Source organism: Leptidea sinapis, chromosome 5, assembly GCF_905404315.1.
Source record: "Leptidea sinapis chromosome 5, ilLepSina1.1, whole genome shotgun sequence".
Classification (NCBI taxonomy): Eukaryota; Metazoa; Arthropoda; class Insecta; order Lepidoptera; family Pieridae; genus Leptidea; species Leptidea sinapis.
The window spans coordinates 13,629,714-13,701,555 of record NC_066269.1 but is presented as its reverse complement, the minus strand read 5'-3'; the positions used below and the strand labels follow the sequence as shown (position 1 = coordinate 13,701,555).

Genomic DNA, 71,842 nt, shown 5'->3' with positions numbered 1-71,842 from the left:
AATTATAATATTAGTTAATGCAAACATTGACCCGTGGTATACTAATGAAGATGGATACATTTGTATGATATACTATATAGTTATGTTCGTGAGACTCTCCAATTCATAGGAATTTTACTAATTGTAACATAGATAACTTAATTTAAATATATATATCAAAGTTTCACTTTGTGCTTTATTTAATGTTATCTCAGTCATAAACAGTCACGTGGGACTAGATACATATATTAATAAATGCGATTCCATGGTCTGCTTGCCACGTCTTCATCTTAGCGGGTGAAGTCGCGGGCGAACTATAAACTATATTTTATATACTTACGAAGCAACAACTCATAAATGTTTATATGAATATTATAGGGGCGAACGCTTTCAGATACTATATTTCAAATCGAACTTATATAAATCCACAGTAACCAATAGCGATTGCTTACGATATGTCGTGATCATTTCCTGACCAATGAGCATTCAGGAAGCATCTCCCGCTCACTTCAGTTGATTGACTGAATGTATAGAGTCTATTGGGTTATAAGGTTGATAAGTATGAGAATAATTTAGTAATATGTGTATATTTTAGTAAATTTGAAGAGCAACTTTTACGGTCATCAGATCTGTAAAACCAGATCGACATTATAATGAACGAAACAGCTAGAATCAATAAATGCAGCGAGATGAGTAATTAGAAGGCAGAACTTTAGCTGGATGTCGTTTGCTGCCGTTCGTTGTACGTAGACTAGGCCTAAGATGGTTACTGTCATATTAATAAGCGCAATGTTAAGTTACACCAATATTCAAATTATTTGTCGCTATCATGTAATTCTGTAGTGCCAAAGGTATGATAAAGATAAAAAAAAATTTGGAATAACTACTTCGCGTTTATTAATAACACAGTTACAGTTTCAATTTAAAGTCTAAATTTCTTTAGGGGCACTGAGCACTTTATTTTGTAAGATTGAATGAGGCTGAGCTGTCATGTAACGCTCATGCCTCTAAAGTTATCTCGAGTCCACTAAGGGGAGTTAGAGCTAAATTTATAATACATAATTTAGAGGTAATTTATACACAGTTATTCTTATATATGTATTATGTACATTGAGAGACCATTTGCACCAAAAAATATAATTGTATTTTCTATTTGTTTTTTTTTTGTTGCATCACTATACATATTATATTGTAATTGAAATGATTTGTAAAACAATGAAAGTATATATCTTGATTTAAATGAGTAGCAATGAGTTTCTTGCTACTTCTTCTCATTGGCTTAACGTTTACGAAGTAGCGGTAGATGCAATAAGAAAAAATATACTTTCTGAAATTCATAAGTGTCATTTCTGTGACCTACATGAATAAAGATGATTTTAATTGATTTGATTTGATTTATTATTAACCTTGCCTTGATATAGTTTTTACTTGTCGGGTAGCGAAATCACATACTTTTTTTTGTACAATATCTATTTCAATGACGTTCGAAAACATTGAAACAAATTAACTATTGCTACAGAACATTTCATAGTCCAAAATACTTTTCTACGATGTTTTCGTAAAACATGAATGGAGCCCTAATTGAATGAGCCTGATTTATATAAATCATACAAATCAAAGCGGTCAAAAGACATCAAAATGCCTCTTACACTTCAATATACTCGTCCATTGAGTTATAAATACATAAAAGCAAATGAACTCATTTTTTCTCTCACGAAATCTTCATTCGACACGTTATATGTAGTTTTTTACTTTCAATAGTCACCAGTGGGAGGCTACTTTGCATAGGATTCCGGCTAGATTATGGGTACCACAACGGCGCCCATTTCAGCCGTGAAGCAGTAACGTATAAGCATTACTGTGTTTCGGTCTGAAATGTGCCGTAGCTAGTGAAATTACTGGGCAAATGAGACTTAATATCTTATGTCTCAAGGTGACGAGCGCAGTTGTAGTGCCGCTCAGAATTTTAGGGGTTTTTCAAGAATCCTGAGCGGCACTACATTGTAATGGGCAGGGCGTATCAATTACCATCAGCTGAAAGTCCTGCGCATCTCTTCCCTTATTTTCATAAAAAAAAAACAATAAGTGCTGTCACATCCTATCTATCTATATATATAAAAATGAATTGCTGTCAGAGAACGGCTGGACGATTTGGCTAATTTTGGTCTTGAATTATTTGTGGAAGTCCAGAGAAGGTTTAAAAGGCGAATAAATATGAAAATGCACGGAATTAAATAAAAACAACGATTTCATTTTTTCTTTCATGTATCAAATCAAATTCAAAGAATAGTTTAAAATGAATGACTCATTAGAATATTTATATCTTTCCAACTTTCTCAGGAGGTAAAAAAGAAACTTAATTTTAACTAACCATAGTTGTTACTTACAGTTGTTAAATATCTATCAGATTATTTTTATACAAATTGATAAAATATAAAGATTTTTATAATTAGGTACTACGTGCTTAGTCATGTGTGCCGGACGAAGTCGCGGGTATCAGCTAGTTTTGAATAAAAATATTTGAATTTGAATTCACATTCGGACTTAGGAGCATCAAGGATGCGTAATGGACAAGTAAACCTTTATGCAAACCTAGTTGTGGGATTCAAACATTTAGGCTGAGATCTATAGAGCATTCTTAGACTTTGCTTAGATAAATAAAATAAAATAAAAATATTTTATTTCGGACAGATTATACCATCCATAGCCAATTTTGCATTAAAAAAGGTATAAATTAGAATTAAAAAGTATGAATTAAAAATTAAAAATTACAAATGGAAAATTAAAAATATTAAAAATAACATTATTATATAAGAAAAAATTTAGGTGTATTTCGGTGGTAATGTTTTACCGTTTTTAATATGCAATTATTACGATTATTATATAATCTCGTCAGAAATCCCGCTCTAGCCCTACGCATTACAGCATAAAAATCGTCAACCCTGTGCATCGCAAACATACCCGACGCGCTACACCTCCATGGCAACCCCAGTAGAGATCGAAACGCATTGTTATATTGAACTCTGAGATCGTCAAAGGTGGCTTTGGTGTAGTTGTACCAGAGCTGAGTGGTGTAGAGCGCCTGGCAGTAGGCTTTGAACAGGGTGACCTTTACGTGTTGGGAACAGCGGGCGAAACGCCTAGCCATCATATTGCTTTTTGCTGCCAGTGACCGTCTCTGTCTCTCTAGGTCCTGTGTGATAAGCCGCGAACTTGACTTTTTCATTGGACTGTCTTAACTTAAGCTCAGCATAATTTCAGCTGTCAAATGACTAATATCCGGACGACCGAGCCTTGCTCGGATTTTTAAGAATGTACAAAACTTGAACAAAAAAAACTAATGGGACAAATGGATTCGAACCGGGGTCTTCTGCTTTCCGGATCACCCAATCCCATCTGAGCTATTATAGTCTTGTATATAGTGGCAAAATTTACCTTTATATTCTAATGTTATTGTATCTGTTTCTTTTTAAAACACGGATAAAACTACTTTTTTTTATTGAAACCTATCGATACCGAAATCCCTTGTATACTAAATTTGATGAAAGTCGTTGCAGCCGTTTCCGAGATTAAGATTATATATTATATACAAGAATTGCTCGTATAAAGATATAAGATAAGATAAGAAGAAAATCAAAGATTATACTAAGCTTACACTCAGCAAAGTTTGACTTAAGTAAAGTCTGAGCAAACTCTGAGTACGCTCTATAGTTCTCAGCCTTAGAGTTTGAATCCCACAACGTGTTGACGCGTCCTTGATACCTCTATAATCTAATAATAATGCTTCCGAAAGAGTTTAACGTGCCTAAAGAAGATTTAGATAAGTGAAATTAATTATTATTATAATTACGTGTGTTATTCTAACGTGCAAAAATACAATAATCCCCTTATTCATAATAGTCTGCTAACTTAAAGCATTGCTAATTCTCACTCTGTCTTCTTCTATTGACCTAAGTCAGAATGAGAAAAACACTTCTTAGCGGCTGTTTTAAGCTAGCGGACCATTATGAATAAGGGGGTAAGTCTTCAAAAAGTTCCTTCAATTCCTCATCATCAGAACTGGTTTTTTTTTAAATCCGGAATCGAATTTAGAATTCGAACCGATTTGAAAGTCATCCAGTTATGTGATAACAAAATTTAAAAAAAAACCACACGAATTGAGCACGTCCCTGTCTTCAGAAGTGGGATGAAGGTGTCATAATTTAGGTACCTTTAAATAATAAAATATATTTTCGTATGAAAAGGATCATTAACATGTATTATAAAAGCCATTGTATGGCGGGTCGCCTGAGGTCAGAATTAACGCCTTCTTAGAACCCTTAAAGCATATGTCATGCTTAGTCAGGAAAGTATCTTCGTAAAAATGTAAAGGACCATTAATTCGCAACAAGATAACGATTATATATTAATTACGTGTAGTAAAATTTATCATTACCTGGAAATAAGCTCACATTTTATTTTAATGTTTTAATGAAAATAAGGGACGAGACGAGCAGGACGTTCAGCTGATGGTAATTGATATGCCCTACCCATTACAATGCAGTGCCGCTCAGGATTCTTGAAAAACCCCAAAAATTCTGAGCGGCACTACAACTGCGCTCGTCACCTTGAGACATAAGATGTTAACTCTCATTTGCCCAGTAATTTCACTAGCTACGGCGCCCTTCAGAGCGAAACACAAGTAATGCTTACACATTACTTCTTCACGGTAGAAATAGGCGCCGTTGTGGTACCCATAATCTAGCCGGCATCCTGTGCAAAGGTGCCTCTCACTGGTAAAATTATATTCGTATTAAGTACGGTGAATTAGGTAAAAAGATTTAGGTACTGCAGTGTCACATCAATGTTGAAAAGTGTGAGTCACAATAACAGACACAAGAACAGTTATTAAAGATCGAGGAATATAAAATATTATCTCAACCGTACCTAATACAGCTTCGTAATTGAGCGGTCATAAAAATGATGCGAGGCGTATTATTAACAAGTTAGGTTTAACCACAAAAACTATCGATTTAATAAAGTAGGTACTATAAATTGAAACCGTCATGTAAAAATTATAAAGTTTGTTCAAATACATCTTGTATTTGAACAATAAATTGTATTTAAATAAAAATTGTGTGCTTTTATGAAACCGCAATGCAAGTGAAACTTTTTTTCACTATATATATTAATATCAGCATAGGAAAAAATTAAATTTGCGGCACTACATTGGCACGGATGAGCAGGGCGTATCAATTACGATGGTAATAAGCTGATGAGCTGGACATCCTGCTCGTCTCGTCCCTTATTTTCATTAAAAAAAATGACTATCAAAATTCAAATTCAAAATATTTTTTTTTCTCTCACAATAAAAAATACTCGGTTTATTATTATCTATATTGAAACATAATTGTGAGAGACCGGTGCTTGGAGTAAGTAACGAATACTTGTGCTACAAGTCACCGGGACCCCAAAGCACATGGTTAGAATGATGGAGAGAATTTACATAAAATTAATATATTATAATGAAACTTAATTAAATAAGTACACACGTTACAGTTACAGTTGCGTACACCTTCCTTAAAGGCCGGCAACGCTCCTGTGATTCCTCTGGTGTTGCAAGAGATTGTGGGCGGTGGTGATCACTTAACAACAGGTGACCCTCGTGGTACGCTCGTTTGTCTTCCTATTCCATAAAAAAAAGAAGCAAAACTTAATTAGATACTTATAAAATAGACTTTGGAAGTAACAAGAATCTCGCACAAAATCCTATTTTTTTTTAATTAAATTAATTAAAGTCCTAAATTAATTACTAGTGACTAAGAAAACATAATATTTTGTACGATGTGTTAAGTATCAGTTGCCTGCAAAGAACTGGTATCCGTGTCAGTTTAAAGATGAAGGCTGATAAATATGTCGCCTATCATAATAAAACTTAAACTATCCCGACTTGAGAAAGATTATCTTGGTTAATGTTTTACAAACTAATCGCAAAATATAATTTCACATTACAAAATAATGACAGATTCAGATAATTAATTGAGTATTCAAAACTTGTATGTGCGACAAAACTTTTCTAGAACAGTTCTTATAGTTATTGGACTTACCTGGCTCAATGTTATGGCGAAGAGTAAGCAGAAAACACGCATGTTTTTAGACAAGTTTTGTGGTGAAAGTATAGCATTTCGAGCTATGAACACTACTTAATCCTGTTACACATATCCTTAAATCTTATTTGGAGGTTGCTAATGCTTGCTGTTGGTTATAGTTAACACTGCCGAGCCTTTTTGAACTACCACTTTTCTTTGAAGTTAGTTTTTTGGCATGGCGTGACTCATTTTTTTGGTACTTCTCTCAGAAAAGTTATTCTTATAGCTTGTACTTTTTTGTGTAGGTTCATTTATTCAGATTAGTAGTGAATAACGATGATTAAGAATTCTGAAAATATTGGCTTTGTTACATAGATAGTGAACTCATATCACTCAAGGTCGCTGGCAATTAGTGTCGCCTTAAGTGCAGTCAATTTATTAAGGTTACACCTCTGTAGGCGCGTTATGAAAAAATGATGAGAGTGAAATTCTAAGATGCGCGCGCATCACTGTAACACAAAAATAACAGGTTGAAGTTGGTTCGTAAAATTTTTTGGCGTTTGCGTCATTCGTTTTTTTTGGTTTCTTCGTCCATTATTAGGACAGGCAAAGGGTTCAAGCCCATACAGCCGTATTCATTATTTAACAATTAATTGTCAAAGCCATCTTTGCAAGATTTTTACAAAATTGTTCTTTCTAAAAATGTAGTAACGAATTTTCAGACAAAATACAATAACTACTGAGTAGTTTTGATTAAAACTTTGCATTAATATTAGCAAGAGGTCGGGACAACATATAGAATACATATTATTTATTACCCTAGATGCAGACATATTGTCCATGCGGACAAAGTCGTGGGCAGTAGCTAGTATATGATATAAGCAGAAACAATTCAAATCTGATAAATCTCGAAATATATAAATAATAAATATTACACTCATATTATCACAAAGTTGTTTTTAAGTATCGATTTATATAATTTTATTTTATGTTTGTTAAATCTCCGGACTGATTTGTGAATTTGAAATAGTATGGTATAGTTTTTGTATGTTTGAAATGGTATACTCATATATATAAGTCCTACTATATAGAAAAAGGGTAGAATATTTATTGAATTAGGCGTTATATTCCATAATCATCCCAATTTTATAGGGTTTTCTAGAGTGTTAATTCAGAAAGAAACAGGATTATTAGATAAAGGAACTACTCTCAACTTATAGCATTTTTGGTTATCTTCAACAAAAATCAGGCATTTTCGATTTTATAAATGACTCATTGATAGTCAAAGACTACAAAACTTTGGATTAAAATTGTCTGTATAAATTATTTAGACTCGATATTAGATTGACTCCAGAAAATGTACGTAATATGTTCCTTTCTATTAAACGCTTTTATATATAGCCAGTAATGTTCAAATGATAAAAAAAAATCCTTTTGTGTTTTGGCAGGAAAACATTAAAACCTTATTTTATAATTTGTATATATAAATATATAGAGTTTTTTTAATCATTTGAACATGTCTGGCCATTTATAAAAGCGCTATATATTATATATTATCAGCCGGAAGACATCCACTGCTGGACAGGCCTCCCCCAAAGATCTCCACGACGATCGGTTCTGCGCTGCCCTCATCCAATGTATTCCGGCGATCTACTCAAAACTTGACTAGATAGACCAACACTACGTCTTCCGGTACGTTGTCTCACCATTCGAGGACTTAACTGTCTTTTCATTTAAATATAAAAATATAACTATATAAAGACCTAAATAATACAGAAAAATGGCATTTAATTTTTTTAATATTTAAAATTTTTGGCCAGTTATAAAAACTTAACAGACCAGATAATTAAAGAATATAGTAGCTATGACTAACATGTGTATTATTAGCAGAATACCGCTATAAATGACGTGTAAATATTCAGAATTAACAATAATTTTACCATATAAATGACTAGAACGGTATCTCGCCTCCATATATTCAAAACCGATACACATACGTCCGACACCCACACAGATATTGACAGCATTATTGTGTATAAAAGGTTCATATTATAAAGCTCGAAATTTGTTTAGGGTGCGCCTACATTCATTCCATCACGCACACTCAACGTATTGGTTTAAATAATAATAATAATATAATATTGACACACTCTTACACAAATCTCTCTCATCACTCTCTTATCTTGCCCCAAACTAAGCATAGCCTGTACTATGAGTACAACGATTTATTTAATACAATATACCTACTTAAACATACATAATTACATAATAGAAACATCCATGTCTCGGAAACAATCATTCATATTCATAATTATTACATCAAAGTAGAATTGCAGTAGATGTTACAAAATGTACTTTATTTATTAATACGGCTTTAATCACGTTTTGTCGGTGTCGGTACAAGCTAGTTTCGGACTTCGTCCTTCATCAATAGATAATAATTTAATAATGACTCACGAAAGTTTTAATAATTTAAAATGTACTTTTAAAATTTATAGTAAAAGATTATTTTAAATTAAGGATTATGCAATTTTCTACAATTTTTTACAACAACAATCATACGCTTAATATTACAATTTCAGGTGTCTGGCTGTTGCGGCTTATAGGATACAGCCTACACACCATTACTATTAAACCTTGAGTTAAGATTTTTTTAATATCTAGGTACAACAGTTAAATGGGATAAATAATGGTAAATAAAAGGTAAATATTTCTATCACAAAGACTTAAATTAAAAAACTTAAATTTATTCATTCCACACATAAATTCGATATTTCAATGCAATTAATCTGTTTAAATTCGATATTAAATGTGAAATTTACTACAACCTACCTCAGTCTCACATTAATAATATAAGATTTGACACGTGTAATGCACGATAAACTTGTGTAGTACAACCTGATAATTTCAAATTAAAACCCAAGTAAACTAGATAACATATACCACATTACATAAATGTTTTATAAAAAAAAAGAAGTCGACCATAATCCTATTTTATAGCTGTTAAATTTACAGGTACATGACACACAGCATATAAATTTTATATTTTTATGTGACTTTAAGAGCACTATGAAATAAGTAACAAATGTAGGTTAAATATAACTAAGGAATTGTTTTTTTTTGGCAAACACAAACCAGCCGGCACCGTCATAAGGGTTCTCGTGATCTTCTTAGCAAACTTTGATTGAATTATTATTTTAAAAGATTTAAATGTAGATATTTTGATATACTTAAATCATGCAAAAGCAAAAGACAATGCTCAAAGGCGCTTATAATGGGAATAAGTTAAAGGAAGAGGAGATGGTACACCTTATGTTAAGCGATACCATCTGCCCATAATAGTTACAATAAATAAATATATAATGAATTAAAAATAAAATAAACAGACATAACTAACCAAACCTAGCTGCCCGGACGGATTTCGTTCTATCTAAAGAAAAATGTAAAAATTAAGTAATAATATGTAATTTCCGAGTGATCCCGCTATATATATCTCAACAATAAACGACGATAACAAACTAAATCAGTTTCGTAGACTTCAATACTTTATAAACTTGATGATACTCATTCTAATGCCTTCCCGGCCGGTACCGCCGCAACCGCTAAGTCCCTGTATATTAAATCTGTAATATCTTTGAAAATATTCATTTAAATCACACGTTATAAAGGACCATATTGATCTATATTAAATGCACAATGTATTTAATGTACTAAATTTGATAAAGATTAGTGCTGTATTGCTTAAAATCAATTATTTCTCGTATAAGGTAAGGGATAATAAATGGTTATTGTGGGTTATCCCTTAGAGATAGACTTGTACCATCGCTGACTTTTTTTTATTTATTTATTTATTTAATAGGTACATACAACAGAATTACAACAAATACATAATAAACAAAAAAAAACTATCAGCTAAATACAAGATAGGTTGCAACTCCACGAGGGTGTGTACTCAGAATGTTTAGCATAAATTAATAACTATGAAAATACAACAATAATAGCGATTTTAAAACTAGCTTTAGGTAATGTAGTATCATAAAAGAAAAGGACAAAGAAAATATATATTTGGACAAATAGAAGTGAATAATTATGGTTATAATTTTAAGATATTTTTTTCAAATAATTTAAACTAATTAAGGAATTTATATAAACTAGATTTCCATTTACAAACAGATGAACTGTGGATGTCAGGTACTTCACTAATTTCGAGTAGTAGTGCATTGTATTGACGACAAATTCTATAGATAGGGTTATGGAAGGACACGTTATTATTGCAGAACGGAATGATAAAAGGCTGTTCATGTCTTGAAGACCGATTGGGAACTCTTAGATGAATATCCGACAAGAGGATAGTAGAAATTGTGCCATCGAGTATTTTGTATAAAGTGGTTAGGTCATGCAATTTGCGACGACTCTCGAGGCTCAGTAACTTGACGTGAGTTAGCCTTTCTTCATATGTAGATGTATGTATTTTTTAGATCTTTTTAAGGTATACAATATTCTTAGTACATTATTTTGAACTGTGTCAAAAGGATTCAATTTGCAATGTAAGCGCAAAAAAAATGTGTTTATTGACGACATCATATTCGAAACCTCTGAAATTATCAATGTTTCTCTATTATATTATGCATGTTATACATAATATAAACTTCCCTCTAAAATCACTCTATCTATTAAATACAACCGCATCTAAATCCATTCCGTAGTTTTAAATATCTCAACATACATAGGGATACACAGCGGGAAGCGACTTTATCTTATACTATGCAGTGAAGAATTCGAGTATAACTTTGACTTTGATTTTAACTATGCCTAAAACTGCGCACAAAAAGATTAAATTGTACAAATTATATAGAGTGGATCCAAATTTGTTACCAAATTGGTAAAAAATCTTTTAGTTACTCGTATCACTCCTCTGGCAGCTCCTTGATGATAACTTTGACAGTTCACAGTAATAGTGTAAATTGGCGCGCTCTCATGACAGTTGACATGAATTTAAATTGTTGCAATGACCCTATGACTATGTACACAAACCTCTTTTCAACTTATAATGAAGATTAATTTCTATTTAAGTTGTAAAATCCCTTTTATTATATTTATTCAGGAATAAGTAGATTTATATGGTCAATGTTATATTAAAGTCGAACAGTGGGTCTTTACTTTCATTAAATATGGCGAGGGAAGTGATGGCTAGTCGTATCAGCATGGACTGTTCTTTTGTAGGTAATAATGACTTTAAAGTTAAATATTTCTTATTTTTATACAATATTCTAGGTGATGCACATCACTAGTAGATACTGTAGACTATTTTGAGGTTTAAATGATATTTTTAAACTTACTAGAATAAGTTGATATTTTCGTTGAATGACATGACTTATTATTTTTTTTATAAATAAATAAAATAAAAAATAAATAAATAAAAGGTATTTATTTAAGGCCTAATAAAACCCATAGTTACAAAAAATTTTGGACACTGTAAAGTGGTGCCAAGTTAAAAGTAAAATTAGACTAACTAAAACTATATAAATATTGCACAAATTTGTGCAGTCATTTTTTGTTCTTCAACAGAGATCCAGCGCTTAAACACAGGATTCCTGATGTCGTCAGAGACAGCCACGAGTATTTTGTTGTTGGAACGTTGCAGTCTCCGCCAGAAAGAGGCAACGCGAGACCGAATTATGGCGATAAAGTCGGGGACCCCAGCGTCTGCGAACATGCCCGACGCGCTGCAGCACCGCGGGAGCCGCATAAGAGCCCGGAACGCATTATTGTACTGGACTCTTATTCTGCTCATAGCTTTGCTTTATAAGGAATAGGAGGAGAAACGAGCGTACGGGTCATCACCTGGTGTTAAGTGATCACCGCCGCCTACATTCTCTTGCAAAACCAGAGGAATCACAGGAGCGTTGCCCACCTTTAAGTAAGGTGTACGCGCTTTTTTTGAAGGTACCCATGTCGTATTGTCCCGGAAACACCGCACGGCTTCGGGTTCGAGCAATAACCGTCGACAACGACCTATATGCTGCGCCCAGTGAGGAAGCTGGAGGTCCACTTGTATAAGCTCTGGGGAAGCCCAAATGATGGAAGTTTTGAGAGGAGCGCCTTGTGCCATACAAAGGTCATACTTCTACCAGTCAAAAGGTCAAAAGGTTACTTTTTATTTAAACAGTGGCAATGAGTTTCTTGCTGCTTATTCTCATTTAATCTCAACTTTTCCAAAGTAGTGTTAAGTGGAAAAATATAAGCCTTTGACATCCAAAAGAGTCATTTTTTAAACTAAGTGAATAAATGATAATATTTATTTTACTTGGTATAAATAGAAATAAGACACTATTATTTCTATGCATAGCCCTTAGATAATTTATACGTCTAGATAGACTAGAGCAGGGGTGCTCAAACGGTCGATCGGGATCGACAGGTCGATCGCGAGTGCTTTTTGAGTCGATCTCGAGAAAAAAATCTGGTATAATAAACTAAAATCGGTAATTACGTACCATCTTATGAAAAGTATGCTCAGGACATGCAGTGTCACGCTTCAACATCCAAAGCCACTCTTTACATTAGCTTAGAACTTTAGAACGCGTTTGTTTTGTAAGAAACAATAAACTCGCAATTTTGAATAATAATTATGAGTTTATTCATTGACATTTAAGATCAGACCTACACTTACCTTGACTAAAAAAATGCATATTTTGCGCAATACTAATATCTATGTCATCGTGACACTCTACCTAGACGACAATCCTTCATAACACATACTTGAAGCCTCTCAGAGCAGATCGATCGTAGTCTTACAATTTTGAGGTAGATCGCCAGCAGTTCAAGCTTGAGCACCCCTGGACTAGAGTCTCTTGCTGTTAGACAACCGATAAAATCAGGCCAAGAATATTAGTTTAGTGTGACAAACTCCGTCTTACACACGCGGTTTGTGTGACAATTTGTGTACGTGAATGCTCAAAATGGAGGTTAGTTCTAAAAAGTTCTTTCTTTTCCTGTGAAAACGTCTGTCACAGTCTATCTAGACGTATAAATTATCTAAGGCATAGCCTATATAGGTATCTATATACCTACATTATGTTGATTCTTGCGTTTAATACGAGAATGTTCTTCAGTGCGACCCGGCCGTAAGTCGGGTTTTATATGAATGATTTGCATAAAATATTCTTCAGTTTAACTACACTCCATTCCTCTCGACAGTTAGTTGAAAGACGGCTTAATATTATGAATTAATAATATGATATTCAAAGGCATAATTGAAAGAAATTCTGCAATGTCATATGAAATAATTTAAAATTTCATTATCAATGAGAGAAATTGTAGTATTTGGTTTTTTTATGAGATGTATAAAGAATCTGTGGGTTCATGTTTTATTTAAATCAAAGTGATTCGTATAGCAGTATTTTTTTTCTATCATTACCAAATCTTTTGAAAAGTAGTAGATAGAAACTGATTCTTAACTTAACACATCCACTGCGGATCACACAAAAATCGGCCCAATGCCATGCTGGTGCGCACGGTGATGTGAAAACTATATCTTTCTCCAACACTCAATGTACCAACGTGTGGCACAATTATCTTAGATATTTGTAGGAGTTCGATAGACACAAACATAGCTTTCAGCATGTGCCTACTAACATTAGAATAAAATCATCGCTGGGCCTGTTCGACCACCATCGCACTAACGTGTTAACAATAACCCTTTTTTTTCTTTGTTTTTTGTTTGTCTCATTTTCTGAGAGTTAAATCAAACGGTAAAATATTAATCACTACATATTATAAGACGATGTCCTCGGTCGCGTCAGTCTGTCTGTTAGCGATAAACTCAAAAACTACTGCACCGATTCTCATGCTGTTTTCACCAACAGATAGGGTGGTTCTCGAGGAAGGTTTTAGCATATTATAATTTGTTAGTTGTTTGTATAAATTAACAATATTTGTTGTTGTCAGAAAAACATAAGCCATTTTGGATCTTGCATCGAAAACGCTGTCTTAACCCTTTGAGATATAACAAAATAATGTATCGTGGAATTGTGTATTTTATGTATAGGTCTATAAAAAAGTTTGTTAGGGCATATGATAACATACACAAACGCACCGTCTTGCCTGATATAAACACGGAACGGTAGTTGAAGGGTGTGATCATTCAGAAATACGTATTTTTTTTTTATTTTTAACTCATTAAATATGATTTCATATTTCCGGTGCATTTTGACTACATTATTCACGAATACTTACATTTTTTTTTGCTTTTGACAGAATAGCGTGTGTCGGGTCAGCTAGTAGAATAATAAATTTCGTAACAACCCTATTACCAAAATCGAAATACGAAGTTTCGGTTGACGGATCGTACATTTTCCTTTTACGAAAGTGTTTCGGATCCGAATATCGATACGAAGTTCGTGATTAGACATTCTGTATTTCGTATCCTTATTCCCAAATTCTTATGACATTTAGTTTTTCTTTGTTTGAGATTAATAAGGTCGTTACCACAATTTCACTTTTTATGGTTATGTCTATTCGGATCCGAACTACTTTGGTAATAGGATTTAATTAGAAGTTCGTCGTTTTCCGTTTCGGACCGAAACTTCGGCTTTCGATTTTTGTAATAGACCTCCTGACTGCGAAAGATTTAAAGATACAATCGAAACTAGAGAAAATCCTTGATGTGTCACTTTAATCATGTAAGTGATGGTATTTATACTGTGTCTTCCTTGTGCCTTGCAATAAAACGTTAATAAAAGTCAAACATAGCCAAGGATACCCGAGATCAAAGCCTACATTGGTATGAATATGATTCTTAAGAGTTAGATTACAATCTTAAATGAACGTGTCTAGAAATTACAATATTTCCAACGCATGGCCGCAGTCACCATAAATTATTGCATCAAAAAATTTTAATAAATTGTTATACTAGAGCCCTGTCCTGGCTACTGGCGATTGTACAGAATTAAGTGTATAATTTGCATTTTGTAATTGATTGTAGATTGGTATAAAAATGTCTCCTGTGGATTTAATTGAAGGATGTTTATTAACCCTACATTGAATTGGATTCCATTTCGCCCGGTTACTATGAACAAAAATAGGATATGGTAATTAAAATAATATTTACTACGCGACAAATTTGCATTGATTTGCTTTTATATGTCCTATCCCAAGCTCTAGTGTAACGCTTTACCAAATATCATCAAAATCGGTTCCGTAGCTCCGGCGTAAAAGCGTAACAAACAAACTTACATTCGTATTTATAATATTAATGGGGATAAAAAAAAAAATTTTGAATTTCAAACCTATTATTTGCCTTGTCATGATGAAATTTTCAGTTCTGCCGTGTGGTTTTAAGGAATACAACGTTTTTAAAATTCAAATCCAAAAAAAATATACGAATATACGTGTATACGTGTATACTTACGCATAATTGCATGTGGTTATTCATCATAGCAAAACCAAAATAACTCCAAAATGTTCATATACATAAAAACAATATGACGAATTACTTGTCTAGACGAGTCGAGATATTGTATAGCTTTTTTTTTTATGGAATAGCAGGACAAACGAGCGTACGGGTCACCTGGTGTTAAATGATCACCGTTTCGCCTTATCGTCCAAACGTGACCACAGTATAAGAAGTTGGAGGATTATGGGTACCACAACAGCGCCTATTTATGCCGTGAAGCAGTAATGTATAAGCATTACTGTGTTTCGGTCTGATGGGCGCTGTAGCTAGTGAAATTACTGGGCAAATGAGATCTCTCAAGGTGACGAGCGCAATTGTATTGCCGCTCAGAATTTTTGGGTTGTTCAAGAATCCTGAGTGGCACTGCATTGTAATGGGCATGGCGTATCGATTACCATCAGCTGAACTTCCTGCTCGTCTCGTGCCTTATTTTCATTTAAAAAAAAGTTAAAAAAGGATCTGAATGTAAGTAACCTGACATCTTGGTAATCATAACTATAACCGGTAATGACCGGTTATTATGTATTGTCAGTGTTACTTACTGAATAAATATCTTGGATAAAAAGATATCACTTCACGGGACTTACAGACTAACTTCACGGTGTTGGAAAATCATGTCGCCATACGCGCATTATTGAAGTTATTACTTCAAAAATTAACTCAATAAAATTTATATATCTATAATAATTATCTATCTATAGGTAGAGACGATCCTGGTATCTACAAAATTATAAAATTAGTTTATAAAAAAACTAAGATGCACGCTTTGGTTGAAATTTAAAATGAACATCAATTCCTGCCTTATCGACGATAGATGAAAAAATTAACAAAAATCTTATTTTGCAAATTGAAAAATGGAATAATTTTATCAAATTAATATTTTGTCATCGGTCATCTATAAATCTACAAAGTTTGATCGAAATCTGGCCGTTTAAAGTCGGTTAAAATCGCGCACAAATGAGTCGGTTACAAACAAATATACATACAGGCGAAGCTAATGAAAAGCGTGTAACAAAGAAAAAATGTCCAATTTATTATTATTTCTATCATGTTTAAAGCATTAAATTTAATTATTAATTAATTTACTTAATTAAGCCGTTTGGTGTCGAGACACTTGGCCCGTGGGGCCCAGAGGCGCGGAGAATGTTCAAAATACTATCTTCGCGCCTCAATAAGGCTACTGGAAACCCAAGCGCTGGCAGCTATTTCGGTCAACGGATCAGCCTTGCTATCCAACGTGGAAATACTGCCAGTATTCTTGGTACGCTTCCACGTAATGATAGTTTTAATTTTATGTAGTCATAGTATTGTAAATATAGCTATAAGATTAGTTTTGATTCAATGATAATTGTTTAAAGCTAAAACACTACAGTATAATAAATTAATATGAACGGTATTACATCCTTCTTTCCCATGTCACCAAAAACTTTTACATTTGCATATTAAGCTAATTGCTATAATTTATATAGAGGTATTTATTAAAAAACAATATCAATATTTATATTAATTAGTGACTCAAATGTTTTCCTGCTTACATGTCAATGATTTCTAAATGTTATATTCCGCTAGACTTGAGCAAACGGGACAAAATTCTTATTAACAAAACATCCTTAACAATATGTTATGTTTTTAAAGTAATAACCCTCACTTCTAGGATTAATACACAAATATAATTTGAAAAGCCCTGATCAACCCCAATATTTGCATATTAGGTTATCAACTGTAAAGTAGATCCTGTAGATGAAGCCACAACCTGAGAGTCGAACAAAGCAAACAGAATTTTATAACGAGGCGGTACCCGAACGGTTAGCTCAGTTGGTTAGAGCACCGGCACGGAACGTCGGAGGTCGTGGGTCGAATCCCGCATCGTTCATAAAATTTTGTTTTTCAAATTTTATTTGTGTAAAACATCCTTAGTCATAAACAAGCCAAAAGCGATTCAGTATCAATAAATTGTGATTGTGATTCAGTATCAATCAATTCGCTTCTTCTAGAAACGTGCTCTTAGTAATACGCATGCTTACAATGTACAGGGACTTTAGAGCTGGTCATAAGGCACGAACTACCTAAGCTTGGCTGTAGACTAGCCTAGATATGACCTCTAGAAAAGCCGTGACTTCATTTCCCGCGGACACAGCCCGTGGACCCATTCGTAGACGTAGAGAATTTTTGTCTGTTTGTGTACAAAAATAATACCTCCTATTATAATTCCATTGTACGTATGAGTATATATTATAATGAATTATCTGAGAAAAATAAAATTCTAGAAATATTTAGTCAAAGTTTGGCAGAATTCAAGTATTGTGTCTAAAAATCATATATTTGGAATTAGTTTAATTTATAAGACATTTTTTTTATGTTTATGCTATACTAGCTGATACCCGCGACGTACGCGTTGTCGATTTGCGCGTGAAGAAGTAACAAACATACAAAGTCACACACTTTCGCCTTAATAATATTAGTGTGATAAACAATTATAGTATACATACATATTTGTAAATCCTACAATTTTTGTGCCGCACGCATTGCAGATTTTTTTATTACTTACTGACACTTATCGTATTATTTTGGATATTCCATACTGTATCTTTATAAATTATATAGCCTATGTGTCAGTCTGATGTGTAAGCTATATTATTGTAAAGTTTCATTAAAATCCATGAAGTAGTTTTTACGTGAAAGAGTAACAGACATACATCCAGATATTCTTACAAACTTTCGCATTTATAATACTAGCTGACCCGACAAACGTTGTTTTGTCATATAAATTATTTTAGAGTTAGACCGTTTCTTGGATATTGCTTTATTTTTATAAAATAAGCGTAGCCTAAGTTACTCCTTATTACATCAGCTACCTGCCAATTAAAGTAGCCGGATTAGCCGGAACAAACAGACAGACAGACCGACAGACAAAAATTGTAAAAAATGTTAGTTTGGTGTATTTACGGTGTATAACGGTATTGAAATAACCGTTTTTTATGAGTTATAGGCTATATGTTATTCTGGTGTGTAAGCTATATTCTTGCAAAGTTTCATCAAAATCCATTCAGTAGTGTTTGAATTAAAGAAGTTCAAACATACATCCAGATATACAAACTTTCACATTTATAATGCATGCATGCTAAAAGCATGCTGTGCACGCTTTTAGTGAACTTCAATACAGATATGTATATACATATATATATATATATATATATATATATATATATCAGGGATGTTGCGAACATTCGCATCTGCATCCGCAAATGCGGAACATCCGCATTGTTTTGGACATCTGCATCTGCTTCCGCATCCGCATTAATCAATGCGAATGTTCATGCGGATGCGAATATTATACAAGTAGCGACAAGAAAGAAATTGGGCGGGGCCGGTGATTGACGCGTGCCGGTCGCACGTGACAATAACCAATGGGAGCGAAGAAATTAGTGACAAGATTCGACACGTTTGTTTGTTTTCGCTAGTGCATCATTTGTTTGTTCCTTTCCTTGCAAGTGGAAGTGAATAAATACGTGTTTGTTTGCGTTGTGAAGTGAAAGTGAACTACTTATCGTATCATAAAGATAAATAGGTATTTTTAATGTTATTGTGATACAGTGTGTAAATAAGAAGAGTTTACAAGAAAACTTTATATTATTTAAGACTAATATCCATAAGATCACAGGGTAACTTCTATTATATTACGCCGGTAATACGTTTTATTGTAGGAAAAAATATCGTTTTATGACGAAATTCGTTATTTTTCCAGTGTGATTCCCGTTATTGATAGTTTATCTATCTAACTATTTAGTCAACAATGTCACCACCGACCAAAAGTAATGTATGGGATTATTTTGAACCAAATAAAGAAGACCAGGATAAAGCTGATTGTAAAATATGCAAAAAAAGCTACTCTCGCAAGGGCCGCACCACGTCGTCTTTAAAAAACCATCTTAAGTCGATGCACTCAGAAGAATTTTCTACATTTGAGAACATTAGTAAAGAAAAAAAATTACAACAGATGAAATCTGACGCAAGTAAGTTTCATAATTAATAGTTTTAATTAATTAATATTTACTTGAGGCATTGTTTGGTTAGTTTAATAAAAGAATAGTTTTAGTTGTGGTTTATTGGCTAAGTTTCCACTCAATATTATAGTTATTTGCTGTCATATAAAACGTCAGTTGTAAAAAGACTAATATATGTAATTCATTTATCTACTTTTTTATTGTTTCAAAATAAAACAACCTGTACATAAATGTATATTTTTAATATGATATTAAAATATGAATAGTGAATTACTTAACTCAAAAACTATTCGGCTGATTGCAAAAATTTTATCACTATCAAAAAGTGTACCTTTTCTTTTTAGTGTAGTTTAGCTTCACGCTATATTTAATGTTAATGCCAGAAAACATTAGGGATCCTTCCTTCTTATAAATATTTATAAGGAATAAACTCCTTTTATTTTTATTTTTTGCAATATAAGTTGGACATTTGATAGAAAGGTTTTCTGGTGTTTTAAAATGTCCTCACTTTTTAATTACTTTTAAGTAAATAGTTTTTTACAACGAAAATTTTTATTTATTTGTGTATTTTTCAGATAAAGTTACCACTCCTCTGCAAGAATCAAAGAAACAACTTTCATTAGAGGAAATGGTTCTAAAAGAAAAGAAGTGGGACGTCAATAACTTGAATTCTAAAAAAATTGATAAACTCATTGGAGAAATGATTGCACTTCAAAATTTGCCGTTTAATTTTGTTGAAGGGCTAGGTTTTCGTAGACTGATGCAAGAATTAGCACCAAGATATAACTTTAGGGGACGCAATTTTTTTACAGATTTTGTATGCAAGGAATTATATAGCAAAGTGGCTCAAAAAGTTAAAGGATTAATCGAAAATTTTGATAACATGTCGTTTACGTCTGACATTTGGTCGGATCCTAGCTCAAACGCTTCTTTGCTTAGCCTGACTTGCCATGGAATTGCAGAAAACTTTGATAGATCATCGATAATATTGAAATGTGAGACATTTGACGGCCGTCACACTGGTGACATAGTTGCTGAAAAATTCAGTAACATGCTTTCTGAATGGAACATTAAAAAACAACAACTGCATTGCCTAATCAGAGATGAAGGGTCTAATATGAAACGAGCCGCGCGATTAGCAGCATTAAATGATATAGACTGTACTGTTCACAAGATACAACTGGCTATCCGTAGTTGTTTAGGTTCTCAAGAAAACATAAAAATACTAAAACAAAAATGTAAGAGAATTACGACCCATTTCAATCACTCTACCATTGCCCAGAAACAACTGCAATCAATTCAGGACAGACTGAATCAACCGCACCTGAAAGTGTTTCAAGATTGTGTAACACGATGGAACAGTACATTCTACATGTTCGAGCGTTTTTCAAAGATAAAGGATGCTCTGAGCCTTTACATGAATGATAATGAAATTGACCCTATTCTACCAGAAGAATGGAAAATGATTGAAAGTTTCATTCAATTACTGGGACCTTTTGAGGAAGCAACACGGGAACTGAGCAGCTCTTCTGCTCTTATTTCATCTGTGATACCGATAATACAAATGCTTGAAAAAAAAGTTGATGACTATTTATATTTAACAAGATCGCAAGAGTTTGATCCGATTCGTCAGGCTGTAACGACTTTGAAAAACGAACTTTCTACAAAGTTTTCTAGCTTGGGAGAAAACAATTTATATACCATCGCTACCTACTTAGATCCTCGCTATAAGCACAAATTTTTCACACCGGTGACTGAAGAAAAGATTAAAGATGACATTTTAAAAATGATAAATATTGAGAATGACAATTTTGAATCAGTTAATACCAATGCCAAAAGGGCTAAAATAACTGATTGCATGGAAAATGAAACAGAACAACTAGGACCAGGGACTTCAGGTTTCAACAAAAAGCCATGCTTAAAAAACGACCTGGCTATGATGTTAGATTCGTCGAGTGAAGACGAAAGTCAAGATGAGCCAGAAAATAGTAGCGTTGAAGCTGTATTAAAAAAAGAGTTACTTGCTTACCGTACTAAAAAAAGAATAAATGTGAGTGAAAATCCTTTAAACTGGTGGAGTGTACATCGAGGGGAATTCAAGGTATTATCGCCGATAGTACGAAGATTTTTATCTGCTCCACCGGGCAGTGTTCCTAGCGAACAACTATTTAGTAGCGCGGGATTAATTTACGAACCTCTGCGTAACAGACTAGAACCAGAAAAGGCGGCAATACTACTCTTCATCAAGTATAATGCTCCTATTTTTAAATTCAACTACTGATATAAAAAACAGAAGGTGTTCAGTTACATTATACATGACTTATATTTTTAACATAAAAATAAGTACTTAATTATGTTTGATTACAATAAAAATGTTAATAATTACGTTGTCATTGTTTTAATTCTTCATGGATAGACTTTATTTACATAATATCTTATACATCCGCATCCGCATCTGCATCCGCGGATGTGAGCCTGCTAAACTCCGCATCCGCATCCGTATCCGCGGATGTGAAAATATCGGCATCTGCAACATCCCTGATATATATATATATATATATATACTATATTATTTAAGTCACAATTTATTGTAATTTGTTTGTGTACCTAAAAACCTGTTTCTTGCGCCGCTTCTTCTCTCTCAGAGCGCCATTTGTTTCCGAAGCGGTAGTAGTATCTAGTAGTTATTAGAAATGACATCAAAAAGAATTCTAAAGGAATCAATTTTGAGAAAATAAATAAATGCCTTTTTTTAAAATGCCTTTTTTAATAAATAAATAAGGCCAAAGGTCATTACGTTACATAGAATTATTTATAGTTATTTCTGATACTTTAGTAAATAAATACATGTACGTTTTATTATGATAACATGACATTAAAAATAAATAAATATATTTTCACACATTCACACGACGACGACGAAATATTTATCACGTAATTTAAACACACTAAAGTAACGAACGTAGAACATTTTATTTTTATTACAATTTCAAAATTGGTTCCCTGTTCGATCGATTTAACAGATCAACCATTACTGGTTTTATAATTTCAATGCATAAGGAGCAAAGCTTTGGGTAAAAAATTTGAAATCAAACATGAAACGCAGTGGGTAGTCCATTATTCAAATTTGACTCACACAACAGTGAAAAATTTAAAAAACCCAACATTTTTTAAAAGTTTCGTTTCTGTATACTTAGGCGAAGAACAGATGAGAGACAAGAGTGTATTAAATATATAAATCCGATCAATACGTCCAAACGTTTTTTATTCATTTACAAAGAAAGCTGTAATCAGGGCAAATAGCCGATAGACAGTCGAGTTCATTGTATTTATGTTACAGTTTCAGACCAAAAATTACGAATAAGCACCGAATCTTTCACCCGATAATGAAATTTCAACTTGATAGGCAGATGATGACAACCAAGTGATAACGTTTCTCTTCCTCAGGGAAGAGTTCTTAAAAAGAAAAATCTATGAGGTTATAGGGAAGTAATGCTCACATGCAAAAATTTGCCTGAAAAAGGGCGTGCGTTCACCCACCTAAAGAACCGGCGAGGCTTCCTCTAGTGTTGGAGATTTGCACGTAGAACCGACAAAAGCCCATCAGTTTATGCTAGCCCTGTATTGATTTAACATGTGATATGTACACACACACACACACTCACACATAAACACACACACACATTCCTATTTTATTGTTTAATTCACTGACTCTGATATTACCACCAGATAAATCTAGTTTTTAAGTAAGGGAATAATCCGATTTCTTGGTTCTTAATAAAAATTGTAATTATGGATACTAAACTTTTATTAAAAACAAATGTTTATGTTATCATACATATAAAATATATATTCAATCAACAAATATCAATACTGTCATAAAGCAAAATGCACAACATCTGTTTACAGCCTAAGGGGAATTAAATTTGCTTCGGAATAAACATACAAGCCGCAAATTAATCAGACGAAGTTATGATCCCATTAGAGAAGACGTTTTTTAACAACCGCTCGGCTGACAAAAATTATGATAAAGGAAAAATATTAAGTAAGATTGTAAATAGTTGGCAGTGAATGTTTGTGTGTTTTGTAGAAATAAGTTAAGAAACAGTTAGATGGTCCAACTAATGCTAGTTACATTATGGTTTGAATCGTCACGTATCACTAAAAAGCCTATGACGTAGTACGGTACTCTACCGTAATAATTTTCACATATAACTGCGCCCGACACCCAATAATGCGCTTATAAAATTTTTATTTTAGCTCCACCAACAAAAATTAGATAATGCGATGTTAATAATAAGAAATATAACTTTTTAAATAAGGGGCGAGACGAGCAGGACTTTCAGCCGACGGTAATTGATACGCCTTACCGCCTACAAATTACAATGCAGTGCCCCTCAGGATTCTTGAAAAACCCAAAAATTCTGTGCGTCATTACAATTGCGCTCGTCACCTTGAGACAGAAGATATTAAGTCTCATTTGACCAAGAATTCCACTAGCTACGGCGTACTTCAGACCGAAACACAGTAATGCTAACACATTACTGCTTCACGGCAGAAATTAGCGCCGTTGACCACAGCGGCGCTGGGTACCAACCCATAATCGAGCCGGCATCCTATGCAAAGGAGCTTCCCACTGGTGCTATTCTATTACTTGATGGTAATGCGCTGAAATCATGGTAATTCGTTGATTTTCACCAACCAGTTAAATCCACACTTTGATATGAAAAGTGATGAAAAGATCGCAAAAACGAATTGAATCCATAGAGTCGACTCAAAGCCAAACAGGACGTAAAAGCTAACGGCCTCACAATTAACATGTGCCTTAATAAAAGCATTTAAATATTCACAATGAAATAAAACTTAGTGCATAATACAGTTTAATGTCTTCATTATCACATTCAGTTAATATAAAAAATCAGGACGGTAACTCTAACAATAACGTACATTTTTTTTACCATCTTCAATTATTCACAAGATGACTTTTAGAAATTATTTACTTAACCCACTAAGCAAAAGTCATCGAACTTATAAACCAAAGACGCGTAATAAAGAGCGAACGCTTTAATAATAATAATAATATAATCACGGACGAGTAAAAAAATTAGCTTAAAACTTAAAACATAGCCCCACGAATACACTTACACTAATACAAGCCGATTGGCCGCCATTATGATATTTGCCATCGTCTGTGACAGATTAGTTTGCGTCGCAATAAAATATTAAAAAAATGCCGTCGTGGTTTGTGAAAAAGTTTAAAAACAATAATATAAAAGTATTTGTGGATATATGATTATTTAAGGGAGAAATAAACTGTGTAACTTGTATCCCCTGTAACCGAACACACACTAGCATAAAGGTGCTTCACTTGCTAATATCACAGCGCGGAGTCCTTTTTTTTTACTAGTCTTAATTAATTCTTTATTTCGACCAACAAATGATCATAATGTGTTAGTAACAAAGTAACTTAAAACCTACTGTTAATACAAGATTTCTTAAAATCTAAACCTTTCTAACCTAGGACAGGACCGACTTGTCAGCACATGTATCATACTGCTGTGGTTCAGGTACTGTGCGAAAAAAAACCTGTGCGAAAATGCCCTCAGAATACCATTGGGGCGAGCCCGGACCCTACGCAACAGGGAAGTACACCTCTTACGCATAGTCGCGTAAAAACAATCTACGCGTGTCTCAGAAAACATCCTAGACACTACATTAGAAAAACAGGTCTTATATAAATTCACAGCAGCCAATGTGATCTTTAACTGATTAGTATATTTAAAGTCTATAGAGATAATAAACTTTTGAAACAGAATGAAATATGTATTTTTGAGAATTCAGTAAACAAATACGTCACTCAAACAAGCTAATGAACTGCGTATCAATTTAGACAAATAGCCAGTACCTAAGCTTTCGAAAGTGTTATCTTTTTCCCATTAATCAAATCCGTTGGAACGTATAAAATGTTAAGTTTACTTAAAATGCCGAATAAACACAATAATGACTCAGCGGTCATTGACACGAAACCAGTTTTGTAAAATTATAAAATAACGCGCGATTTTGCTCAGTTCGTCACAACTCACAATATGGCGGTATTCGCGGAATTCTTGCGACGTAGAAATAGGTCAATATGGTTGGGCGCAATAATAAATAAACTACATTCCTTACTGTATATTGCCCATTTTTTAATGCAATCGTAAGAGGAACATTGTCCATACTTTAGTAATTTAAAAAAAAGTTTTCTTAGGTTAAGTATTATTCTCCGCTGCGCTCCAACTAGATACCGCACTACCTAGAAACAATAACTTTTTTATTGCGGCAACTATTAGATGCTTGTGTGCGTGGCATTTTGACACTCAAAGGCATCTTTCAAATTTTGAAACATACGCTTCGTGATGATTTACATTGAAATTAATAAAATACAAAATACTTACAGATGATATGTGATCCCAATGTCAACGTCAACGTCACACATTGTTCGAGACAGTACAGAGAGAGTTCGAGTACGCCCACTTGGGCGTAGTATAAGTTGCCGCACTTTGTGACTACGCCTTCGGTATCTAGTTGGAGCGAAGCAGAGACTAATCCTTAATTTAGATTAAGGATGCTTTATATTTAATACATATATCACTTTTAATTGCACTTTTGTCACTGACGTCCAAAATTAATTTTTATCTAATTTTTATGAACGCCAATCTCAATATCAGCTAAAGTGGATATAAATTGGGGTTTCACTTAATATTGTGGCAAGTCCCGTAATATTTAATGTTTATCTCATTCTAGTGTTCTCACTTCGCGCTATAGTACATTTTATACTTTTCAGTTAAATTTGCAGACATTTTCTTTTACCTTTCCGTACTTTCTCAGCGTATCTCTATTTTTTTCCAATATTTATATACAGATTACTTATATTATAACCAATTACTTACAAAGCTTCAGTAGAGGTCCACGCAAAAACTTAAGAAATCGTAAAATAGACGAAATCGAAATACTACAAATTAGATATTTTTTAAGTTCATGCAAACTAATTTGCGGGTCTATAAATATATTTTTACGCGTGTATTATAGTTTGACCTGTATATATGTAAATTATTAAAAACAACGCCGATCTAAATGTTACAAAATTATTATTAAATATAGACATTACGTCCTACAGCTAGATAAAGTCCATCATATTCGTCAAAATTCCACGGTATGGGCTGGGCATCATGAGTCATTAAGGACGTTGCCTTTTGTAAAAAACAGATTAGCTTTCATTTTTACATAAAACATCCAATTTATTACAGATGGATTGCTTCTTACCGCGGTATTTCCAGATTTATATGACATTAATAGCTTTAAAAAAGTATTCGATAAGAAGCTAAGTGAGATTATTCGAAAAGCAATTATTTTCAGTTGTTATAAAATGGGTAGGTCCACAAATTAAATCAATGCAAAGCTAACCGTTTGGATGACGCATGATTCATAAATCTTGGCATGGTGGTACAACTACACCAAAACCAATACACAGCCTAGGGAAGCGAAGCCTCTCTAAGAAAAAAGCGATTCACTCGATTGTATTAAACGTGCTGTCATTGATAGATTGACACATGATGGCTATTATCTTGTAAAATTTACTCGTAGAATTCTATTACGTTTTAAGCAAAAAGTTTCGCTTTCTATCTTAGCCGGATTATACTTCGTCGCCAATCGCCATGCTGTAACTACTACGATTTCAAACATATGACAAATCACTGCACCTTTCAAACTAATCTAAATTTAAATTTTTACTTAGGCAATCCCGCCTCCTATGACGTAGTATTTACATCCTCTTTGCTAATAACATTCAAGTCAACTTCCTAAAATGCAGTAATTGGGGTAGACGAGTATGTTGTTGGTAAAGTAGATCTTGTAGATGACGCTACAACTGCAGAGTTTAACGAACATTCGAAGATTTATGAATCACGAGTCTTTAGGAGGTTAGCTAATTGGTTAAAGTGTTGAAGATGTGGGTTCTATCTTCTACCGCAATTATTACGGGGAGTGCTCAGAGGAATCGTTCGGGTTATAACCTATAGCACCAGCTGAATTCCACCAGCACCATATTGGCGTCAGGCATTTACAACTACGCGTTATGCAAGAAATTTCTTGGTTTGAACAGCCATTTTGTGGAATCAACTACCGGTTGCTCTTTTCCTAAATCGATACGACTAAGGACATTCAAAAAAAGAGCATACTCCCAACTTAAGGACAATACATCTCTTGAACACTGGTGTTGCGGATGACCAAGACTTCTTTTTATGAAAATACGGAACGAGAAGAGCAAGACGTTCAGCTAATGGTAAATCATACGCCCTGCCCATTACAATGCATTCTTGAAAAGCTCAAAAATTCTGAGCGGCATTACAATAGCGCTCGTCACCTTGAGACATAAGATGTTAAGTCTCATTTGCTCAGTAATTTCACTAGCTACGGCGCCCTTCAGAACGAAAAACACGCTACTGCTTCAGGGCAGAAATAAGCGCCGTTGTGGTACCCATATTCAAGCCGGCATCCAGTGCAAAGGAGCCTCCCACATTCTTATGAAAAAAAGAATTCGTAAAACTCGTTTAAAAAATTTTTTTTCCAATAATATTTCATAGACTACTTAATCTCTTGATTACCAATTGAGCAAGGCTTGTTATACACGCATTTTCACAATATCCCAGTTCAATTCAACAAAGCCATTATCCTAAAAGGATCAGGTGGGCAGGAACTTCACAAACACGCCATAATATCGCATCCTTTACGGCGGCCATTCTCGGACCACCCTTATTTTTACAACTGTCAACCTCGAGATAAACCACAATAATGATTTATTTTCCTCCACCCAATCGTATTATTTATTAATATTCATTTGTACAATGCTAAACATAATCGAATTCGGGGTTTTTTGTTGGAAAAAGAGCGGTCATGTTAAACGGTATTTCTTTCGTTGTATTTTTAACTTACGATTCCGTCCTACGTTCTACAGGGAACTTCCTATTACAATTATTTACGACTAGCTGACACCCGCGACTTCGTTTGCGTTTGTTTCTTAAAACTTTAATAGCTTAACTTTAATAACTATATATTAAATGAAGATATTGCAATATTTTTTTAGATAAGGGCCTTGTGTCTAAGGAATAAAACGTAGAAGAATGAATTGAAATCTATCTGCCTTCATTATCTTGCAATACCACAGGAGTAACAGGAGCAATTCCGGCCTTTTAGGAAGTCGTATCGTCCTGGAAACACCGCACAAGGAAGCTCATTACACAGCTTGGTTGTACGTGGAAGAAAGTTACTTGAGAAAATAAGGTCCAGATGGGATATAATCCTTATTTCAATACCCACAAAATAAAGTGCGCGTCTGTATAAGCCTTTATATAAAAAAATTGGGAACTGGTAGTAAGTAGGTAGTTTATTCGCAAAATCATTTTCTTTCAATATCATCGGCTTACCAAAATCATTTTAATACAATCGCAACCTTGCTTGTGTTATCTTTCTGTTGGGTACGGCAGACTTTATAGGTTCACGGTTTACCGGTTTTTATCACACTCAGGGAACTCGCGCTTACCTATAGGTTTTCATACCATAATATATAAAAACGATCCGTACCGTATCTCCTCTGTTAATTCATGGCAAAATCTGTTATAGCATCGCTATCGCAGTGTATTTTTTACACTTGACTCACGGATTACTAGGCCCACGTATGTTTAAAATCTGACTGTTAAATCTATTTACGATTTCATTGATATTTGTAATTTTATTCGTGCAACGTAGAGCTGCTCGAATTGTCGGTCTGTTGCATACACACGTCACTTAAGTGTGTGTGTTCCACAGAATAGGTAAAAGACATGTGTTCTACCGCATATATCACGGGGAGTGTTCCAATAAGCTGTTTTAACTGATTCCTGCCGCCGTATTCCCTGTTCGCAGAAAACGTCACAAATTAGGATATCATTCCCACCATCTGGAAGTGTGGCAATCCTCCACAGCGCGGTTTTCAAAGAACTTTCTTCCAAGTACGGCCTGTGGAATGAGCTTCCTTGTGCAGTGTTTCCAGGACGATATTAATCGGGCGTCTTCAAGTAAACATGTACACCTTTCTAGAAGGCCGACAACGTTCCTGTGATTCCTCTGGGTTTGCAAGAGAATGTGGGTGGCGGTGATCGCTTAACACCAGGTGGACGCCCGTGAAAATTGGTCCAGTCGTTTTGGACATAACCCGGTTCAAACGGAAAAAAAACTAAAATAAATATTTTTATGCTTACATACAATATATTAGACTACTAATTTATAACATTATTGTCAGTCTGTTTGTTCAGGTAGACTTCTGAAGCAGCTAGCTCGTTTTTTCCGGAAATTTCACTGAAAAAAAATTTTATAGCATATGCTACTTATCTTCAAATTTATGAAGGTTGTCAGTCATAAGATTTAAGAACTAGTGAATTTTTTGCCCAATTAACAAAATATATGTACTCTATCCAGGCAAGCTCGCGGGCAATCGCTTCTTTATAACAATCATCACTTTATCATTTATTGAACCCTAAAAATAAGAGAGTTGGCGATAACAAAAAATACTGCACAATCAAGATTTAATGTTTCTTTAAATGCAACTTAACCCATTTTATGACCCGAGCTGTTTTTAAAACGCCCATTGCTTGCTTTTAAATCCTATTTTTGTATAAGAGTTTTAATTGAGCGTTGTGTAATTAGTAAGGACGGCTTCAATGGACGAAATAGAATATTTAGTTCTAAGCAGTTCAAAAAATCAAATTTATGCGCGATTGATTAAGTACAATTATTTTATATATATACAAGGACATTATTTTTTGACACACCACGGAATGATATCATTAGAATAAATAAGAGTACTTATAGATAAAGTGCGTTCTCTGACTATTACAAAAAGGCCAATTTCGATTATATGTGAAATCTACGCCAAGCTCGATTATTCCAAGGACATTCCAAGCACTTTCAACAATATCTGCTCGATAAATAAATTAAATAGAATTAGTAGATATAGAAATATATTTATTTACCATAGGGAGTGACAATGACATAACATATTGCAACAACACTTGGTAGACATCATGAATCTACACCAGTTGAGAAAGCGGTCTTTGGACATGGGGAGAAGATATTTAATATAATATGGTATAATTTTAGATGATCCGCACAGAACCAGACAAGAACCATGCATCATTATCCTCTATTTTATCTACTTACTATAAGTAAGACTTCTCTGCCAAAGAAGCTTTAATATATTTCTTGAATTTCTGCTCACTGAGTCCTAGTGTACTGTGTTGTATTTTATTGTAAAATTGAATACCAAGACCTATGAAGGAGCTCAATACTAAATAATAATAACAAAAATCTCTATTTGGTACTGTCAAACTTAATCTATATACTATATAAATATATAATATATAAAATTCTCGTGTCATGGTGTTAAACATTTAAGTCCTCCGAAACGGCTTGAGCGATTCTCATGAAATTGCTATACAAAAGTAACTGTTGATCGTAGATGGGTGAAAATTTGAAGTTGGGTGTATTTTTTAATGCTGACTCATAGTCAAACAAATTAAAAAAAAGTCAAAAAACTAAAAAAAAAATTCGTGTGGACCACCCTTAACATTTAGGGGGATGAAAAATAGATGGTGTCCGATTCTCAGACCTACCCAATATGCACTCAAAATTTCATGAGAATCGGTCAAGCCGTTTCGGAGGAGTTCAATGTTTAACACCATGACACGAGAATTTTATATATTAGATTATTCGATGACAATAATAATAAAAACTCCGCCACATAACTGAAGCTAACTCGATTTGCACAAATAAAATAAGAAACAGGAACTTGTGGGGCTTCGACGTCACATTCTCAAGAGCTCGGCAACCTTCATCATTATTATAAATAACCCCTGCATCATTAATGATATAAAGTGCTTCATTGATTTGTGGAAGTCATTCTCAGTCAGACTTTATCAATACTTTCATTCCTTCAATAAATAACTAATAATATGATAACCTTTAACTTTGTGTTGAAACAACGTTTTTAAGAATCGACAATTATTTTGTTTTATTATCATTGTATTCTTTTTTTTGCAAAGTCAAAATCTTATATATAAAATTCACATGTCACAATGTTAGTTACCTTACTCCTCCGAAACGGCTTTACTGATTTTTACCAAATTTTATATGCATATTCAGTAGGTCTGAGAATCAGCAACAATCTATTTGTCATCCCCCTAAACCACCCCTAGTCCACCCCTAAATTTTTATTTTTTATATTTTTGGACGTAATTTTTTGTTTTTATTTTTTTTATGATACAGCAATAAAAAAACATACAACCCTCAATTTTCGACCCTCTACGAGTAACCCCTTTTTTTGTATCGCGATTTTTATATTATTCTGTTCCATCCACAAATCCTCTATAGGGTTGGAAGATGGCAATGGATCAATACTTACAATAATTGTAGTACGATAAATTTGGTAGGTCTGAGAATCGGTTGCATCTACTTTTTACACCCCAATTTTTTTTTATCTACATACATATATATAAGAGATTTCCACGTATATAGTCACTCATCACGATGTCTCTGGAACCATAAGGCGTAGAGACTTGAAATTTGGTAGGAATATTCCTTTCGTCGAGTAGAGGATTTTACGATAATCCACCCACAAGATTTATTTTTATTATGAACAGAACAACGTCTGTCGGGTTAGCTAGTTACTTTATATAGCAATACAACGTTTGCTGGGTCAGCTAGTATTTTTGTACATTGAAATCATATTTGACCATTTTGAATCGTTAATTTTTGGTTTCTTATAAAAGCTACATATAATGTAGTTTGTAAAAATAATATATTTCTCTACAAAATTATAATGTTTTGTTTTATTAAAACAGAGTTAGAGTGAGTTCATTCCCAAGCATTTTTTGAAGGTAGCCTTGTCGTATCGTCTTGGAAACACCACACAAGGAAGCTGATTCCACAGATTGGTTGTGCCGTGAAGAAAGTTCCTTGAATACCGCACTGTGGAGGAAGACCACATATCCAGATTGTGGGGATTATGTCCTAATTTGGGAAGTGTCATGCGAATTTGAATTAATAATAAGAAATGGGCACCACAACGGCGCCTATTTCTGCTGTGAAGCAGTAATGTGTAAGCATTATTGTGTTTCGGCCTGAAGGGCGCCGTACCTAGTGAAAGTACTGAGCAAAAGAGACTTAACATCATATGTCTTAAGGTGACGAGCGCAATTGTAGTGCCGCTCAGAATTTTTAGCTATTTCAAGAATACTTACCGGCGTTGCATTGTAATGAGCAGGTCGTATCAATTACCATCAGCTGAACGTCCTGTTCGTCTAGTCCCCTATTGTCATGAAAAAAAATTGACCTTCCCTCCTTTCTTTATAAATTTTAATAGAACATTGAACAAAAATCACAAATTGTAAAGCTTTTTATCTTACCGTTGGACAAACAGAGCGTAAACCGTATTAAATTAAAAAGCAAACACCTCATTTTGTCAATGCATGCTTACCGTTAAGGCAACACATTAGCCCTTAGTAACAGGGAGCACATATAATGACTCAAAATGCATCGTAAATATACAGGAGTCATTCCGTTAATTCAATTTAATTGCCCAATTTGATTATCTCGAGTAGAAATCGTATTGCACATAATTAACGCTTTTAATAATAAAGACTCGGTCGTGCAATAAATTTATCCTTCCATGAAAAAACAAATGCAAATGCAGTATTAACCATAGACTTGAAATTTAATAGCGTATAGACAAGCAAAGATTGTGTGAGAGAAGAACACCTCTAACGGCCGTTCCCAATATTCAGTCTATCTCCGGTTGTGGCCTACTACTGGCATATTCATCATATAAATATTTGCACCTACCGGGATTAGAACCCGGGACCTTTAGCTTAGTAAGCAGAGTCACTAACTACTGGGCTATATGGGTCGTCATCTTTGCCAGCTCACTTCGCTACTTTATTGAAGTTAAAACTTTTATGTAACTTACAAGAATGCGTCAAGGGTTCTTCACATACGGCAGTTCCCAATATTCATTCTATCCTCTAACTTGAGATAAAAATCGTAAATATCGTTGACTTTTCTGTCCCAATAAACTTATCGACGGTAACTCACCTTATCCGTACACGCTGTCTATCAATGGGAGGACGTATAGCTTGCCAGTGATAGAAGTTTGTAATTGCAATTCATGCGTCCCAATATAAGGCGATGATAGTGACTTATCGGGTATATTGGGACAGCTTCAGATTATTGACAGCTGGCTGACAGAGATACAGAAAAGACAGCCACGCTTGACATTAGCTCTTTATAGCCTTGGTAACACATGGTCGGATTTGGTACGGCCGAAACATCGGACCGGTCTGGTAGCGGACTATTTTCGATGGTATGTTGCAATGACCATGGTTCAAAATAATTACTATTACCGTCCAGACCGTACCGAGTACGACGCCGTGGACCGATCGAGGTGCCCACTGTACTGTCTGATAGTCCGGCCGTACCAATACGACCATGTGTTTAGTCTAATAAATACATACAAAAAAAAACTATAAAATTTGGGAGCTTCTGAAAGCAACCAAAATCAGTCAGGTCATAAAATGTGAAAGTGACAAGTTGTTAAACGAAAAAATATGTGTATTTTAATTATCTTTTTTATTTATGTGTACAATGTTTACTGTACAATTTTTTCTACAAAAATTTGGCAACTCTATTTATCATCATCATCATCAGCCGGAAGATGGCCACTGCTGCACAAAGGCCTCCCCCAAAGATTTCCACGACGATCAGCCTTGCGCTGCCCTCATTCAACGTATGCCGGCGATATTGACCAGATCTTCGGTCCATCTTGTAGGGGGCCTACCAACACTGCGTCTTCCGGTACGTGGTCGCCATTCGAGGACTTTACTGCCCCACCGGCCATCTGTCCGTCGAACTATGTGCCCTACCCCCTGCCACTTCAGTTTCGCAATCATTTGGACTGTAAGTCAGTAACTTTGGTTCTCCTACGGATCTCTTCATTTCTGATTCAATCTCGCAGGAAAACTCCGAGCTAGGGCTATCCTTTCCATTGCCCTCTGAGCTTTCTCATAAGGCCCATAGTTAGCGACCACGTCTGCGTACCGTAAGTCATCACTGGCAATACACACTGCTTGAAAACCTTCGTCTTCAGACACAGCCTCTAATTATAAACTAGTTCATTCCACAAATGTGTTGTTAAACAAAATATAAGTAGATATCACAAATCTGTGCTCTGATAAATTTCTCGAAAAAAAAAAATAACTTTAAACCTTTATCATCTGAAATTACAAAAAAAAAGTTCTCTATGTAATTAATTTACGTAAGATTTTTGTTTTGCTTTTCATGCTGGCTAAATAAGTGCCTGCGGATAACGAGTAATGCATGCGCGCCAAGTAAGTTATGTGGATGGTTGACAGATTGTGCGCGGTATTTACCCGGGAGCCAATTTATAACAATTCACGGTGTTTTAAAATCAGTTACGAAAATATGTGCGGCTGCTTGTATAAATTATCTGACTCACAAAATCACTCGGCTTATAAAAGATAATAAATAAATTTTCATAATATTTTTATGTCAAGACTGTGCTGTTGAATGCTATTCAATTTGAGAAATATTATAAAACAGGTAAATTGAAAAGCTACCTACGTACATATTAACTATATTAATCGAAACATTCTATTAAATTAATTAGTGTTTAAAGCTTGACACGCAAACAGAGGAAGAGGAATTTAAAGTAAATTTCTTTCGCGATATTTAACATAGACTCAAGTAAGAATCAATCAATCAAAATTGGTTGCTACGTCTTGAATGACACTAAGGCACAAATATATTATGTTATTAACAGCTTCGTAACGAATGAAGTCAAAAGAGTGTTTTTTTATGAAAATAAGGGAGGAGACTTTTCTTTTTGATAGGCCCTGCCCTTACAATGCAATGCCGCTCAAGATCATTGATAATTCCAAAAATTCTGAGCGGCACTACACCTGCGCTCGTCACCTTGAGACATAAGATGTCAAGTCTCATTTGTACAGTAATTTCACTAGCTACGGCGCCCTTCAAACCGAAACACAATAATGCTTACACATTATTGCTTCTTAAAACTTCTTAGTAACTTGATTAATAAATTATAAAATAAATTTATACATCGTTACATATTTATTACTGATTTTAAGCTAACTGAAGTTGAGCTGTCATTCCAAGCAGATATTTTTAATATCACTGTACAGAGATAAGAGACAACTTAGAGATATATTTTTTTTATTTCAAAACTAGTGTATAAATTTAAATTTTGTATTGAAAATTATTTAATTCTCGTCCATTGGTTTAGTACACATATAGTACATGAGACTGCGGTGTTGTTGACCAGCTAACGTCGGGGTGTCGAATTTGCGTAACAGTGTGCGTGCGCATCGTAAAAATACACTGTGATAATTTTTCCCTAACGCGCCAAAATAAGTGTAACTTCAAAAATGCAAAGTGTTATTTATATCTTAGTGCGATAGTACGGGACCCTGTGTATTGAAGTCCAATTCACACTTCATCGCTTTTAATTTAATTCCTTTATTAAAAATCGATCATTAACGAAGTAATTAATACGATACCACGAAACGGCTACAGTTACAAGTCCAAGCAAACAATTATGGACTTTAAAAGATGTATAAATTCTTATTACACTTAGCTTGCTTGTTGAAGCGTGTGTTCCCAAATTCTTAAACCTTTAACATACTTTCTACATTGATAATGAGGTGCTAAAATATGTCGGAAAGGAAAACGCGGTTAAACTTTTGATCTTGAATTCAAGTTCAGTAAAAGTTGCAAATTTAAATTGAACGGGTACAGCTTGTTAAATGTTCGAGTGGTACAGTTGCTGGTTCGATTCCTGCTGAGATTCTATACATTCTACTATTTCTTCGTCTGGGATCTCGTGGCTGTAAGAAGTCATAATTCGAACAAAAATAATATTTTTAAAATATAACGTTAGTGAGGTTTTTTTGATCAATTGCAACCATAAATAACATGTATAACAGTTTATAACTTTTAATTTTTTTACATATTCCTTTTATCTGACATTTGTTTGACATTATTAAAAAAAAAGTCAAAGATAATTTTCCTATATTTCAGAACAACAAATTGTAGCATTAGATTTAGAAAATAGTATTGTATATTATGATATTGTGTATTTAAACGGTCAGACTGTGCCAATAGAAGCGCGAATGGCTGTACATAATGGAGTGCTTGTCGCCACGTTAATGTATGGAAGTGAGACTTGGGCATGGCAGAAGAAGCATAAAAGCAGAATTAACGCAGTTGAGATGCGATCACTGCGTAGTATGTGTGGGGTAAGACTGACTGATAGAATTCCGAATGCGGTAATACGAGCGCGCTGTGTTTTGAAAGAGGATGTTGTGACGAGGACTGAAAAGGAATGCTGAAATGGTTTGGACACGTGGAGCGAATGAGTGAAGAAAGAATGACGCATCAAATATATAAGGCAAGTGTGTGTGGGTAGACCGGTCGCGGGAGACCTCGTAGAACATTCGTCGACCAAAATGGGGACGTTTTGAGAAAAGGAGAGGTCCGAAGCACCCGCAACTGGCGAGCATGTATGAAAAGAGTAATGAATGTAGAGGAAGCGCGTGAGGTTTGTAAGGATAGGAGCAAATGGCATTCTATTGTCTCTGCCTACCCCGACGGGAACAAGGCGTGAGTGTGTGTATGTATGTATGTGTATATGTACTTAATTAAATGAAAAAAATAAGAAAAAAGAATCCTAATAAAATTCCAATTCCAAAATTCAAAATCCAATTGTCAACCCTCTGGGTTATCACCGTCCTTTGAGAGCCTATTTGCCCTATGCTCTCCAATAAAGAAATCCCTTTTTTATGGAATATAATCTGATGTCACCTAACGATAAGTGATCACCACTTCCTAAACTTTCTTGAAACATCAGAGGAATCAGCGTTGCCGACCTTCTAGGAAGTATGTGACCACGCTTTATTTGAACCTACTCTTGTCGTATCACCCTGCAAACGCAAGGAGTTTCATTTCAAGAGATAACATAAGAAACACACTGACTAGTATAAAACTAAGAACTCCGTGTCACCTTACATAACAGTGTAGCACCAAAACAAGCCGATTAACGTGTAAATACAAAGCCCCACGCACACACTTACACTACTACAGGCCGATAGGCAGCCATTATGAGAATTGTCATCGTCTGTGACAGATCAGTTTGCGTCTCAATAAAATATTTTAAAAATGCCATCGTGCTTTGTGAAAAAGTATAAAAACGCTACTATATAAGTATTTGTGGCCATATATGATTATTTAAGGGAGAAACAATTGTGTAACTAGTATCCCCCGTAACCGCACACACACTAGCATAACAGTGCTTCACTTGCTAATATCACGCCGTGGAGTCCTTCTTTTTTTACTCTTCCGTGAAGAAACAAAGGTTTTTTGGCTTCAATCAATTCATTATGGTACATTTCAAAAAATCTCTACCAAGAACTTACACCACGAATCCGCCAATATTTAATTATTATTCTCATAGTAAATATTTGAACACATATCTATTTAGTACTTTTTTAATTTAATTAAAAATACTCCTGATCTTTTTACACATTCAGATAGCATTAAAAGCATTGGGCGTTGAGAATATATTGTTCTTTTGTGATGTCATGCCTTGAATGGAGGGGAGGCTTTTTAAACAGTAGTCCAGTCATGTAATAAATATAGTTAAGAGTCTAATTACACCTTATAAGGAACTTATTAACTAATAAGTATTGATTCAAGGGATGCGTATAAGCTATGTTGCTTTTATTTTCAATTCCTTACAAGAATCTCGAAATTTAAGATATGTATAGGTATTTCTTATATTTAAAATTCTCGTGTCCCGGTGTGTGTTACTAAACTACTCCGAAACGGCTTAACCAATTTCTTTCAAAATTTGTATATCGGGTGGGTCTGAGAATCGGCCAACATTAATTTTTCATACCCCTTAATGATAAGAGTCACCCACCCCTAAATATTTTTTTTGTATCGCGGTTTTAATATTAATCTATTCCATTTACAGATACGCAACAGAGTCGCAAGATGGCAATCGATAAAATGATTATTGTAGTACGATAAATATTATGCACGATATATTTGGTAGGTCTGAGAATCGGTCGTCATCTATTTTTTATGCCGCAATTTTGTTTATTATTATTATATTATTTTATTAGGTACTTCGATTGGCAACATTTTCTGGGTCAGCTAGTTTTTATATAATATTGACACTCTTTTACACAAATTATCTTGCCACAAACTAGGCCTAGCATTATGCACTATGGGTGCATGATAACGATATATTTAATCCATATACTTCTTAAACATATATAAATTAATATAAACATCCATGACTCGGAAAAAAACATCCATATTCATCAAATAAATATTTGCACCTACCAGGATTAGAACCCGGGACCTCTAGCTTAGTAAACAGAGTCACTATCCACTGGGTTATATGGGTCGTCATCTAATCTTTGCCAGCTCAATTCGCTACTTTTATTGAAGTTCAAACTTTCCGTGGACTTACAAGAATGCGTCAAGGATGCTTCACATAGAGTATTAGCAATAGGTTACATAGATATAGAACACTGATGAATGTAGACGGATACGAAACATAAATGCTTACAGGATCATTGGGATGGTTATAAATTATTATTCTTTGGATTAGATTGTCCCTTATCCATTGGATAACTGATTAATTTAGAACATTTAGCTGTTAATAATTACCAATTGTATATAAGTATATCTTGTAAAGCTCATTACATATGTTATTATAAAACACATCACACCATACACAAATGCAAGAGTCACAAATTTCGTATCGATCGCAGCACGTTCTCGAGGAAAAAGAATTGAATTAAAAAGAAAACTTTACTTTATTTATTGGCGCATTTTAGCTATTTCGTTGCCTTTTGTGCATAATAGTATAGGATCGCGATATAGAACGACTTTCACCGATCTGGTTATTGGATGAAAAGTATTTTTTATGAAATTTAATATGTTAATAAATAAATTGCATATGGGTTGCCTAGCAAATTTCAGTCCACGATACGATTAATTAATAATTTTTTTTTTTTTAATCATTTCACCGGTTTGTTTCCTGGACAAATTCTATACCAATCGAAAGTAGGCAGTCCATTTTATATGCTTTAACTTTTTAATAGTCTACCTTCATCTCTCAAAAAGATTAAGTCTTTAAAAACATTTAAACGTGAGTTATCAGACTATATTGTTTCAAAGTTTTTATAAAACACATGTCTGAAATTGTTTGTTATGTGACAGTTACCTGTAAAAGTGTGTAATCATAAATTTTGTGAAGAAGAATAAGTAATATAATGTATATGTATGTACTGAACATGTAAAGAACGGCGAATAAATTATTACATCATATTTTATGTTCTCATGTAAGTGACAATATTATGTTTTTAATGAGAAATAAATATCTTTAAACCTATATGCAAAAGTTAGGTTGCCTATTTTTTTCCTGTCACAAGTCATGGGTTGCCAGATATGAACAGGTTAATCGATACCAGTAACTTTAATATAAATATTTCTTGAATCAATGAGTTCAAGTATGCTTTCAAATGCTCTACTAACTATTTATAAATAGCCTTCATTAAAATCAATCGTTGCTAAGGTTAGGTTGCCAAATTAAATATTCACACACTGACCATCTACGGTACATAATTAATTCAAACAGAAATGCGGTGAGGCATTTGGGCATTTCTAACCGAACGGAATTGATAATACATCAAACCGCTGACAGGTCCATTTAGATTGAATCAAAACCCAGTAATTCTATAAATAATTTCAACGGCGAAACATTAACAGCTGATAAGAACTGAAATATTTCTCACGCCAAAAGATCTGTGTATGTATATGATGATATAGGTATACAAGCAAATTACCTTAGAGCATTTATACGTGTAAATAGAATGCGACAGCTGTGAAAACGTCGAAAATAATTGAGGTTAACCGTTGACCTCTACTTTAAGCAATGCACGCACTCTAACACGGAGACAGAGACATACAAATCAAGAGTGTAATACATAGCTTGTCACGCACACTAAAGTGATAAATCTGGCCTGTTTTCATCGGATGTCTAGCAGCAAGAGGCTCTAGATATGTAGACATATAACTTATCCAAGCAAATTACAATCTATACTAAAATTATTATAAAAAAGATAAAGTTTGTCAGTTTGTGAGGTCATAGGGGGTAATTTCTGGATCTACGGAACCGATTTTGAAAAATCTATGACCAATAGAATGCCACAATATTTGTGAGGGTCAAACGCTATATAATATATATATATAAACCTGAAAAAAATAAAAATACGTTTTTGTAATAGTCGGATTTGCAAGATAAGTCAGAGAAAAAACGTACGCATTAAAACTTTTCTTACGAACCCTGACTTAGCGATGAATACTTCATAATAACCACGATAGCTCTGTGTAGAACTAATCACCAGATAAAAATATCAAGTGTCCGTCTTGTTGTTTTTATTAGTCAATGGATGATGCTTGACGGTCGTTCGAGGGTAGAGCACAAGACTTGCTCAATATGGATCCTTCTTATGGAAAACACACCAAAAAACAAAACCTAAATGTATAGACAATTACTCGAAGTTATTTAAAATTTGTAATATACTCCCAATAAGTAAAAAGCACAAATAGCTTTTAGCCTTAAATAACCATGACTCTTAAGATCATAGCCCATCCTTAATTAGTCATAATCATGGCACCCGTTCGATGACATCAGGCAAACTTGAAGTACCTAGAGTAAACAATTACTTTGGCGATAGAACTTTAAAGAAAAGAATACCATATCTGCTTAATAGTTTGCCAGAGGACATCCGACGGGAACCAAACAAAAATAAATTAAAAAAACTATTGAATCAATATTTATTGTTGCAGTAACTACGCAAACTAAGTATTTGTAAAATACGCTTTAAGATTTATTTTATGAGACTCGCTCGATCCTGTAGACAAACTGTGTAAACAATTTTACAGGACTTTGTATTATTTTAAGAAACTGTATGTTTATATATATAAATAAATAATAAAAAATAAGTCAGTATTTCGTATAACACATAAAGATGAAACTTCATTTTTATTTTTTGGGTTTTGGTGAATCTGAAGTACACTAACTAATAATTTGTCTAAATATGTGTAGATCTACTAAATTTTACAATGCAGCAATGAATGTTAGCGCATTGCAATTTGATTACAGACAGTTAGAAATGTTGCCACAGATCGCATCCTTACTCTAAGTCGTTAAGGAGTTCCATTGATCATCATATTCGAATACGAGAATTACTTGACCATAAAGACGTTACGGTAGGTGACTCAAATATCCGGATAGCATAAAAAAATTCGGCCGAGTTTCGTTAATTTTCTCCTAAGAATTGAAGAGTTCCGTTACTTTGTCATGGATCCCACAATCAGAACCCAACCAAACTCTCACCAAACTACCTTTGGAGTTTCCTTTTTAGAAGAAGTTTTACATTTCGAATAAAAAAGAATCACCGAAATCGATTGGCGCGATATTGAGTTATTTGTAAATTTGGCACGCACATACTTATAGCAAATTTAAGACTTTTATGGTTTTCTCATGGATGCCATTGTCAGATCTGGACCAAAAGCTTTCAAATAAAAAAAAGAATTATCGAAATCGGTTCACCCAGTCGAAATTTATGAGGTAACAGACATAAAAAACATACCGACGAATTAAGAACCTCCTACTTTTTTGAAGTCGGTTAACAAATACATTGGCATCGCAAAAATATGCATAATACGAACCCTTTACAATCTATCACTTTCCGCCTTCAACAAAATATGCAAAAAGTAACCTGACGAACGATTTACTAATGCATTTAACTGAGCCCAATATCCCATACTTTATAGTGACAGTGGGTCGAATTAGGAGATGTCTCAAAATATATTAATGGATTCTGCCAATGATTTGAGTCCTTGTTTTATTGTCAAGATATAAATCCACTTAGGACAGAAGATAAGCCTAAAATCGAATTATGCGCTTCATTACAACATTATATGACATTGCCCTCGCATATTTACTTCGCTAATGTTCAATAATTCAAATGTAACTCAAACGTAAGCGGATAATAAAATAAGTTGTGTGATTCATGTTCTTACTAACGAGATATTTGCCCTTAATTACAATAAAGATCCTGCCAAAATGAATCAGATTTTTGTTTGTTTTATTAGCGAAAAGTATTTTAGATCATTGTTTAATGCATAGAACAATTAGTTATTTTTCCTGATTCGAGAAAAACAAGATTTTGTTATTCAGAATAATAATCATAATACAGCCACACATTGCAGCTATACATACGAATAAAATTGAAGTTTTTTCTGTTACCTCAAAATAATATATACCTTTAATTGAATTGAACCTAAGTAATTATTCATTTAACTAGCTGACCCGACAGACGTTGTTCTGTATATAATAAATAAAATGATGTTTTTTTATGAATTTGTCAATTATCATAACATCAAAAATTACTTCGTAAAATATGCACCCTGCTGTCGTAATGAAATTGTTTCACAGCAGAACTGTCAAACCGTGCGTCAATAAATTCTCTCATAGAAAATATGTCCATACAAAACAAATATCGGACTACGGGGGACACATCAAAGGAAAAACAAAATTGTTGTTTTTATTTAATTCCGAACACTTTAATATTTATTCACCTTTTAAACCTTCCCTGGACTTCCACAAATAATTCGAGACCAAAATTAGCCAAATCGGTGCAGCCGATCTCGAGTTTTAGCGAGACTAACGAACAGCAAATCATTTTTATATATAGAGATTGTATTGTATCTTATTATATAATTGTATTATATTGTATCTTAGTATTAGTTCCCAAGTTGTTAAAATTAAAAAATTATGTATGTTTTACTTGCATGTCGTCGTTGCCTGTAAGTGCAATAACACTTAGACTTAGACTTATTTAGAATTATGTTTAATGTAATTAGTGATTATTGTGTTGGCGATGCTAATAAATAAATAAATAACTGCATGGGGTAAATAGGCGTTATTCTGCCTATCAATAATTTTAATGTTTCTAAATGAGATGATCGTGGCTAGAACAGTTTTAACGACTTCGATGGCTGTATACCGTATGGTTTCGCACAACTAAATTTGTATTACGGATATAATATTAAAGTAGTCTTTTACCGGCCCTTTTTAATGAGTAAATTAGGCGAGGCTGGCAAGTTTTTCTTAAAAAACTATTAATGCTGTGGAACATCGCAATAACTGCACTCGTGACTTTAAGACATATTATGATGTCAAGTCAATAACCCAGTAATTGCATTAGCTACGGCGACATTCGAAACCCGAAACATAATTACGCTTGCAGACTACTTTGACAGATAAAGGCGTACTGTACCCAATCCTGGTCCATCGAAGTGGTTAAAACTGTTCTAGCCACGATCATCTCAATTCGAAATATTAAAATTATTGATAGACAGAATCGCGCCTATTTACCCCATACAATTATCATTCAATTCCAATTATATTATTTTTTTTTAAATACAGAAAAACAACTTAAATTTTATTCGAATGTATATGTGTGGGTGTATTATCATTATTATTCTGAATGACAAAATGTTTTTTTTTTTCTCAAATCAGGAAAAGTAACTAATCCTTTTATGCTTAGACCAATTATACTTTTTATTTATAAATCAATGCTCACTTAAAAATATTTTTCGCTAATAAAACAAATAAAATTCTTATTCATTTTGCTAAGATCTTTATTGTGCCTCATACAAGATTATGAGTCAATTTAATTATTTATATTATTTTGACATTACAGAAAAATGACTCAAATTTTATTCGAATGTAGGTATAGCTGCGATGCTCGGTATTATATTTAATTCTGAATATATCATTATTATTCTGAATGGCAAAATTTTGTTTTCCTTGAATCAGGAAAACTTATAAAATGGTCTATACCTGGAGTGCATTTAATACAAATATGTATGAAACGAAAATACTTATATATAACTAGCTGACCCTATGTTGATGTTGTCCTGTACAAAAATCGGTCCAGCCGTATAGGAGGAGTTCACTAACATACACATGGGCAGGATAATTATATATGGACTTAATTGAGAATCTAAACCATTCTCAAATTCACTGGAACACACAAGAAATCATCAAAATTGGTCCAGCTGTTTAGGAGGTAGTTCAATAGTGAATGTAAGCCATCCTCGAATCCACTTGAACACACACAAACATTTCATTCGAATCGGTCCAGCTGTTTTGGAGGAGTTCACTGTCAACACACGTACAGAAGAATTATATGTATAAAGATTTAGGTGATAAATTTAAAACATTCTCGTTATTACTGATAAATTGTGCGTATACTCAACCCTAGAAAAAAAGCAATCCAGGCAAATACCAATTATATTAGATTTGTATATCATACTTACCTTGTCATCAATTGAGTTATATTATCATGTTAAATATCTTAATATATATAAATTACGTGACACGTTGTTTGTCCGTAATGAACGGATTTTAATGGGGATTACTTCATGGAGTGCAGTTTAGTCCAACTTGAGAGATAGGATAGTTTTTATTTCGATTTGGGACCCATAATTATTTTTATTTTCATATTTGTTTTGTATGAACATATTTTCTATGAGAGAATTTATTGACGCACGGTTTGACAGTTCTGCTGTGAGAAAACTTCATTATAACAACAGGGTGCATATTTTACGAAATAATTCATGATGTTATTAAATATTATTGACAAATTCATAAAAATAACTTCTGTCGAATCAGCTAGTAAAGTTAAATAATACAACAATTTTGACCATGTACTACGTAAACATTATATTAAGCACAATGAATATTCTTTCCACGTCGTAAGTCGGCAACTTGTAAGTAATAATGTTAGTGCTTATGTACTACAGTTTTATATTATTCTTGAATGTGATAATTTATTAATAAGACACATTGCCGGATTAACCACGTAGTAAAAGTTGCAATTGCTACGGGCCCCGCACGAAAGGAGGCCCCGCATATTTAACCCATCTCTCCCTAACTCATCTCTGCTTGAGCGTAATTTTTAAATGAAACTTATTAACATGTTGAATTTACTTGATGTTAAAAAAACGTGACACTTTTCCAACTAACACAATCCACGTCAGACACTCGGTAACAGACTATTTCCAATACAGATCAAGGGCTCTTTGAAAGTATTTGCTACGGGCCCCGCGTTTTCTTAATCCGGCACTGAAAAGACATCATTAAAATCACTGAGATATCGTAGTTTAATACGAAACCGTCATTTGGGGGATTCACAGTCGATCGATATTTATTTACTGTTAATTTATAACTCGCAGCGATTTAAATTTAAATAGGATAGCGTGTACAGTTTTATATAGCTATTAGCATAATTTTTCATATAAAGCAAATCAAATTAGATCTTTGGCTTTTAGATTTGTAAATTTTAATTATTTACTGTTACGATTATGCATTTCATTCTGTGTTTATTCACAGTAGACACAGGTTTAGGGTTTCGTACACATTCTTAATAGTGTTTTTTTTTATTTAAAAGAAAACAAACGAGTATTGATACGGGCCATATGATGGTATATGATCACCCCTGCCCTGACAAATTTGAAAACAGAGAGCACGGTGGTGGAAGTCAACGATACCAAATTGCACTGGTGTCCTTCTAAAATCTAAACCCTTAATTTTTACACGCTTTTTATTAGATTCACCTGTGTCTATGTTTGTTTGTAACTAACTCATTTGGGCGCGATTTTGACCCACTGTAAACAGACAGATTTCGTTGAAACTTTGTAGATTTATCAAAGACCGACGACAATATATTAATTTTATAAAATTATTCCATTTTTACACGCTTTTTATTAGCTTCACCTGTTTGACCGACCGACCGACGACACTTTAAACGGCCACATCTCGTTCAAACTTCGTGGGTTTATCGACGACCGATGACAATACATTAATTTGATAAAATTATTCCATTTTTGACACATGTATGTTTGTTTGTTTGCAACCCACTCATTTGGGTGAGATTTTGACCCACTTTAAACGGCCAGATTTCTGTCAAACTTCGTAGATTTATCGAGGACCGATGACAATACATTATTTTGATAAAAAGATTCAATTTGCAAAATAAGATTTATGTTAATTTATATAATTTTTATCTATGGTCTATAAGGCAGGAATTGATGTTAATTCTGAAATATGGTGTCAATTCTGCCCTTTTTATGAAACGAGTATATTTGTGAAGTTAGAAAAGAATTACAAACCTTAAGTAAGAACAAAAGGTAAAAAAATTATAAATATTTGAAGCCGACATATAAAAACCTTCAAACATAAAGCATACTCTTAACTTAAAGGCCAGTAACTCATTTCTTGGCCCCTGGTTTCGCGGATGTCCATGGGCATTCCCGCCAAGTGAGACTATTGTCCGTTTGCCCCATCTTATAAAAAAAATAAAAGGAAAGCAAAAAAAAGAAAACGGCAAGAATCAAGATTCAGACAAATTTGAAGTATATTTCATAATAAAAATATGTACGGGACTCCTTACTGCACAAATGAGTCATACCTACTTAAATAAAGTCCTTAAATCACTTAGAACAATTCACATCTTCTATACATTTGGTTATTTTATCACAAACATGTCTACGCCTACTGTTTCTAGTAAGTAATATATATATATGAAGATATATACTTACAATTTATTCATTGACAATATCGTCTGCGTACAAATTCAATTTACCCAAATCTAATATATAAAATTCTCATGTCGCGGTGTTTGTAGTTAAACTCCTTCGAAACGGCTTGACCGATTCTCATGAAATTTTGTGAGCATATTGAGTATGTCTGAGAATCGGCCAACATCTATTTTTCATCCCCCTAAATGTTAAGGGTGGTCCACGCCAAATTTTTTTGTTTAATTTTTTTGACATTTTTTTTTAATTTGTTTGATTATGAGTCAACATTAAAAAATACATACAACTTCAAATTTTCACCCATCTACGATCAACAGTTATTTTGTATCGCGATTTTAATATCGGCAATACAACGTTTGCTGGGTCAGCTAGTAATGTCATAAAATATTTAGGCTTAAATAACTCTTAGAAGATATGAAAATTTAGAATTAGAAAATCAACATAAATCAAAATATGTTTTTCTGGAAGTTCAGAGTTCCTGATTGCTTTAGCTTTAACAGATCTAATTAAAAAACAAATAAATAACGTACCCCTTTTTAACGTTAATGTTTTAATCAAAATACACATAAAATTTCATCTAGGAGATCTATAACGCACATAAACAAAACACTTATAAAGGATTAAAACTCGTGTTATTGTAACTGTGTTTTAACATTAGATATTTGCGTAAATTTTTATTATTATTTTAGTTAATCCGACGTTTCAAGACCTTTCCTGATCTCATTTTCAGGGGGACCCTCTCTCTTTCAGGCGATCTTGGTTTCAGTATGCAAAAATCTAATGTTAAAACACAGTTACAATTACATGCGTTTTATTCCTTTCAAAAGTGTTTTATTTAAATCTGTAACACTCGCGTTATTAAAAGAAAATATATATATCTTTGCTCATAAAATATATTTTAATAAGGATACAGCTTAGAACCATTTGTATATATAAAATTAGCTTAAAATACAACACGGATAAATATTTTTTTGTGCTTTGAGGCTACATACGCATGATGTCATTACAGCTGTCGTAAAATGCATTTTCCTAAGTCAATATTACAATCGCAATAATCTAAAGTAAGGTCAATGTGTCGTCGCTTGAGATGCGCCGACGCGACGTCCGACGCCTGAGGACGAAGGATCATATTCCTATAAAAATGTGGGAGGACTCAATTCGGACACAGTTCTGTGCTGAACGCGGAGACGGAAGGACATCAAAATGAAGCTGGTGAGTCCTTGAAGCTAACCCGTGTAGTGCAGTGATATGTGATTCGAAATTCAAGTGAACTTGTGACAGTCGCGAATTAATTCAAAAGTTTAAATCAACCAATTATAAATATACCGCTATGTAATTATTTAATTTAACTTTTTTTGTTGCAGCTTTGCGTGTTTGCCCTCATTTTCACCCTCACGTTGGCTGTGGAAATTGAGTATGAATCGACGTTAGATTCAATAGCAGCTCCTGCGATAGAGATAGAGAATGATAAGCCACATAGGCCAGCTAAGCTTGCCTACGTCAGGCGACGAAGACTATCCAAGCCACGTCGCTATTCAACTTCAAACAGACAGCTGAAGAGTTACAACAACCCACAGAACGGTTACGAACCCCAAAATAACTATAACACTCCACAAAATAGCTATAACATTCCACAAAATAACTATAACGTACCGCAAAACAATTACAATACTCCTGAGAACAACTACAATACACAACAAAACAATTACAACACGCCACAGACAGGATACTATCCCCAGAACTCCTGGAGCAACAATCAGAACGGGTACTATCCCCAGAACTCCTGGAGCAACAATCAAAACGGGTACTATCCTCAGAACAATTGGCAACAACCAACAACAGCTCAAACTACGCAGAGTCCAACAACAATTCCAACGACAACATCTACATCAACAACAACGACTCCAATTCCTGTGATCAAGAACGAGCACACCATCGGAGACAATGGAAGTTATAAATACGAGTAAGTCTTTATATTTTTTAATACTTTAAACTTTTATCGCAAGAATTTGAGTCAAAATTTTACAGTTAAAGTACCTTAAAAAGTCGTAAACTTTATTAACGCTGTGCAATTTTTTTAATTAAACTCTTGTCATAAAAATATTCAAATCACCTGAGTTAAATATTCGATCGTAACATTCAAGATATAAGCATTCATAAACAATTTATGAAAATACAGTAAGGATCGTTTCACATAAAAGGTACAAAAACATCCTTAAAAAAGTATTGAACTGTGAAAAAAGTTTAAATCTTAAAATGAGATTCCATACAACCAACTATCTCAACATTCTAAACAGGTTCTTTTACCTGGTTAGGGTTATTGGTCACTTTTGCAAAAAAATAAGTCCAAGACGTGGTCTTTATCACTAAAAACCTAAGTTATTTATTGCGACCGTGTCATTAATAAAAGGGTTTAGTCGTTACCAGGCAGTAAGTAATAACAATTCATTTCATATTAAATTATTTAGGGTTTGGGACGATGATAATTTATATTAAGGTTTTTTATATTTGTATTATAATATTAAAATGTTGTATAATATTAATTGAACTTATACGTGCCATGTACAATTGGCTATTTTTTTCCAGTTCACGATTGAAACTTAAACATAGCCCTATTTTTATTAATGGCATCGGTGGCGGAATAGGAAGACCGATGACTCCCAAGTACTGTGCGTCCGGTTTCGATTCTCGCCCGCCACGTTAAAATGTGATGTCGGTTTTGAAATTCAAATTTACGTTAAATTTACGGCAACGCTCTTTTTTTATGAAAATAAGGGACGAGACGAGCCGGACGTTCAGCTGATGGTAATAGATACGTCCTGCCCATTACAATTAAGTGCCGCTCAGGATTCTTGAAAGACCCAAAAACTCTAAGCGACACTACAACTGCGCTCGTCATCTTGAGACTTAAGATGTTAAGTCTCATTTACCCAGTAATTTCACTAGCTACGGCGCCCTTCAGACCCTCCAGACAGTAATGCTTACACATTACTGCTTCACGGCAGAAATTGGCGCCGTTGTGGTGCCCATAATCTAGACGGCATCCTGTGCAAAGAAGCCTCCCACTGGTAAATGTCAAGTTCTAAATAAAAGTATTGCTCTTTCCAAAAAGTGTACCTAAATTGATGGAAAACCGTACAGATATAGTCGATCATAATCTCACCAAATCTAAAAATTTTAAACCATAGTCTCTAATTATTTAATTACGCAAAAAAAAAGATGTTTAGTTATTAAGAATTTAATGTAAATAGTGAAATCTCGTTTTGTACCTTTATTTGACATGTGCTACTGAATTCATATCAAGAAACCTACAAGTATATTTTGCAAGATTATAAATTTTATTATAAGATTATTAAATTCAAAAATTTTACTGAAAAATTACACGTACATAGTTCATTTTTAAGATCGTTCACCATAAATTTCAAAATTAAACTTTAAAACTTATAAATTTTCGAAAACATATATATTTTTTAAATTTATTTTTATTCCTTACAGTGCCTACTGCTATAGTTATCAAATAATATTTTTTTGACTGTGGAGAAAAGTAATAAAAAAATACAAAGGGCTCACAATTCTAAAATGCAAAAAAGGCTCAACAAAGTGCTCAACGCGCACAAAGAATTTATTTCTTTTTAAACTAATCAAATTACAATTTCTATTAATTACTTACAAGCTAGAACTAGCATACTACAAGATTACATATACAAAAAAAATATAAGAAAAATTTCAATGGGTCAAAGGATTCCAAAAAGTAAATAGGTTTTTACGAAAAAAAACATATTTCAATCCGGATTCATTGAGGTTATGCCACAAAAGTCTAAAAAATATATTGTTTACTAGCTGACCCGGCAAACGTTGTTTTGCCATATAATTTTTTTTTAGAGTCAGACCGTTTCTTGGACATTGCAACATTATTTTATTTTTCTAAAATAAACGTAGCCTTAGTTATTTATTACATCAGCTACCTGCCAATAAAAGTCCCGTCAAAATCGGCCTAGTATAGTTACCAAAAAATAAGTTTATTTTTTACCACCTGAGAAAGTGAGTAAGATATAAAAATTCTAATTAGTTATTCATTTTAAACTATTATTTTGCTTTGGTATCTGAACGACGGGGGACACTTAACAGGAAAATAAAAATTGTTGTTTTTATTTAATTCCGATCATTTTCATATTTATTCACCTTTTAAGCCTTCCCTGGACTTAATTAATTTAAGACCAAAATTAGCCAAATCGGTCCAGCCTTTCCCGAGTTTTAGCGAGCCTAACGAACAGCAATTCATTTTTATATATATAGATGAAACTTTTTTGCGAAGATATAAGAATACATTAACACGGCGTGTAACGGTAGTCTGCTATTGTGTAGATTTGACATAAATATGTCTAAAATATCCGGTTGTTTATTGGCAATATAACTGTTTGTGAAAATAGCTTTTAGCAATTTAATTTACCATAGTATAAATGTAAATCTGAGACAATTCCTTTACGGCGAAGAGTAAGCAGAAAACACGCAAACATGGTGTTTTTAGACAAGTTTTGTGGTGAAAGTATAGCATTAGGGCTATGAACACTACTTAATCCTGTTACAGATATCCTTAAGTCTTATTTGTAGGTTGCTAATGCTTACTGTTGGTTATAGTTAACACTGCCGAGCCTTTTTGAACTACCATTTTTCTTTGAAGTTAAACAAGTTTTTTGGCATGGCGTGACGCATCTTTTTGGTACTTCTCTCAGAAAAGTTATTCTTATAGCTTGTACTTTTTTGTCTAGGTTCATTTATTCATATTAGTACTAAATAACGAGGATTGTAAGCATATAAACTGTTTTCCACGCAAGAATTTTGAAAATATTGGCTTTGTTACATAGATGGCGGGCCGGCAGCCGTGAACTAATATCGCTCAAGGTCGCTGGCATTTAGTGTCGCCTTAATTTATTTTGTCGTATACACTCAATAAGATATTTAACGTTGATTAATATATTCGTTTGAAGTGCAGTTTTTAAATTTTAATTTTTTTTCAGTTCACTCAGTTGAATTTTATGTAAGTAAAGTCTGAGCAAAGTCTAAGTACGCTTTATAGATCTTTACCAGTGGCAGTATCGTTTGCACAGGATGCAGGCTAGATTATGGGTAGATACCTATTTCTGTCGTGAAGCTGTAATGTGTAAGCATTACTGTGTTTCGGTCTGAAGGGCGCCGTAGCTTGTGAAATTACTGGGCAAATTGACATCTTATGTCTCAAGGTAACAAGCACAGTTGTAGTGCCACTCAGAATTTTTGAGTTCTTCAGTAATCTTGAACGGCCTTACATTTTAATTGGCAGGGCGTATCAATTACCACCAGCTGAACGTCCTGCTCGTCTCAACTCTTATTTTCATAAAAAAAAACTTAGACTATTCTAGATTATTAGGAATTAAGTATTGACGGATAAAAACATTAGAAAAGAACCAATTTGTCACAGGGTTCTTAGCAGTCTAGTTAGTCTTTAATAGTTTTATTATATAGATCTGGAAATACCGCGCAAGGAAGAAGCTCTCTATTTGTTTTGGCTTTACTTGGTGAAAACTTCCTTGCAAACCGCAGTCTGTACAAGAATACCACACATCCACATGGTGAAGATGATATATTTGTATATGGCATGCATTGGTTTAGTTATATTAACTTTTCTTTCAAACATATCACCCTGGGGATATCGTTGTGGACCAGATATTAAAATGAAAAAAAAAATTTTTTCCTTATAGATACGAAATCGCCGACGGAACCCATGTGATGGAAGAAGGTTATGCCCTGAATCCTAACACTGATAATGAAAGCATAGTCAAGAAAGGAATGTACTCGTTCACTGCTGCCGATGGGAAGGTGTACACTGTCACGTACTGGGCTGATGACACAGGCTTCCACGCAGAGGGTGATCACCTGCCAAAAGCACCAGCTATCCCTCCAGAAATCCAGGCGTAAGTTACATCAAGTATTCCTTTGATATTTTACCCAGCATTCCATATGAAGAATTCTACCATTTTGAGCGAGAGGTTATTTTTCTTGTTTTTTTTTGTGCCTACGCTTTTATTAGCTTGACATGTTTTCTTATATCTCTTATAGCGTAGTTTTCACAATTTTCTTGACAACCTTGGGACTTCGAAACTCTTGAAAATTTACAATACAATATTTTCATAACTTGATCTTATAGTATCCTAACCAGAATGGTTTTCTTTGCAGCCATATAGCAAAGAGGTTTCACACGCATACCAACTAATTCTTAAAATGAAGAAAATTAATAATAGCAATGTTTTTTATAATTATAAAACCAGTGGTCTTAGATCGCTAAATAATGTGCTCTAGAGCCATCAATACCACATATTCAAATAGGTTTATAAGTAAATTTTGTAATGACGTTTTCAATCTTTCATCTATAGGTGTCGAAATCGTGCTGTATATATACTTATAGTCTGAAATAAAACAAATCTACCACAAGTTTATAATAACAACGTGTTTCTAATATTCGCGTACGTCTGTAAAATAATTGTTTCTTACATTCTAGATCCTTGGACCAGAAAGAAAAGGAAGAAGCTGAAAAGGCAGAAGCAGAGAAAGCAGAGGCTGAGAATAATATTGAGGAACAAGGTTACCCCCAACCCCAACAACCCCCCAAACCCATCAAACCACCAACTCAGGTTCAGCCAAAACCTCAACCGCAACCTAAACCTCAACCACAACCTAAACCTAAACCTCAACCAATTCAACCTAATCCTTCATACCCCACACAGAATTATCCATCTCAAAACTATCCTACCCAAAATTATCCATCTCAAAACTATCCTACCCAAAACTATCCCTCTCAGAACTATCCAACCCAAAATTACCCGTCCCAAAACTATCCTTCGCAAAACTACCCATCCCAAAACTACCCCTCCCAAAACTATCCATCCCAGAACTATCCTTCCCAAAACTATCCCACTCAAACACCAAATTATCCACCAATAAACCGACCCCAACAGGGAGCTGGCTGGCCCGCAGCTCAAGGGCAGGATTATGACATCCCATCTAACTCCTACGGAAAATAAGAATAAGCCTCAATAATCCATATTACAGGACTTTATTGATAAAAGACAAATAAATGACTGAGTTACCTCAACGATGATTTAATAAGGCAACAGATATCATGGTCACGACTATTATTGTGAACTTGATTTCTGTCACCGATATACAATTTGTGATATTGATCATTGACGCCAGTTGTAGATGTAATTAATTCTTAATTATTAATAAATGTATAATGAAATTATCATGTTTTACTTAACCATCTCCAACAATTGTATTGTCTATGTCGAAAATATTGACGATATTCTGAACAGCGGAGTCTGAGTACCTGTTGGTTACAATTTGGGTACGGCACCCGATAAATCTTATACAACTTGCGCCTGACAAGACCTGAAATGTTAATATCATACATCCTCTGTTGTAAGATAGACCATGCGCGATGTTTAACTTATTAATGAATTAAAAACAATGGTCGATTCCTTTATAGAATGAAGACAATTTAAAATAAATCTATTATGTCCAGAATCTCTTATTCATGTCAAAACTTCTCTAGTTGAGCTGAGCACTTAGATTGAGGATTGGTATCCGCTGCGTTCCAACTAGATACCACACTACTTGAGAAGAATAGCTATTTTATGACTATAACTATCAGATGCTTGTGTACGTGGCATTTTGACACTCAATGGCATCTTTCAAATATTGTAACGTACGCTTCGTGTTATTTTACATTGAAATTAATAAAATACAAAATACTTACTGATGATATGTGATCCCAGTGTCCTTCTTATTTCTTGCAGTGTCGTTTTACAAGGATTTACTACGCAACCCGGCATTTTAGCTTCAATAATTAGCAAAGTTTAACAGAACCGGGACGTCAACGTCACACATTGTTCGAGACTGGCTCGAGTACGCCCACTTGGGCGTTGAGCTAGTTGGAGCTCAGTGGAGATCAATCCTTAATCTAAGGCTGAGCACTATAATTTGTGAGTAATAAACTGTCACGATGAGCTATGAAACGCTTGTTCGGGTGAAGTCGACTTAGGAAGTATAGAAGAATAGCTGTATTAATTGTAAGAGGGGGAAACGGACCAGAGGCTCAGCTGATGGGAAGAGATAAACCAGTCGCCCATGTACATTCACCATACCAGAGATTATAAGATGCGTTACAGGTCTTTAATTTGAGTGGATTCTCTTGATTACTACTTACTACTGGACTAAGTTGACTTGATAAGTTTTTTGTGGGGCGACGTATGTACCAGCGGGAGGCTCCTTTGCACAGGATGCCGGCTAGATTATGGGTACCACAACGCCTATTTCTGACGTGAAGCAGTAATGTGTAAGCATTACTGTGTTTCGGTCTGTAGAGCGACGTGGCTAGTGAAATTACTGGGCAAATGAGACAATATCTTATGTCTCAAAGTGACGAACGCAGTTGTAGTGCCATTCAGAATTTTTGGGTTTTTTCAAGAATCCTGAGCGGCACTGCATTGTAGTGGGCAGGGCGTATCGATTACCATCAGCTGAACGTCCTGCTCGTCTTGCCCCTTATTTTCAAAAAAGAATAATATTACAACAAGATCCCAGAAAATTTTCAAAACAAATGTATTACGAAATTCAAATGAATTGTTAAAAGATGTTTATGTGCTAAAAGTTAGTATAAAATGAATGACTTTATGCCCACAGATGGGGGCATTGATCGACTGCCGTCGGGTTATTTTAATTATAAATTTGTTTATATTGAAATTTATTTAAAAAAAGAAGAAGTTTCTGGAGGTCTGAGGAGAAAAATATTTGAATTTGATATTGAAGTTAAAGGTGTTTCTAATATAAAACAAATTTATAATTACTTAAACAAATGAACAAGTGGACCTTAAAAAGTTGATAGTTATTAAATTATATGTATTCAAATCGAAAGAAGTGTCTTACCGGCTTAACGGCAACGAAATTCACATAGCATAATACACTTGTATGACTAAAACTGAACTCCGCCCTTGAAATATCAATATTTTGAAGAACCTGTTCCACGGGGCATTGACACTTAACAAATTTTATAACTTGCATCATTTATTTACGCTTAAAGCAACACACATTCAAATAACATAAATCAATTTTATTTTGAATGTAACATCGTTTATCGGATTTTGTCCCTTGGATTTAAAAATTTGGCTCGAAACCTTTCTCAATTAATTTAACAGCAAGCCGGTTAATGCGACAGTTGATTTTGTATGCATTCGATTTGTTTGTGTCTGATGAGTTTTATTTAGAACCTATAGAATTATCCTAAATAATTTTATGTTTTTAAAGTGATAACCTGCACTTCTGGGATTAATACTCAAATAAATTTTGATTCCCTCTCGCTTTCCGTGCGAGTGCTCTGTAGATGAAACCACAACCTGAGAGTTGAACAAACCATACAAGGTTTTATGAAGATACGTCGCTCGAACAGTTAGCTCAGTTGGAATAGCACTCGCACGGAACGCGAGAGGTCGTGGGTTCCAGTCCCGCATCGTTCATAAAATTTTGTTTTCAAAAAGAATTGATCCTTAATGAAATTAAGAGTTCACACTTTTGCCAATCAGTATTTAGGTATCTGGCGTCCTCAAGTACCTAACAAAAACAAATGGTGCTCTGAGAGAGAAGAACCGGCGCAAGAAGCTCTCCCAGCAGTCTATTTGTACGCTATTTTTAATGAAATACACAATATTGTACTATCATTGCTATTGCTATAAAATAATGATAATCTAGTCCCAGGCTGTCCGATCACTTAGATATACAGCTGTGGATTTACGACAGAGGCATTTTTTAAATATAACATTTAAATTTTATAGATCCTAATGCCTGAACAGTGGCTGGGACTTTATTATAAAAGTGTATATATACATTTACCCTTAAAGCTATTATGTATCTTATGAAGCCTACTAGAATTAGTTACAATCAATCACTTATTTCTAGTGTTATAATAATGAAAATTGAAGAGCAATAAGGTGACATAATTTAAATAAAACACTTCATAAATGATTGAAACGCGTGTAATTGTCACTGTGTTTTTACATTAGATTTTGCGTAAAAGTTACATTTTTATTATTATTTTAGTTAACCCACCATTTCGTGACGTTTTCAGGGGGACTGCGGTTGACAGGAGACAAGATAGTGGTGAAGATGAAATTAAAAAACATCTAAATTTCAATATCAAAGACGGGCAAAAGTTATCTTACAACTGGGATCCAACAATCTCTAAATTGATATCCATTAAAGAACACAGAACAGAGTCAGTAAGTACGTTTTACCAGAAAAACCATCTGTCTAAAGCAAATAAAACCTCCGAGGCAACATATGGTGTTAACATTCATAATGACAACTGTGAAAAATACTATATCGACTCCTGTAAACCATAGTCCCCTAAAAAGCGTCCTCTGAAAAGGTCACGAAACGTCGGGCTAACTAAAACAATAATAAAGTTGTAACTTTAAAAACACAATTACACACGTTAATGAAAGAAAATACTAAATAAAACTTAGATGAATATATCAGAGAAAACAATGAGTGGTAATGTCTTCACGAATGCCTGGGTATCTCGCGTGCATATAAGTATATGGAATTCATTTTCAAGATCAGTCTTTTATCTTATATTGTTTCAGTTAAACGTATTAGTATATGTATAACAATTTAAAAAAGATAAACAGCTTCAAAAATGAAGTGTGTAAGTGAGAGTGTTTTGTGTTACTGTGATATTTAAATAACATGTGATAGTATACAATGTTTTATCATTTCAGGTAATTATAACATTAGTGAGTTGTTTGGGCATATGTACAAGTCAGCGATATTCACAAGAGTTCACGTTCCTGCCTCAATTTCAAACGCAAAGTTCAGGTGTATTTAGTTCTGATAGTTCGATTTACTTGCCACCTGAAACGCACACACCTGTTCCATATTTTACAGTCACTAACATGAATAAACTTCCTTTTCAATATCTACCACCAAGTGGAACAAAAGCTCCATCGGTATACCCCACTCCTTATCCAGAGAGATTTTCAACACGAAGATCTTTTAATTTTGACGATGACATGAGAAGAGAAAGCATACAGATGACATCACCTCGACCGGTGAATGTGCAAAATTCAAATCAATCAAAAATTAATTCGACTGATTCAAATCAGAATCGAGATTCGAGAACCAATCAAATGAAGTCGAATTTTCAACCCCAATCGCAATATATGGATAGGCTAGACGAGAGAAATAATTATCAAAAACCTCAGCCTAGTATCCCACTACAACATCCATCTCCTCAAAAAACTGCTTCTCGCCGAATGATATTGACGAGTGAAATTCAGAAACCAGACGAAAATGATCAAGAAAAAGCTGCTTCATATTCTACGCCCAAATACTCGTACATCCCAGCAGTATACAGTCCATCAACAACTGAACCAGCAATTCCTATTCTACGTCTTTCCAACGAAATGGATTTGGATGGAAGTTTTAGCTACGAGTAAGCACCTTTTTTTTTGCACATATAAGTATGAATATTATGAGGAATTATATAAAACTCTTATTTCAAATTACAGAGCATTAGGAGCTGATCAGACCCATTACGTACAACACAGTCGCATGGAAAACATGGGAACTGACAAAGAAGAACAAGTTGTGGAAGGCTCGTACTCTTATGTAGGGGATGATGGACAAACTTACACTGTGCATTACGTTGCCGATTCTAATGGATACAGAGCCAGTGGAAATCATTTGCCAGTAGCACCACCTATTCCAGAAATAATTCAAAGGTACATATATAATGACAATATATATCATTATTTAATTTATGTAATATTATAAATTCATAACACTTATAAATCGATTCAAAATTAATTTATTATATCATTTATTCATTTAAATCTTTTAATATTAATTTTATTTAAGGTTGTTGCATGGCGAAAGAGATAGAATATAATTTTAATATGCTAATTATAATTACTAATTTTTAGTTTCAGTCAATAGCTTTTATTTTTCGCAGGGCAGTTCAATACAATTTAGCGGAAGAAGCGAAAAGGTCTCCTCACGAGAAAAACAATTGGGAAAACGAAAGCTATGAAAATGAGAGTTTCAATGAAGCCTCGAGACACTATATTCCGCCAACACGCAGTTTATTTACTGGCAGAACACCAGAAGCTTTCTCGTTTGGTTCAGCTAAACACTTTGATCCTCAACCAAATTTAATAACAGCTTCAAGCTCACATATTCCAAGTAAATCTAATTTTGGTGGTTCTGTCGAATTAAGTAAAGCCAACCAGCAACAATCAGTTTCAATATCGCCACAAGTAACATTTACAGCCTCGCAAGGTGCTCACAATCCATCTTTGCAAACCCAGCCAATTCCTTCAAGAACCAACAGTTACCCAAACTCTGATAAAATATCAATGCCACAAATTGTTAATTACGAGGCTGATGCGAAAGAAATTGATCATGAAAACAATAAAGCGCTTTTGAGATGGCAGTATGGGGTACATCCTAATAACGACGAAAATGTGCCAGAAAAAGGTTCCATTTCCCGTTCATCCCCCGAAGGAGATGATATTATAATAAATTTTAATAATATGACGCCTGATCAATATACAAATATGATTAGGAACGAGGTCTTTGGACAAACAAACGTAATTTCGTACAATGAAAACAAATATCAAGGCCATTTTTCTGAACCAACAACTGTTTCTCAAAAACCAGATGATTCAAGTATATTTTCTAGCTACCTCATAAATAACGAAAATAATAATAAAAGTGATTTAAAAAATCAATCCTCTAATGATAACCAGTTCTCTGCTAGAAAAAACTCAAATAAAAACGTTGTAATTCAGACGAAAAACGAAGAAAATCCTTTGTATTCAAATGAAATGTCTCCTAATTCGTATTCAGGCCTTATTCGACAGCAAAATTTTATACCACCAAGCCAACTAGTTACGCAATCTTATGATTACGAAGATGTGTCATATGAACCTAAAAGAACGTTGGTAACACAGGAATCATTTGCTAATCATGAAGAAACCACTACAATAAGTCAAAATAAAAGTCCCTTTTTACCAAGTATGTATTGGTCGAATAATGAAGAGTCCGCTAAAATAACAACTTCCAAAAACATTGCAGAAAATGATTCATTTATGACACAAAACGGGCAGTATAATTTCAATTCAGGTATAAATAAGAATACGGATAGGCCACCTACATCCACTGTTTCGGAAAACAGTATAGAAGAATTGATCAAAGATAACATATTTTTGAAAAATATTATAAAATCTAGAAAAGCGGAATATGTCGAAAAAAACTATTCAGAAGAAAATAAAAGTGACAAACATTCGGAACCCGCAAATAATATAAGCTCTCATTCTGAAGTAGATAAGCCTGCTAAGTTTATTCCGTTTTACCCTAAACCGAAATCGGATATTACAAACTTTAAAAAGCCTCTGGATATCCATGATGTACTTAATTATGTAGTTATGAAAGACAACTTCGAGCTATCAAAAACAAAACCTAAAAGTAAACCCGATATCCCAACTAACGTGGGCCAGCAAAAAAAAAGCATACCAACGAATTTTATACCTGTCGAAAAAGATAGCCGCGAAAACATTCCAGAAAGATCACAAGATAACATCACTTACAGAACTTTGAATCAAGAACAGGATGAATTGCGGGGCATTATTAAAAATTATAAGGTTTTACAGCGTCAACGAAACTCGGGGTATACCAATAATCAATATGCTTCAGAGCCTCAACGACATGTGAAAATTTTCCATTCAGCAGGTTTACCGCCTTTGGGACGCGCCGGACCTTCTATGAAGAGTTATCTACCTCCGTCGTATTTGTAAAGACAAATCCGCTGTGATTTTAATAAGAGAAATGTTTTGTAAATATATTTTATGCATTTATTAGTTTTAAATAATAAAGATTTCTTTGAAGGCTAATGTTTTAATGCAATAAAACTAAATTAACTATTTTGATAACAAGCAATATTTAAGTTACTTTAGAAAATATATATATTATGCCTGAAATTGATTTTAAGCTTTGAAAGTGTTTAATAATTGGCACTTATAAAGTTTTCACAATGTTCGTAATAAAATAGATAATGAATTGTTGATGAAGTGCAAATATATTAATAAAAGCAATTTTTGAAGGTGAACCTTTATAGCGCCTTTCTGCCGCCCAGACGCAATGTAAGCACTAAATATTTGAGTTTTACTTAAAGGGCGCCGTTGCTAATTAACATCTGTACTTATAAAAATTACCTCTCATGGTGACGAGCGCAGTCTCGCGAATTTAAAGTTTTTTTTTTATGACAGTAAGGGACGAGACGAGCAGGACGTTCAACTGATGGTAATTGATACGTCCTGCCCATAGCAATGCAGTGTGGCTCGGGATGCTTGAAAAAACCCAATAATTCTGAGCGGCATTACAATATTGTGCTCGTCACCTTGAGACAGAAGATCTTAAGTCTAATTTGCCCAATAATTTCACTAGCTTCTTAAATCCTGACCGGCGTAATAGTGCGATAGTATAATCAATTACCATCAGGTAAACAGGTCAGGTCTTGGCTAAAATTATAATGGTAATTTTAGTAATAAATTTAAGCGATAGTTCTCAATGCGACTCATAAATTTGTACTTCTTTCAGCAGTGTATATTATGAAAGATTTGAGCATTAGTTTAAGCATCGTGGACTTTGAACTGTGTCCCAAAAAAATATCATGAACTGTCTCGCAGTGTCACTATTTGCTATTAAGCCAAGCCACGACATTTAATAGCACGGACAGTAGAAAACAGTTAAAATGCATTAATTAGCAGCACGCATTCACATCTGGCAATAAAGATCGAAAGCGTAGCCAACTACCGTAATACATACCAGGGAACCAGTGAGCTTGTCATTCGGAGTAAGTCTTTCGAACTGACCTACATTACACGTATTATCATCTCGATTTTTTCTCCGGAATTAATTTTCTTTATAAGCTGTAGTGCGTGAGAACGTATTCTTAACGAATGAGTACAATATTGCTTCAAGTAACTTGAATTGAATTTAACTGTCTATATTTTTTTTATGGAATAGGAGGACAAACGAGCGTACGGGTCACCTGGTGTTGCCGGCCTTTAAGGAAGGTGTACGCGCTTTTTTTGAAGGTACCCATGTCGTATCGTCCCGGAAACACCGCACAAGGAAGCTCATTCCACAGCTTTGTAGTACGAGAGAGAAAGCTCCTTGAAAACCGCACTGTGAAGGACCACACATCCAGATGGTGGGGATGATATCCTAACTTGTGGCGTGTCGTGCGAAGGTGGAATTCGGCGGCAGGAATCAGGTTAAACAGCTCTTCGGAACACTCCCCGTGATAAATGCGGTAGAAGACACACAATGAAGCGACATATTTATTTGTCTTTATAAAGTAAATAATTTAAAAAGAGTAGTTTGGGAAAACCAACAGTGCACGCCTCATAATATCATTTTAAATATATTTATATTTTAATGAAAATAAGGGGCGAGACGAGCAGGACGTTCAGCTGATAGAAATTGATACACAGTTGGTTGTCGAGCCCTATATAACGTAGAATGTTAAGTTCGAGTATCCATTACTTATTGTTAATTCTAAGTGGAAACTCTGCCCAAATACAGTGAATAGGTATTGTGTGTGTTTAAATTACCACCCCCTTGGTATGATAGCTGGTCTTAAATAAAAAGGTTTCATTCAGTTTTAAAAGTATAAAACAAAAATGGTAGGATGGGTCCTAGCCATTTTACATTAAATATTTGTAACCGAGCAAGACCACCTGATGATAAGTGCTACGCCTCTGATTCTGTTATTCAAGTTGATTTAGTTACTTCCATAGTATTATGTCCTATGGTATATTGCTATGGGGCAACGCTGCCGATATTAATACAATATTTGTGCTGCAGAAGAGGGCTATTCGCGCTATTTATAACCTAGGTCCTAAAGAATCATTTAGAGCAACATTCAAAGAAATTACCATCTTGACTGTTGCTTCTCAATATATTCTTGATAATGTAATGTATGTTCACAGGCACATAAATGAATTTGCCAGAAACTGTCATAACCATAATGTTAACACCAGGAACAGATATAAGCTGATGATGCCTACTACTCGGCTAAGTCGAGTTAGTAAGTCTTTTGTGGGGCGATGTATATTCTTTTACAACAAGATCCCAGAAAATGTTCAAAACAAAAGTATTACGTTATTCAAAAGAATTATTAAAAAACGTTTGTGTGGTAAAGGTTACTATAACATAAATAATTTCCTTATGATACCACAGATTGGGAATGGAGTGACCGCCCTCAGGCTATTAAATAATAAGTTAAATTGTACAATATTACTTTGTAAACATATTTATTCGATGAAAAAAAAATGCCCGCTGAGTTTATGCGCCCATTCTTCTCATGTCTGAGGCATTCATTTTGGAATGGGTGGTAGTTTTTTGACTTTCAATAAGTGATGTCACATCCTATTTTGAATAAAAATATTTGAATTTGAATTTGAATTTGAATTCTATTGAATACAACCCGCGATGTAAGATAAGTAAATTAAAAATTATAAAGATCGCACATATAACGTTACTTCGGTTAGTTAGTTATTTTAATTAAAATGAACCACTTAAATCGGTCATTTGTAGGAAGGGAGTAAAATATAATAGGTACTATGATTCTTTTCAAATACTGTATGATAAAAGCATTCAAAATATTGTATTTCTTTTTTATTTGCGTGTTGGTCATTTCTATTATTTATTTTTGTTCTAGCAACACTCTGTCAATCTCTTAACAGAGATTTTGTATGAAGCAAATGACGAGCCAAGCCAAGAATAGAGATATATTTACTCACCATAGGGAGTGACAAGAACATAATTTATTCCAACAACAATTGGTAAACGGCAGGAAGCCACATCCGTCCGTAAAGAGGCTCTGACATGGGGAGAAGAACTGATAAGAAACTCCGAGCCGATCGTTAATCATATAATAACAAAATTGTTAAGTCTACTTAATATAATACTAAGCAATACTATTGAAGGCAGAATCCTGCGCAGGCCACTTTAAACTAATTTTAACCGGTTAGTTAAGCACTATCTAGAACTATTATCTTCTATAATGTAATCTAAACAATTTTGTGTGTTTTTAAAGTCATAACCCTCACTTCTAGGATTAATACACAAATATAATTTGAAAACAAACAAAATTTTATGAAAGATGCGGGACTCGGACCCACGGCCTCTGGCTTTCCGTGCCAGTGCTCTGCTAACTGAGTTAAATCAGTTTCATAAACGCTTCATAAAATTTTGTTTTAAAATTTTATTTCTGTATTGTATTCTGATCTACTAAGGTAAGCATTCTTTATCAATGAAGCTTCAATATATTTCTTAAATTTCTACTCACAAAGGTGTATTCGCATTCACAATAATTTATAAACACCGGTGCAAATTAATTAAAAGAATCCGCAACCCATGTTTAAGATGAACAAAAAAAATATCCCCAATCATAAAGTTTAGTGTTCGACTCGTTCACAGGAAGCCATATTGTTATTCAAATTACAGACTTGCTGCTTAATTAAACCCAAATCTACACCCTCATTATGTATTCACAGATGCCTAAAACAACCATATTGTTTACGCAGTCTACGTTCCACCCTTTATCTAAGAGTATTTAAGGCGCGGTCATACCTCAATATCCACAAAAATTGGTTTCTTAGAGAGTCGATTACAACATATGGCAATGAAAATATTCCGACGCAAAAAATACACTACAAAAAGGAGGACTTAAAGAAAAAATTGAACCGAATAAAAATTTTATATATAATTTGAAATATCCAATAATAAATTTGGAAGTTGCTTCCCAAAAATAAACTTTGGAGTTTAAAATCTCTGAATTTTCCGCAATAACAACATTTTTAATAATTCAAAAGAATTAGTATTTTTTCTAAAACTTAAACCGAACAATTGTTGAATTTAATATATTTTGAATATGCAAAAGAAAACCAGTAAAATAAATGCCCATTTGCGACTTAGCAACATGATCAACACAAATATTGTTCTATTGGTTGTAGCGTTTACAATCCTAGTCAGTCCGCGCCTTAAGTCTTTTTCTGCATAGTGAGAGACTATTCAAGTTTCTTATATAACACAAATAAAACTGAAAACATAATTTTATGAACGAAACGGGACTCGAACCCGCGACCTCTCGCGTTCGGTGCGATTGATCTTTCCAACTGAGCCAATCGTTCGAGTGACGTATCGTTTGTAAATCCTGTATGCTTTGTTCAACTCTCAGGTTGTGGCTTCATCTATAGGATCTACTTTACAGTTGACAACGTACTTAACCCCCTATATTTGCATATTAGGAAATAGACTTGAGATGTCGCTCTTGCTAATCTAAACAATTTATGTTTTTAAAGTGATAACCCTCACTTCTGGGATTAATTACACAAACAAAACTTAAAACAAAATTTTATGAACGATGCGGGACTCGAATCCGCGACCACTCGCGTTTCGTGCGAGCGCTCTTTCCAACTGAGCCAACCGTTCGAGTGACTCTAATATCTTATATTGTTATTATATAATCACGTATTTGTAATGTTGCTGGTGCCAACCACATTTTAATATACTTGAAGCCAATATTTTGATCCAATTGACTTTCAATAAATCACACAAACACAAACACACTTACATACACACAGCAAGGGTTATAAAAACACCATTTTTAAATATTATATTCAATTAAAAGATAGCTTAAGACGGTAATCGGGGAGCTATAATACATCTACTCCCACTCAACACCTTAAAGAGGAGGGAATAGCTCAAAAACAACGCTGCATAGAAACATGAATCCATGATCCCATGTCAGGTGAAGCTGACTCTTCTCTATTTGCCTATTGTTTCAATGCCTAGCATAATTATGTATTTTTACCCGACTTCAAAAAAGGAGGAGGTTCTCAATTCGTTGGTATTTTTTTATGTTTGTTACCTCATAACTTTCGACTGGTTGAACCGATTTTGATTATTCTCTTTTTGTTTGAAAACTGGTGCTTCTCATGTGGTCCCATTGTAATTTGATCCAGATCTGACAATTGCATCCATGAGAAAACCATAAAGGTCTTAAATTTGCTATACATATGTATAGCAAAGTGGATGATAAAATTACGAACAACTCAATATCGCGCCAACCGATTTCGATGATTCATTTTTTATTGGAAAGGATATATTATGTACTTCAAAGATAGTTTAGTTAGGTTCTGATTACAGAATCCATGAAAAAGTAACGGAACTCTTCAATTCTTAGGAGCAAATTAACGATACTCGGCCGAATCTTTTATATCATAACATAGGTATCGTCAAGTAATTGTCGTAGTCGAATATGATGATCAATGGGACTCCTTAACGACTTACACTAAGGGTGCGATCTGTGGCAGAATTTCTTACTGTCTGTAATCAAATTGCAAAGCGCTTACGTTCATTTCTGCATTGAAAAATTTAGTATATCTACACATATTTAGACAAATTGTTAGTTAGTGTACTTTAAATTCACTAAAAATCAAAAAATGAATCGTCTGTATTTATTTATTTACTAGCTGACCCGACAGATGTTGTTCTGTACATAATTAATAAAATACTGTTTTTTTATGAATTTGTCAGTAATATTTCATAACATCAAGAATTATTTCGTAAAATATGTTCCCTGTTGTTAAAACGAAATTGTTTTACAGCAGAACGGTCAAATTCCCTCTCTCGGTTCTCTCTTAGAAAATATTATGTCCATTCAAAAGAAATATTGGAAATAAAAATAATTATGAGTCCAAAATCCTATCTCTCAAGTTGGTCTAAACTGCAGTCCTTAAGTAATCCCCATTAAAATCCGTTCATTTGTTTAGGAGTTCACTGGAAACAATCATCATGACACTGGATTTATTTATATTTATTTATTTATTCAATTTCATGGATTTTGGATTTAGAAAAATTCCTTTATTTTTATTTGAGTCAGGAATCCTGAGTGAAATTGCAATAGAATAAGCAGGGCGTAGCACTTTTCATCGGTTTCATTTCAATTTGCTAAATTCTTAAAAGTAAGCTCGATTAAAAAAAGTATCGAACAAAAATCTTTTAATCTTGTTTTCACTTTAAGCAACGGAATGAAAAAGGTTTGATAATATATATTTTATTTAAATTTCTCTATGATAGGATATTTCGTTTTGTTGTAAAATCTCTTCAAAATGCAATGACGTTCTATACATATAGACAATGCACCTCATACAAAATCAAAGCCGAAATATGGCACATACCACAAATGACACCATAATAACCTTCGATTGCTATGTCTATACATTTCTGATTGTGTCCTTTCATCTGTCCCATTCTGTCAAGAGGGTCTTGTCTGGGGACTTGTCAATAATATTGTACCATATTTAATGGAAAAATATTCGTTTTATTAAATTACTTCCGCTTTTTGCATATCAATCTTATATAATAAAATAACTTTACCAATGATAAGTCACACCATCTTTTTTGACTCGTTAATGCATTATTTAAGCACTTTTTTATAGCACACTTAGGCTTGTTAATTGACACACAGTTGACACACGACTAAGGAGAAAAGTGTGCTTACATTGTCTTTAAGCACACTTTTGCCGTTCCGTTATCAGACTGCGAATGATATGTCCATATGTATAGAACGTCATTGTCAAAATGTCATATAATTAAGGGAGCCTAGCCTTAATGTAATATCGTTAGGACCTACCCTGCCATTTTTATTTTATACTTTTGAAATACTGAATCCTTCTCATATAATACCTCTATCACAAACGTCTGTACTGTTGATATGGATATCCTCAACGGTCTATTTCAACGAGATGTCATAATGATATAGGCGGCTTTCACACTTAAATGTCTACGCAAAATTTTGTATCTACATTATTGAATGATAAAAGAGTTTTTTGTGAAGATAACCCTTAAAGTCGACCCAGGTCACACTTAACATCATTAAAATGCATTGTCATTAAAAGCAAGCATGAGTTATATTATTTAATAAAAACAAAGTATTAAAGCTTATCAGAAATGTTTATGTTTCGGTGTGAATACATTTTTAGAATCTTGATAATTACGCATTACATCGTACACATTCTCGTGTACGAACGAACGTCCGTATAAAATTTCAGCTCAATTATACACACTAACGAACTATGTAATTATTGATATTGGTAGTTAAATCAAAGCTTGGTGTTAAAAAATTCAATTCAACAAGTAAAATTCATAATTTTCGTCGAGTACCTACGTGATTTGATTATCATAAACTTATTCTAGTGTGAAATTATTGAATAAATTACTTTATTTCTTTGGTTTGCATAATTTAAGGGTTTCTCAAAATTAAAACTACACTTCTTTTATTTTCGACATTTTAAATCTATAAGTATATATATATATACATATATATATATATATATATATATATATATATATATATATATATATATATATATATATATATATAATAGTGTATTTGATCACCTTTGTATATTCCACAGGCGGCGTTAGGACGTCCCAGAGGGGTCCGTACCGTGCGACAGCCCGAGCAGGAATGCATCGAGTGTCGACAATGTGGCCGTATTTATAGGGCTCGCAGCACGTGTTTTCGATTAATCCAAACATGAATGGCTCACAAATTGCAGTAGTTTTGGTGTGTAGAAGTAACAAACACACAACATCACAAACTTTCATATATATAATATTAGTAGGGTTTTAGAGTAATATTATTAACCTTATTATTCATGTTTTTATAAAAGGTGAGTTGTACTATTCTCGCCGATATACATTATATATTTTTGTAACTCCTACGCGCTTTGCACCGCAAACATAAATAGCTCACACATTGCAGGGTTTTTTTCCTACTCCTTGACACTTATCGTTTATTTTCAATAATACGCACTAAATATTTATAAATTATAGCCTTAGTGTTATTCCGATATGTAAGCTATATTATTCTAAAGTTCATTCAAACATTAAAATCCATTCAGTAGTTTTTGCGTGAAGACTTAACAAACATACACCCGCACAAACCTTCGCATTTATAATATTAGTAGAAGTAGAATAAACTCTTTATTAAAAAGAAAACTCTAATAAATTCTAATTCTATAAATTATTTCAAGAAATTTCAAGAACAACTAAGTTAAGTCAATCTTTTAAACCATCTCTAACTTTAACGTATTTATTAAGTACAAAGTTAGACTTGTGGTTGCCATTGTTTATTGTTAAGTAAGACATAATCCTATTTGTAATTTAAAATACAAATTCGACCTCAAGTTATGATTCCTTTCACGTTTCCTTCTACATCATTAACTTTCACCCTTTCAGTATAATCAACGGGGCCACGTTACCGGGACCCATTCGATTATGCACGAATCTCGTTTTCTTAAAAAAGCGTTGACATTTTTTTAGCTTTTTTTTAACAGTACTCAATGATAAGTTATCATTTATTGCGCGTTTTAGATATCTTAAACATTTTAGACTCAAATTTTTAACAAAAAAAAAAAAACGACTTCTAAAACACTATTCCAAAACAATGATATAATATGCACTAAAAAGTATAGAATCTAATTAATTAATCTAATTCTAGTCACGATTATTCGTGTATATCGTGTCCCTAGTAGGTATCCCCGGAAACTATAGAATAGATGATTTTATAAATGCCATGGTAGCTTGACCAGATGTCGCTCCATCTCGCAATGACTACTTGACAATACCTTAGGTTCTTGTAAACCGGTGTAGAGCTATGACTAGTTTTTGTATAATATAGTGCAATAGTATAATTATGGATACAACTTTGTATTTTTGTATATTAGAATAATTTTGTGACGATTCAATGTGATTCCCGAGATTTTAAGGAATAAAGATATTATGATTCTGATTTTGATTCTGAAACAATTTGTTCCGCTTGTTCCACCGGTTCGAAGATGTATGTTTGGAGCGAACTCTCCTATTCCTAGGCTGTGCAAGATGGTAAACATATATTGTGATTACATCGATTTTAATTTCACGTCTTCTGTCCATACTGTTCGTAAATTATTAGTATGTTAGTTTAGTGAATAAAATGTAGTTATAATAATTATATTCCATAGTCTTTTATGATAATAATTGAATACCAAACCATTTAACCATTATTACTTGTTAGCATATAAGTTTTTTTTTCGTTATACTAACATTTATTTTGTGAAAATTATTAAGAAAATTTATTGAAGTAGGCGTTACTTTGCGGAAATCCATAATTATGCTAATGATTTGAGTTTCCTTAAGTGTTAATTCCGCCAATATTTATCTTTAAACAATTCGACACGTGTTTCGCAGTCTCGTGCCAGATTTTGGCGAGACAACACGTCCTGAGGATGCCTCGTGTAGAGGCGAAACACGTGTCGAATTTTTTAAAGACAAATATTGGCGGAAAAAACACTAAAGAAAACTCAAATCATTTGTATGAAAATTATTAAAGCATGTGGTAGATATCTTTAATTGTGTGTTACATTTAAGTACATTATATTTAGTCTGTATTATAAATATATAACGCATCAATGTAAACAAATGTTGGTATAAATAGATAAATAAATAAATTATTGTTATTTTTATAATCGGTGTCCTCCCGCCGCTGCTCCGCTCTCGCCTCTCGCCTCCTCACGTCGCGCGTGCTACTCAAGCACATCTCAACTATAACTATGTATGTAGTTACAAACCTATCTTGACTGACACCGACTAAAAATATCTAAATCGGTTAGCGCGATATTGAGTTATTCGTTAATTTATCGCGCACATACTTAAAGCACATTTAAGACTTTTATGGTTTTCTCACTGTTGCCATTATCAGATCTGGACAAATTGCAATGGGACTACACGGGAAGCACTAGCTTTCAAATAAAAAAAGAATTATCAAAATCGGTTCACCCAGTCGAGAGTTCCAAGGTAACAAACATGAAAGAAACATACCGATGAATTGAGAACCTCCTCCTTTTTTGAAATCGGTTATTGAAAGAGCTCATTTAGCATCAAATATACATGTAGAAAGTTACGGTAATATAATGGGCTTTTTTTATCAACTTTACGCAGCAACCCATCCGTCCGTCCGTCCGTCAATTGATTGTATTTAATAGAAAATAACTAAATTAATAATAAATAAAAATAAATTTGTAAGCAGTAATGTAGAAGCAATTTATGGTAAACTACTATGTCAATTCACATTTGCAAGTCGGAGGCTCCTTTGCACCGGATGCCGGCTAGATTATGGGTACCACAATGGTGCCTATTTCTGCCGGGAAGCAGTAATGTGTAAGCATTACTGTGTTTCGGTCTGAAAGGCGCCGCAGCTAGTGAAATTACTGGGAAAATGAGACTTAACATCTTATGTCTCAAGGTGATGAGCGCAGTTGTAGTGCCGCTCAGAATTTTTGGGT

At 33.9% G+C, this 71,842-nt stretch overlaps 3 protein-coding genes across 4 annotated transcripts; all 3 read left to right on the top strand.

Moving 5' to 3' along the window:
• Nucleotides 1-18,706: 18,706 nt before the first annotated feature.
• LOC126980143 (zinc finger BED domain-containing protein 4-like) lies at nt 18,707-21,890 on the top strand. Its single transcript, XM_050829723.1, has 2 exons — nt 18,707-19,514; nt 20,081-21,890. Exons 1-2 carry the CDS (start codon nt 19,295-19,297, stop codon nt 21,784-21,786), a joined length of 1,926 nt encoding a protein of 641 aa, XP_050685680.1. The 5' UTR covers nt 18,707-19,294; the 3' UTR covers nt 21,787-21,890.
• A 26,520-nt stretch (nt 21,891-48,410) lies between these two features.
• On the top strand, nt 48,411-54,631 carry LOC126980153 (uncharacterized protein DDB_G0283357-like). Its single transcript, XM_050829742.1, has 4 exons — nt 48,411-48,566; nt 48,719-49,317; nt 53,093-53,305; nt 53,890-54,631. The coding sequence occupies exons 1-4, from the start codon at nt 48,558-48,560 to the stop codon at nt 54,410-54,412; spliced, it is 1,344 nt and encodes a 447-aa protein (XP_050685699.1). The 5' UTR covers nt 48,411-48,557; the 3' UTR covers nt 54,413-54,631.
• A 3,390-nt stretch (nt 54,632-58,021) lies between these two features.
• LOC126980139 (putative uncharacterized protein DDB_G0291812) lies at nt 58,022-68,952 on the top strand. 2 transcript variants are annotated; one of them, XM_050829716.1, is made up of 4 exons: nt 58,022-58,089; nt 58,163-58,875; nt 58,952-59,164; nt 68,933-68,952. In XM_050829716.1, the coding sequence occupies exons 1-4, from the start codon at nt 58,081-58,083 to the stop codon at nt 68,940-68,942; spliced, it is 945 nt and encodes a 314-aa protein (XP_050685673.1). In that variant the 5' UTR covers nt 58,022-58,080; the 3' UTR covers nt 68,943-68,952. The 2 variants fall into 2 exon arrangements, with proteins under 2 accessions (XP_050685673.1, XP_050685672.1); XM_050829715.1 differs by lacking the exon at nt 68,933-68,952 and adding an exon at nt 59,395-61,328.
• Nucleotides 68,953-71,842: the final 2,890 nt, after the last annotated feature.

Coding starts and splice junctions, on each gene's coding strand:
- LOC126980143 (XM_050829723.1), top strand. CDS start 19,295: ATGTCACCACCGACCAAAAGTAATGTATGGGATTATTTTGAACCAAAT. Junction 19,515..20,080: donor ACAGATGAAATCTGACGCAA/GTAAGTTTCATA, acceptor TGTATTTTTCAG/ATAAAGTTACCACTCCTCTG.
- LOC126980139 (XM_050829715.1), top strand. Junction 58,876..58,951: donor GATGGAAGTTTTAGCTACGA/GTAAGCACCTTT, acceptor TTCAAATTACAG/AGCATTAGGAGCTGATCAGA. Junction 59,165..59,394: donor ATTCCAGAAATAATTCAAAG/GTACATATATAA, acceptor TATTTTTCGCAG/GGCAGTTCAATACAATTTAG.
- LOC126980153 (XM_050829742.1), top strand. Junction 49,318..53,092: donor AATGGAAGTTATAAATACGA/GTAAGTCTTTAT, acceptor TTTTCCTTATAG/ATACGAAATCGCCGACGGAA. Junction 53,306..53,889: donor ATCCCTCCAGAAATCCAGGC/GTAAGTTACATC, acceptor CTTACATTCTAG/ATCCTTGGACCAGAAAGAAA.